Here is a 71,651-nt window from a genome sequence, read left to right on the forward strand (position 1 = left end):
TTATATCCTCAAAAGGCTTACATTGTAGTAGCATTATGAAAACACCTTTTTAACCATAACTAGAATGAATTGGCCCACAAACTTGAAATACAGAATTTTTCCCCTATATTTTTAGCCAGCCATTTGATCACTCATGTGTCCCACCTGCTTTATTTTCAGGAAGCTCAGTGTCTTCTTTCGAGAGTTACCATGCCCCTTAAATTGAATTGTCTAAGAACACTGGATACTTACTCCAAAGTGTATTAGTCCTCTTCTAATGCCAGATGTAGAGGGAAATGGATTTGGTCAGTTTATACCACCCAGTGCAGTTACTTTTTCACTGATGTATGTATTGTAGTTGGATTTGGCCTTGAAAAATTCCATGGATATTTGTCCATTGCAAAGACATTTTGATGAGTTCAGATCATTGTTTGATCAGTTTAACTTATAACTTTCTTGAGTAGCAATCATAACCTCCCAGAGAGCAGTGGGTCACATTGACTACTACCACCATTTTCAGATGGAAAATTACTGTACTTATTTCCCAGAGTGGTCACCTGCCTTCTCAGAGTGGAGGCAGAGTTTTAAAACCATAGGAAACACCAAAAGTCTTATATTCATCTTTCCCAGGGCAATGACACCTGCTTAGTCTATACTTATATGACCAGGGGGACTACTCAGTGACCCTCACAGGATCTTCTCCAGGGGATCATTTCTCTTCTTCTATAGACTGAATGTTTGTGTCCTCTCAAAATTCATGTTGAACTCTAAGCTCCAGTGTGATAGGATTTGGAAGCGAGGACTTTTGGAGGTAATTAGGTCACGAGAGCAGAAGCCTCATGAATGGGATTGATACCCTTGTAAAAGAGACCCAGGAGAGCTCCCTTGTTCCTTCCACCATGTAAGGACACGGTGAGAAGACAGTTGTCTATGAACCAGGGAGTGGTTCTCACCAGACACCCAATCTGCTGGGGCTTTGATCTTGGACTTGGCCCGCCTCCATAACTGTGAGAAATAAAATTCTGTTGTTTATAAGCCACTCAGTTTATAGTATTTTGTTATAGCAACCTGGACTAAGACATTCTTCTAAGCTACAAGGTCTTTTCACTTCTCATTCACAGCCCACTTTCAGCAACTGATCCCAAATGGGCAGAATCTACTTATATCATGACACAGCTGCCAACTTCTCTTGCTAAAGGAGAACAAAACTCACAGAATCCATTTCTCATGGGGCAACTCTATGAGGCAGACTACTATAGCTGAAATGCCTGAACATACGTTTACCTGTGGGTAACAGGTATGCTTGTGTGAAAATCTCATTCCTTGCTTATTTCTAAATAGGGAAAGTATTTCTGATGGTATATGATTGCCAGTGAATGATGTGAACAAATATTCACATATATTGTGAGGGAGGGTGCAGGCAAATCTGAAGGTATAATCAGTAGATATCAAACTTGTTTTCCTTTCCAGAAAATAGGTCTGATTGCTTGGCATGAATATTACATTGGAAAGAGGCAGAAGTACTTCATTTCTTCATTCAGAACGCAAACATGTATCATGAGGTCTGAAAGTAAATCCAGTATACCTAACCACATTCATTCTGCGGCAAATATCTAGAAATCAGCTGTGGCCTGCACACGTGTATTTATGTTTGTGTGTATGTGTGTGTGTACACAGATACATTGATTAATAGCAACGAGTACTTTCCTTGTGATCAAATCCAAGGAGATTAAAAACTTGACATCTAGTACCTAACCAGTTGCAAAAGGGTATTTATAAGTTACTAGGATTTCAAAGGAAATGAATGTTCGTTGAAGACTAGCCTATGCTGAGCTCTCTTTTATGTGTTATTCTACATATATGTTAGCTCAATGTTTTTAAGCTACCTTATCATTTATTAAATGTGGTCAAGTAACTTTGGATCCTTGATCTCAGGTTTTTAAAGGCATAATAAAAATCCTGTAAAATTCAGGCCTTATAAGATATAATAGGAGGCATTTTTACTCCAAGGTGCTATTTTTATTAAAATATTGGAATCAATTATTACAAAACAATATGTGATGCTCATTTAAGAACTTGCAAACAATATTTCAGTAAATAAAGTAAAAACTGAAAGTTCCCTACACCCCTGATGGATTCCACTTCCCACTGAGAGCCACTGGTAATAGCATTACATTTCTCCCTCCTGATCTAGTTTTATTTCCTGCATCATGCTCTTTTACTTAACACTGTATCTGGGAGATATGTTAACCTCAGTACTAACAGAGATAGATTGTCCTTCCATAGTACTTCATAGAACAAATATACTATAATTATTTCTTTACTGATACACACTTAGGCTGTTTTCAATGTTTCATTTATAAAAACAAATTTATAGCAATTATTTTTATACACATATCTCTGTACATTTGTCAGAATATTTCTCTTGAGTAGATTTCTAGAAATTGAATTAATATGTCAAAGGACCTATATATTTATATTTAATGAATATATTGTATTCATTAAAGTTTAAAAAAAATTTTCCTTAAAGTTAGCTAGATTTTCTTTAGTTTGTTTTAGCTCCAATTTAACCTCTAGAAAACTGCTGACATGGTTTTGGAGAAGCCCCTCACAGAGGACTAAAGATGCTGAGAAAATGTGAGGGAAAGACTTTAGGCTCACCTGCTAAAGTCACACAGCTCCAGGACCATCCCTGTGTCCCTGACAAAATGAATCAAAGCAAGTAGACAGAAGTTAAGAAAAACTGAGAGTGCTGGGTGTTCAAAACCAAAGATTTAGAAAAAAAATACCTTAGAGGATCCTGGCTAGCTCAGTCAGTTAAGCATCTGACTCTTGATTTTAGCTCAGGGCATGATCTCACAGTTTGTGGGATTGAGCCCTATTTTCGGTTCCGTGCTAGGCATGGAGCCTGTTTGGGATTCTCTCTCTCTCTCTCCCTTTCTCTCTGCCTCTCCCCTACTCACTTTCTTTCACTCTCTAATAAATAAATAAATAAACATTTAAAAAACTAAAATCTTAAATAGTCTCTCTTTTTTTAAAAAAGTATTTATTTTTGAGAGTGAGAGAGAGAGACAGAGTGCAAGTGAGGGAGGGGCAGAAAGAAAGGGAGACACAGAATCCGAAGCAGGCTCCAGGCTCTGAGCTGTCAGCACAGAGCCTGACATGTGGCTCAAACCCATGAACTATGAGATCATGACCAGAGCTGAAGTCAGATGCTTAACTGACTGAGTCGCCCAGGTGCCCCTCTTTTTTTTTTTTTTTTTAAGTAAGCTTCATGCCCAGTGTGGGGGCCAATATGGGGCTTAAACTCATGACCCAAAGATCAAGACCTGAGCTGAGATCAAGAGTCTGGCACTTAACCAACGGAGCCACCTAGTCACCCCCAAATCATCTAAATCTTAAATGATGCAGGAAGTTTCACAGGCAGTTGAATACGTAGATCCTTATCTCCTTAATTATAAAATAATCTTATGTGGCACTATTTTAAATATTCTAACTTTTTACAAATTTCAAGTATTTCATGACTTAAGCCTTCATATTGCTCACAAAGACTTATGCTCATCAAGACTAGAGGCAGCGTTTTGGAATAAAGAGTGCATTCAACAAATCCTTATAGAGCGACTCTCAACTGTCCAACTCTCCTGTCACTAGCTGTAAGTGAATATGTAGATAAAGGACAAATAAAGGGCCAGGCCCTGTTAGCTTTCAGATATCCCCAAGGAAAGAAATGTATGCACATTTCCTTGGGCGTGGCTTTCAGAGAAGTATGAGAGAAGCCGTGCACTCGTTTGTTTTTGTTTTCTCTCCTGCTTCCTCCCTTCTCCTTGCTCTTTTTTGTTTGTTTGTTTATTATTTTGAGAGAGAGTGAGAGCATGAGCAGGGGAGGGGGAGAGAGAAAGAGAGAGAAGGAGAGAGAGAGAATGCAGGAGCAGTAGAGGGAGAGGGAGAGAGAGAGAATCCCAAGTAGTCTCCACACTGTCAGCATGGAGCCCGACACAAGGCTTGAACTCACAAAATGTGAGATGATGAGCTGAGCCAAAACCAAGAGTCAGACCCTTAACCGACTCAGCCACCCAGGCGACCCCTTTCTCCTTGTTTTTTGAAGTAATCTTGAAATGGGCTCAGTGACACCTATGGAGAGAAGTGTGACTGACCTTTCTTCTAAGTGCCCTACAACCAAGAGGTCTTTCTCCCGCATGAATATTCAGATGTCAAGTAAGAGGTTTTCTGTGACCAAGTGATTTTCCATAGTAGTTAGATTCAAAAGTCCTTTTCCCTGTATAAGTTCTTGGATGTTGACTGAGGTAGGCACGTGCAAAGGCCCTCCCACATATCTTAATGCTCAAGGAGTTTCTCTCCAACATGAATCCTTCAATGCTGAGTGAGCAGTGAGCAGCAGCTTCAGGCTTTCCTGTATTCACTGCATTCAGAGAGTCACCCCAGCATCACTCCTTGGGTGTCAAGGGAAGGAAAAGCTGTTACAAAGGGCCTTCTCACACTATTTGTACTCAGCGTTTTCTTTCTCTAGGGCGGATCCTCATGTGCCTCCTTTTGCATGTGGACTAAAAGGAGGAGGGTAGGCAAAGGCTTTTCCACATTCACTGCACTCATAGGGCTTCTCTCCAGTGTGACTCCTGATGTGTTGAGTGAGGGAGACACTGTAGTAAAAACCTTTCCCACAGTCTTTACACTCATAAGGCTTTTGTGCATTGTGGGTCATGCCATGTCCAATAAAAACAGAGTGGTAGATGAAGGTCTTTCCACATTCGCTGCACGTGTAGGGCTTCTGTCTGGTGTGAATCCTCTTGTATTGAGTGAAAGCAGAGTTGTGGTGAAAGGCATTCCCACATTCGTTGCACCCGGAGGCTGGGTCATGCTACGCGGGACAAAAACAGTGATAGTTGAAGGTCTTTCTACGTTCACTGCACTTATAGGGCTTCTTGCCAGGGTGGATCTGCTGGTGATACATGAGGTGTGTACATGGATGTTGTCAGCATGGGGCTAACAACCTTTCCACACTCGATGTACTTATTGGACATCTCTCTAGTGTGAATCCTCATTTGTCAAAGTCTACCTTTTCATGAAAGGCTTTCCCACACTTGTGGCATTCTTAAGGTTTCACTCCAGTGTGAATGCACTGATGTCAGACAAGGAGGCAATTCTTGTTAAATGCTTTCCTGCAGTCTTTGCATTTGTTTAGGATCTACTCTGCATGAACCAAAGTGCCTTTACATGGTCCCATGTGAGTCACAGTCATGGAAAGCATCTCCTGCAGTGTCTTGCTTCTGTAAAACACTTGAGTGCAGACTCTTCATCTGTCCCCAGCCACTTGTATTCAAGGCTCATCTTCTCCAGGAGGGCCTCCTTGTGGGAGACTGTAACTGGTCTCAAGTACCCTTCCTGCATTTCCAACAACCATTCCTGATCTCTGGCTTGCCTCAACCTGCAGGACCTTCTGGTGTCCTGAGTGAGTCTTGAAGCAAGTCCTTCTGAGACAAAGCTGGCTACTCTTGGGTTTAACCTGTCACCTGGACAGGTGCTTCAGTAAAGACCTCTCTCTCTGTCTCTTACCAGTGCCTCAGCTGTTAGGTCAACTCTGATTTGGGAACTGCATGCTCCAGTGAGACCGGGGGTCTGCAGGTCTCCACACGCACTCCCCAGAATGGGGTCCTCTGGGCCTGGTCCAGTTGCCCTCACTCCTTCCAAGTGAAGGTCATGGACGGGTCCAAACACTGCCTCCTGGAACGCTGTGCACAAAAGGCGCACGCAACACTGCTTCCACCTGCACAGAGCTTGCCTGAGACTACGGATACCAGAGCACACAGTGCCCAGCTGCTGCGGCAGAACTACAAGTCCCAGAGGCCTTTAGTTTAAGTTTTTTATTTTTGGGAATTGAACCTTCAGTTACCCTGCAACAAAGTTCATACGTGTGTGGTAGGAAGTACACTCCAGTTGTGTCAGGGAGAACTTCTAAACATGTACTCAAATATGCATGTGACCATGCTGCAAGGAATTTTGTCATGCGGGGTGTGGGGCGTGTCCTACTTGCCGCTTTATTCTCCGTACTGACCCACATAAAATTGTACACAGGGGCTGGGTATGAAAGTCAGTCCAGTCCAGATACTGAGTGTTGGGGAAGGCAAGATGTCTTTTTTTTTTTTTTTAATTTTTTTTTGAACGTTTATTTATTTTGGGGACAGAGAGAGACAGAGCATGAACGGGGGAGGGTCAGAGAGAGAGGGAGACACAGAATCTGAAACAGGCTCCAGGCTCCGAGCCATCAGCCCAGAGCCTGACACGGGGCTCGAACTCACGGACCGCGAGATCATGACCTGGCTGAAGTCGGATGCTTAACCGACTGCGCCACCCAGGCGCCCCTCAAGATGTCTTTTATGGTGTGTATGGTTCTGTCTTTAGTAAAACTGCTTTGAAAAAGTGTGGCCTTGCTTCCTACCAGTCTTTCCAAGGAGAAGCTTTTCCATGTGTGCCTCAGGAGACATGTACAAGAATGTTCAGGACAGTAAACATCTGGAGGGAGTCCTGGAAAGAGGGTAGATGAATGCCTTCTCCACAGAATGGAACATTTCCTCAACCGTCTGACAGTGCTCTAGCCTAGGCTGTAGCAGGGGACTGGAAGCATCACAGTTGACATTGCAGAACCTGGGAAAGTTAGGGCCCAGCAGTGCCAAGTCCCTCTGGAGCTGTTGAGGAGCAGAGGCCATCATGGGGAGCGTGGGGAGAGAGTTTGAGCATGACCCTGAGCCACTGCCCTCCCCTGTCCAAGCTGGAACTAGTTATGACCACGAAGAGCAGATCTTGGGACTAGAGAAGGAGAGGCTAATTTGAAGGTTCTGGTAGGCACTGGAAAGAACACTGGTGGTCACTGACACTCTGGATGTTGGGACCTCCACCTGTCATTGCTCTTCTTGAAGTTGTTTGGAATGGTCATCTCTGATAGTATGACCAGCTCAAGAGGAGAGAGCTAAAGATGCTGCCATTACAGGACTCCCAGTGAAATGGCTTGACAGGGTGACTTTCAGCCAATACTTAAACTTTGTTTTATTCTTCTGTCTTCTGTGCTGGCCAAAACCTCCTGTAGATGGAATGTTGAAGAGAAGGGGCGATAGCAAGTGCTCTTTTTATTTCCCTGATGTTAAAAAAATCTAGTATTTCATAATTGAGATTATGTTTAGTATAGATTTTTGTTGACATTACCTGCTTGATCACTTTCATAACATTTGTAAATATTAGGGCCAGAGAAATGAAAGACTAGACAAACATATCACCTGGGAAGATCCAACAGAGTTTTCTCATCCATGGGACTTATTGGAAGTCATGCAGTGAGGATACAAGGCAGAGAGGTAGCTGTGTTTTCTCAATATTGGACTCTCTCCAGAATAAGAGGCAATAGTGGATGGCCATGACTATGGCTGGCAGCTATGCATGAGATAATCTGAATAGGTGCTGGACTGTCTTGGCCAGGACAGGTGCCCCCATCAGCCTCAGGATGCTACACATTTGAGAAAAAATTTTCTCCAGCAGTGGTTCTCCAAGTGTGGTCCTTGGTCTCAGCTGTACTCACTTTTAAGAGTTCAAGAAAGGCTGGCCCCTAAATACTGATGTCATAACCAGGATAGTGTGGGCAATTACAAAATGAGTTAGCTTTGCTTCTTGAAAAGTCCATTTTTTTCTTTAGTGAATTTAAAATAGTTTCAATCATATAGAGCAGTTTCTGAAATGATTAATACTTTCAGTCATTTGAGCCATCAGTAGCAATGCTTTTAAGTAGCCTGAATATCTTAGCCAGGAGTTGGTACAAATTACGTCACATCAGAAGCAATGCTATACTCAGAGTCTGTTATTAGCCATTCTCAATGGCTTCACATGAGGCTTCTGTGTCAGCCAGGGCTGCTGCAGTTGACAACCATTGTGAGTGCACACTGTCACAACTTTTGGTTCCTGACCATACCCATGGTCCACCACTATTCCTCTGCCTCCCTTTAGCATTGTAGTCCAAGCATGAGTATAGACTTTTTCTCTGGTATTAGACCAGATTATGAGTTTAATAAGACTTTGCTAAAGGCTGGGGATTTTGAGGGGCTTCCACACAAAGAATAACTTACAATTGGCTACTAGCTATCGTTCTTAAAGCCCTCAGTTCCTAGTCTGTCCTCCTGGGGCCTCCATAAGACTGCATTTCTATTCAGAGAACATTCTTTCCCCTTAAGGAAGAACCCAGGTTTTCTCTAACACCAAGAAACACCTTAAACATGCCTTAATTCCTCAGAGTCTAGGCCCCAAGACAAGGTGCAGGGAGAGGAAGTTTCCTTCCCAACTCCATCTTAGGCCTGTCTTTTACTACACCCACCAATCAGGAGAATGATATAGTATCTACTTCCTTTAGTGGAGACTCTGCCCCCATTCACACAGTATTACCCTGTGTCTTAGTTAGTACATCCCTTTAGGACATAACTGGATAATATTTATATAAAATATACATACTTACTGGTTGATTGCATCTCCTGCAAAAGATGTTGAAGTCCTAACCCCCAGTAAGTACACACAAATGTGATTTTATTTGGAAAGAGGATCTTTGTGAATGATAAAGTTAAGAATAAGGTCATTAGGATGGTCCCTAGACTAATACAGTTTATCCTTATAAAAAACTTTTAGAAAAAAGAGCTGCTTTCATTAGAAAGAATGATTATGATGGGAAAGAATAATGTTTTCAACAGATGGTGCTGGGACAACTGGATCCTCATGCAAACGAAAGAACTTGAATTCTTGCCTCACATACACAAAAACTTAAAATGGATCATAGACTCAAATGTGAGAGCTAAAACAATAAAACTCTTCAAAGAAAACAGGTGTAAATTTCTGTAATCTCAGTTTAGGCAGTGGTTTCTTACACATGATACCAAAAGCATGAGCAACAGAAGGAAAAAATAGACAAACTTGGTTTCATACAAATTAAAAATTTGGGCTTCAAAGGACACCATTGACCAGGTGCCTAGATGGCTCAGGTGGTTAAGTGTGTGACTCTTGATTTCAACTCAGGTCATGATCTCACAGTTGTTTAGATTGAGCCCCACATCAGGCTCTGTGCTGGGTGTGGAACCTGCTTGGGATTCTCTCTTTCCCTCCCCCTTACACCCCCCCCCCCAAACAAACAAACAAAAGAAAAGAAAAACAAAAACAAAGGACACCACAGAATAGGCACAAATATTTACAAATTATATACTTGATAAGGGATTTGTATTCCTTGTACAAATAACTCTTATGACTTAATCAAAAGACAAAGAACCCAATTAAAATGAGCAAAGAATTTGAAAAGCTATTTCTTCATAAAGGATATGTAAGTAGCCAATAGCACATGAAAAAATGTTCAGTGCCATTAGCCATTAGGAAAATGAAAATCAAAACCACAGTGAGTTACCATTTCACACTTAGGGGATGACTAAAACTGAAAAGAATAACAAGTATTGGTGAGGATGTGGAGGAATTGGAACCCTCATATGCTGCTGGTGGGAATATCAAATGCTGCAACTGTTTTGGAAAACAGTGTGGTAGTTACTCAAAATTTTAAATGTAGAGTTAGTTACCATTTTAACTTTTACCATTTTAGTTTTGCTAAAGGCTAGGTTGTTTCATTTTAAATAACACCTTGTAGAGGACATTCACAGTGTAATCCAGGCTGCATTTCCACAAGCTCTGTGGGGATCTCCTTTCAGAAGCCCCGAGTGAGGTGAAGATCATCTACTTGGCCACTCTTTGGAAGAATCTAAATCTATTGTTAGAAAGGACACATTCCTGCAGACACCCTCTACTGAGGTACAAGTTTGTCTGCCATGCAGACTAGGAACTGAGGTCCTGTGAACTGAGGTCCACAGGACCACACAGAAAATGTAGCTTGTTGGAACCACAACAGCTCCATGATCTCTACTTTTCTGTGGTCTCCACCTCTTCTAGGAGGTGTTTCCATATGGTTAAGTTCCACTGGTGAATGCTGTGTTTTACCTATTCTGGAAAATATGTGTTTTATTTTCCAGATCTGTTCTGTTGCCAGTTAGCAGAAATACAATACAGTAAAACCTTGGTTTGCGAGCATAATTCATTCCAGAAACATGCTTGTGATCCAAAGCACTTGTATATCAAAGCAAATTTCCCTATAAGAAATAATGGAAACTCAGATGATTCGTTCCACAATGCAAAAATATTCATATAAAAACTATTACAATTCTGTAATATAATACAAAATAATAAATACAAATAAATAAATTAACTTACCTTTGAAAACCTTCCTGGCTGGTCTGAGGGAGACAAGAGAGAAGAGAGTTATTGTGCAGGATGACTTTCACTATCACTAATGGAATTACTGCTATCTATTGACTCAATGGAATCTTTTTCTTTCGTGCAACTTCAACATGGAACTTCTCCAATGACACTTACTTTTGTCTCCCTTTGAGGATTTCGCAGAAATGTGACGTTGTGTTGTCGTTAAACAGACTTATCGCTCACACTGCTATAGCCTTATTCGGGTGGTGATTTCTATAAAAATTTGCACTATTTCCCACATTTTCCACATCTCCCTAATCTCATTTGAAATAAGGGATTCCTCTGCCTTTTTCTCCTCCTCTTCTGTAGACAAGATGCAGACTTCTTATAAAATCTGGCAATTTTGGCCACTTCGCATACCTCTTTGTACTTCTCCATGATTTCCTTCTTAACTTCACTGTAATCATCTCCTTCTTACCACCTTTCTTTTCAACCTTTTTCTGCATGGGGGCCATTGTATATAGTTGCACGGATGTTGACTATAGTACAGTATTAATAAACTCTTGCCATATACTGTATTTAATGTAACTGGCAATAAGGCAGCAGAGGAAAGGGTCTCTACCTGCAGGCAGCCTGACCTAGATTGAAGCAAAGCATTCCTAAGCTGACTCTTAGGACTGTCCATAGGCGCTTTGAAGTGATCAAAAGTACACTAGGGCAAGTTGTGGGCACCTTCCAATGTTTTGAAAAATCACTGTTTTTTGCCAAACACTGCAGCCTGAGACTGAGCATGGGAGACGATCACCCACAATCTCACAGAGAGAGAAAGAGAGAGGAGAACCATTGGCTCAGTTGTGATCATGGGACATTCAGTGTCATGTACTACTCATATTGCAAGACATCACTTGTTTATCAAGTTAAAATTTATTAGAAATGGTCTGCTCATCTTGTGGAACACTCACAGAACAAGTTACTTGCAATCCAAGGTTTTACTGTATTCTTGTCATTTCATCTTAGAATCTGACTCCTGAGTCCATCTGTAGTAGCAAAGGATCCCAGTTCTGTCTCAAAGAAGACCGGGAGCGAGTTATTTCCACCTGGGAAGTCCTTGAGCATGTAGAACGCCCTTTGACTTCTTTCCCACTCAGCACAAGGTACTTCATGGGTTCATCAGTGCTGCTAAGCTTAGAGTCTTCAAATTTATCCTATGCAAATGTTCAGGCCAGGGCGATTGTCCTTCACTTGGTCAGATCCATTTACCATGGCTCTCTGCATAAAACATAGAGGAGGAGAAGGAGGAAGAGGAACTTATAGCATGAAAACATGTAGGACCTTGCTGTGGAGCCAAACCTCCTGTCCCCTTTTCACTCTGTGCTGGTAGAAAGGAGGGGAGCAGATGGGCCAGGAATAGGCCTGGGAAATGGAAGAGAACTAGAAGCCTCCCAGCCCTGCTCAGAACTTCTCTCTGGATGCTGCTGGCCCCACACCAGACTAGCTGGTGGGAAACCCACTCCAGGCAAACCCACAGATTTCTAGAATGCAGTGCAGTCCTACCCCTCGCATCACAGCAAGCCTGCCCAGCCACTCTTTAAATTCCTCAGTAAGGAGATGGGGAAGAGAAACTCCAAAAGCTGATGGGCCGGGGCTCTTAGCAACAAGATCTCCTGACCTGCAGGCAGGAAAATGAAAATCAAAACAGTGACTTTTAAAGAAACTGACAAGAGTGATATATTTCAATGCTGGCACATACTTTGCCTCCAGAAGCAAAATCCAATGGAAAGGAAAGGTCTTGAAATGTTTTTAGAGGTGAGTTAAAACAGCTTTAAGGGCTGGTGGTCTTTTGATTGCTCCCCTCCCCCAGCCCAGGCTCCCAGAGGAGGGAAGGCCCGTGGGAGATTCTCTATTTAAAGAAAAAGGAAGCAAAGAACTAAATCTCCCCAGGCACTTCTGGTGGCCAGCCAGATTCTAGAAACTTTGTTAACTCAATTTCCTTCCTCCTGTAGAAAGGCCTCTTGAAGAACTCATCCTTTCCAGACTCACCTGTGATTTCTTCCTTCACCTCTTTGCCTGTTTCTTGCCCCTGCATGGCAAGTTTTTATTCCTTCTCTAAATGTTCAAGGCCCACCTAAAATGCCCTTCCTCTAAAAACGTGAATTCTCCTTGATTCTCCGTATTAGGAATACATTCTCCTTTGTATCTCTCTAGTCCTTTATCCTTTATCTCATACCACTTTCACCTTCTGCCTGGTGATAAGGCTAATATTGTGCTCAGCCTGACTCTCCCCACAGACCACAAGCTCGCCAGACCGGAATTCCTGTTGAATTCATCTTTATATCTCCCAGAGTAGGAAACACTGTCCCTCGCATGTGGTCCTTGAGTGAATACATGTTTTGTCTAATTTGATTCCTTATATAACTCAGAAAAAAGGTGTTTTATACCCCTTTTTTATTGTGAAGTATAATCATCACACAGTCTCCTATCAGTTGTACATCATGGTGTTCATCGATCGGTTGTACATCATGGTGATTTGATACTTTTGTACATTACGAAATGATCCCCAGAAAAGTCTAGTTAACCATCTGTCACCATACAAAGCTATTACAGTATTACTGACTATATTCCCATGGCCCAAAGAAGAGAATGAAGTCTTACCAGTGCTTCCTGCTTCAAACAAGATTAAGTCTAACAAACAACAAACAAAAATACCACAACAAAACTCAGGGAAGTGTAGCCATTGATTATCTGTTTGGGGAGCCAGCTTCCCCTTGTGTGGGAGTAGTCCACTTCCAAGGCAGCAGGTTGTTACTCCTGCCACCTTGAGGACCAGCTCCTCCTCCTTTCCTTCTGTGGGGAGTTGCCTGTGGGAAACGGATCTCCTGCCATGAGCTGAACACCTGCCTCTCACATGCCCAGTGGACTCTGAAGTCCCTTCCCATGGTGGTTGCTGTAGGGAAGGATGAATTTCTGTTTTCTTCAGAAAATATCCTTTCTGACTAGAGGTTTCCCATGTGCTTCTTGTCTGTTCTACTTGTCTACCATTTGCTGACAGGTTGCCCAACTCCTCAATTATTCATATGCATATATATAAATAAATAAATACTTATTTATTTCTTCTTTGGCATGTTTCCCATTACCAGGCCGACGTTAGATCCTTCACAGGTTGTTATGAGATATCAAAGTCTCCCTCAGTAATATCCCACTAGAAACATTCAGGACTAGGAAACCGAGAGAAAACCTTGCTGTTTTTCGGTCTAGGAGAGTTTGACAACTCAAAATGTGAAGGCCAAGGTTTGAGATAGAATTGACTTGTTGGATAACCTTAGGAAATTCACTTCACCATTCAGTTTCTTCATTTGGAAAACGAAGGACGAGCTTTGATAATCTGGACCTATGAGTTTTCCTCTCACCACTTTAAGACTATCTCAGTCTTCAGTGAGACTATGGGATATGGGGCATATGGATCCAAGTGTGAAAAAAACTACATAAATCTCAGAATAGGGAGGGTATATTAAAGAGAAAATGTGATCAGGGGCACCTGGGTGGCTCAGTCGGTTAAGCGTCCGACTTCAGCTCAGGTCATGATCTTGCAGTTCGTATGGTTGAGCCCCGCGTGGGCTCTGTGCTGACAGCTCAGAGCCTGGAGACTGCTTCAGATTTTGTGTCTCCCTCCCTCTCTTGTGCCTCCCCAACTTGTGCTTTGTCTCTCTCTCTCTCTCTCTCTCTCTCAAAAATGAATAATCATTAAAAAAAAAAAAAGAGAAAATGCCATCAGAAGCAGATTCATGAATTCGTAAAATCATAATTGCATGTATAACTCCAATTTGTAATTTAAAGGGCAAATATCACATGGACCACTGTGTTCTGTTTTAATTCAATATAACTCAGGATTCCCACCTCAAAGCTCTCAAAGTCCTTTGCCAAAAAGTCTGATCCAGTCTTGGCCATCTCTAAGTGTTGGATGGATGACCATTCCACCTCTAAGAACTCATTAACTAACTCCTCCCATGCATGTCCTTCCCAGCCTGCCACCCCCAGCCATAAGATTGGACTAAGATGAGGAAGGAAGGATCCTGAATACAGTCTTTACTAAAGCCTAACTAGGGGACCTCCCAAACCATGCTTTCCCAGTCTTGGCTGCCTTAGCCATTATCCGTGGCTGCTTCTTGTTTTCTTATCCTTCCAAAGGCTGATCCATAGAGTTGCCCAAAGCTGCCAACTTGAATTCAGTCCCTTCTATCAGTGACTGAATAGGTATGGCTGTTACTGTTTGAGACCTTCAACTCTCCTGAAGATTTTTTGGCTTCCCTCCCACAATGGGAGTGAATGGAGCTCATCTGGGAATGTTCTAGAAATGTTTTGACCTTTGGTAGAAGTAGGACTGGTTGCTGTGGTACTGCTCTCTGGAATTAGCCTGATACAAGGTAGCCTGATTTATTCCAGCCCACTGTCTCTCCAGACTCTTCATTAAAAAAATGCCCAGTTTTGTAGTTTTTTTTTTATTATGCCCACAGTTTGAAACTCTCCCCTCAGCAATGATAGGGGGTAGCTCCTCATCACTCCCATATTCAGAGTACATTCCAGAACCCCTCTACAACATTCTCCATAATAGAAGAGTATACATCCTTCAAAATACCCAACTGGTTTGGTCCCTAAATATTTCTCAAAGAGCCTCTTTGATTTATTCATTAAAGCTTAATAGATGGACTGTGGTTCTGGCCAAGATAGAACAGCTCCATTTCTCACTAGTCTTCCCTCTTACAACTAAAAAGTTCCTGATATAACAAACACAGAGACTCTGAAAGGTAAATGGAACAGATGTATTGCCTTAAAACTCAAGACTTGAGAAATGATACAATGGTGAGCTTCCTGGGTTTGTTTGTTTGATTTTGCCTCTATAGCCCAGACTTCAGGATGCTGAAGTCTTCAACCTGAAACCTACAACAGGTAACAAAACAAAACAAAAACAACAAACAAACAGATAAAATCCAAGAAAAATTTTCTCTCTCTAGTCAAAAGAGCAGCCTAGTAGAACAGAAAATCTTTTTGGTACTACCTGGCTTACTCCAGCTAATGAATAGCCAGTATACTGGAAAAAGAACAATCAATTTGTGGTGGCAGATGTATAAAGTACAAGAGTGAATGAAGACACATAGACAGGTCTTCATGAAGGTGCAAGCAGGGCCAACACATGTCAGAGAGCTTGAGTGGTAGATGAAGTACTATTGCTGAAATTCTTTGGACTCTATTTTTTAGATAAACTTAGAGGCACTACAGACATGATTTAAGGAGATAACAACGGGTTCATATTTATTTAAGTTTTAGGTGCATCGTGTCAAGGGCTAACAGGAGGCAACTGAAGTATTCCATGTGAGAGATGATGAAAGCTTCCATTTTGGCAAGGACATTGGAGATGTGGAGGTGAGGGAAGATTCCAAAAATTTAAGGACTTGGTAATTGGATGTTATGGTGGTGGTAAAGAAAAATTAGGTGTCAAGAATGACTTTTAGGATTCTAACTTGGATGACTGTGTAGATGGATGCCATCAACTGAGATAGAGAGTATAGAAATGAGTGTGTTGGAAGTGGAAATGTTGAGTTCAGTTTTGAACATGGTGAGTTTTCAGTACCTGTGGGTCACCCAGGTAGAGAATTCTCCCCATACCATCAGTTGTTCAGGTGTGAAGGGGGTCTTACAGTAGGGAGGAGAATAGATCCTTGTTTTTATTTAAAGTCTTCTCTCTCACCAGGATTCAGGACCCAGGATCTAGATTATGACTAAGGGTTGGGAGCTAGGATGGATCCAAGTGACACATTCCATTCAGGAACTGACAGGAGCAGAGATTCTGAGAACTGAGGCTTTGTTCCTAAATCAGACTGCCAGTGACTCATGCTGTCTTTTCATGCAGAGTCTTGTTTCTTGGGATTTCTGGTTTTTTAGCAAATTTTCCAGTCTTTCCTGGGAGGTCTGCCCATCTGGGTCAGACATACCCACATTCCAATTTTTACAATACAAAGAAGGGGTTGAGATGGGAGCAGGGCAAGAGGCATACAAGATAGAAAATTGATAGCTCTGAGACACAGGGGTGAGAGTTATGAGCCTGGTAAAATAGCTCAAAAAGGGAAACAGAGGGCATCACAAAATATGTTCCCGGCATGATGAAGAGATAGGGTGGGCATGGAGACTATAGGAAGTCAGGACTTCCTATGACCTGGCATAGCAGCCAAGTTAGTGAACAAGGATCCACTATGCCAAAGTTGGAGTGTTTGGATCATTAGGAAAGATTCTGAAGAATTAATGAGGTCAGATGGCAGATGGGGCCTGAAAGGGACCATTTGGTTCTTATAAACCAGAGCCACCTTCATCGGCCCTCAAGAAACAGAGGGGAACTCATGGGACTAAGAATAACTAGTGTTTATAGAGCTCTTTTCATTTGAGTCAAGATGACTGAGTGGTAGGAAACTTTGTAGATGATAAGGCTGAACTGTAAATAGCTTACAGTAATTAAAAAAATGGCCCAACATTCTTTGAGACTACTTTCCATTGACAGGTGGGGTCCATGTCCCCTCCTCTCAAATCTGAGCAGGTTTGTGATTATTTTGACCAACAGAGAATGGCAGAGGTGGAACTCTGTGACTTTTAAGTCTAGGTCATAAGTTCTCTTGAGGTATACGTAGCATCCATGTAAAATATCTGACCACCTCAAGATGGCCAGGATGAAGATGCCATATGAAGGCTCTCTGGTCAACAGGCACAGCTGAACTCAGCCTTCCAGCCATCCCCACCAAGGCACCAGACATGCTATTGAAGCCATTTTGGATCCTCCAGACCATCCCATCTGCAAACTGAGTTCTAATGAATGACATCAATGAATGCACTAGAAGCAAAAAACTTACTGTTATGGCCCAAATTGTATCCCCCACCAAATTCATATATTGAAATCCTGACCACCAATACTTCAGAATGTTCCTAAGAGTGTGACTGTATTTGGAGATAGGGTCTTTAGAGTGGAGATTACGTTAAAATGACGTTGCATGAGTGGGCCAGAATCCAATATGACTGGGGTCCTTCTAAGAAGAGATTAGGATACAGACACACATAGAGGGAAGACTACGTGAAGGCATATGGAGAAGATGGCCATCTACAAGGCAGAGAGAATATTTTCCACAGCCAATTTACTGATGTAGTAGGTGTTTAGTGATTCTTGAATTAGGCAGCATCCATTCTAGAAGTTAGAAAGGAGCTCCAAAGCGAGAGGATTTTTAAAAACCAGAGTGAGCAAGAACAAGGATGTTATACTGGGCATTTGCTGACTGGTTGAAGCATAGTTAATTTTCTTATGTGGAGCAAAGAAAGTCTTTGAGGCAGGTCAGGTAACTCGTGGGGATTGGTTGATCCAGGCCTTCTTTTTTCTGGGAAAGCCTAACATAGAAACTTAGTTAAGTTTTGGTTTGCTGACATGTGGCTTAGCATGAGTGACTCCATCTTGGATATACTCTCATTACTTTAATAGGCCTCAGAAAATCAACCCTGCCTGGCAACACCTTGGTCTTAGACTTCAGAATCGTGAAGGTATTAATTTCTGTTGTTTAAACCACCCACTCTGTGGTACTTTTTTATGGCAGCCTGAGAAAACTAAAATATTCATACAACTAAAATACGAATGTCTCACCTTACAGAAATTGTGAAAGATACTTAAATGGCTACTGTTTCAAGTCACTGAGTTTTTAGGTAGTATGTTACACAGCAGTGGGAATAGGAACAAGTTTGGATTTCTCAAGTTCCTCTTCCTCTTAGGGATATCTAGTTTCTAACTGCATTGTCAGTTTAGGATGGATCACAGTGAGTAACCTTGAAGAATTGAAACTACCAGAGAGAGAGAGAGAGAGAGAGAGAGAGAGAGGATGCTGTGAAAGGCCAGAGCTCAGACTTACAGCTTTTATGACACTGGAGAACCAGAAACTTATAAACGGAGGTTTGAAAATATTTTCTCATTAGTCTGAGAAAAATGGAAAGAAACTGTATGCAGAATGCAGCTTCATATAGTCATTCTATGGCTATGTCATTTGGTCAGGTGGGATTCCTTGGGAGAGAGAATTACAGTACCAGATTGCAGGCCGAGGGCCCCGTCTGACCTAGATTCTGATTTTTTAAAAGAGTGATTATAGCTCTGGAGGCAGGGGTTAGGTCTCATGGCCCCCACCAGGAAGTACTTTTCTTAGCCGTGGGGGATATTACATTACAGCTAATTACAGGCTGTCTGCTAAGATTTTCTAATTACTTCACTTACATTAGTCTTCCTTTCCTAAGGATCCTGTCAGCTTTTGGAAAGCATCTTGAGGACAGGGGCACACATCTCTGGGTTTTCTACCCCATGCTGTGCCCTCTTCAGTACCAGCCACCCCAAAGACATCAGCTAGCAGAGGTAGACAGTAGAAGATGAGCCACTGTACGCATGGGCTCTGGGGTCAGCCTGGTTGGGTTCAAATCCGAATCGTACTTCTTATTAGCTTTGTGACCTGGGGAAAATTGGCTAACTTCTCCAAACCTGTTTCCTCGTCTGCAGAATGGGAATACTAACAGTACCCACCTTACTTATCATGCAGTTGGAAGTGTGCCTGTACTTCAGTAAATGAAGTAAATGCTTTATTCACATTAGTAAGTTCTCACATTAATATATATATATATATATATGTATATGTATATATATATTTACTTCCATTTGGTTCTAAAGTTCAAGAGCTTCTACCTACTCACTGCTGTCAGGTTTGGGGTTTTGCATGCAAGGAGGGGCAGACAGGCAGAAATGGTTGCAGCTAAAGAGCATGGGTTTGGGAAAGATCTAAACCCCAGCTTCCCTCTCTCTATAGGCTGGGTAAATTTGCTTAAGCCCATGTCTTTGACATCAGGCCACATGGCAAGGATTTCCAAGGCCTGGCTGTCACCACTTCTCTCACCTACTACTCTTACCTCCTAGTAGACAAATCCCAGGTGGCCATCTGCTCCTGTGTCAGACCAGAGGCCCCCACCAAAGCCAGAAGGACTGAATATCTACCCCTGCCATAGCTGGGGTTTGAGAAATTAAAAGGGACCATGTTAATTAGAAAATGCTTAATTAGGAAACCAGTTCCCTAGAAGAAAGGGAATTAATTGAAAAATAGACCTTAGTCAAAAAGTTTTGGGCACAAAAATCCAGTGTGGGATCTGGTTTGTACTGGCTTGCGGACATGATTGTGTACTTTTCAAAGTTCATGTTCAGTGACATCATGTTGGCAATTTGAAATCACCATGGTGGGTGTATTTACACCACTGACATTGACAAAGCCTACAAACTTGGGACTTTTTTTCGGGGAGAACTGTTGTTCATCATGTACTACCACACAACTGCAAAAATCTAACTTGTATTCCAGTCAGAGGGCTCACTTGTGTCTGGGTCTAGAAACTTGTAGAATCACAGCCTTTGCAATGTCTCAATTCCTTCAAAGCTGATGTCTGCAACATAAGTTGCAAAGATGAGTCATTGGGGTACTTAAAGAAGATATCACATTTGTTATTTAAATATTTTTACATAATATCTAACTTTTTCTATTCTCACGTTCTGTTTTATAATGTATAAAATATGTTACTACAGCCCTATGTTTATATACTTCATATACATAAACATTAGGGAAGTCATTGCTTAATATTTTTTTAACTGATGGTATATAAAATTAAAAGGAAAAATGTGGAGAGCATTGTTTTAAGGTAAAAGAAAAGAGAATTGGTTCTAAGAAATTCAGACAGGATGATGTAGGAGTAGTGTGTGTATGTCGGCGTGGTAGTAGGGACATGAGATGTTAGAGGTGAAGATAAAAAGTAGAAAAGGTGGCCTCATTGCTATTTTAGGGTAGGATATGTTCAGTGACATGCAGGAAGGAAGGTGGGCCACTGCAGTGATCAAGGCAGTGAGGCAGGCTGCTCCTGGATCTGGGAGGAGGATTTCACAACCTGGAGTGTTGGTTACAGTGACTGCTGGCCCCACCCCCCAAGAGATTAGGATTCAGCTGGGTGGTGATGGGGCCTGAGAATTTGCATTTCTTTCAAGTTTTAAGCCATGTGATGCTGCTGGTCTAGGGTTACACTTTGAAAACAAGTGATTTAAAGATGAGTTTTCTCTTTTGAAGATAAAAAGGATATTGCTGATGGCAATCCATAGGACCTAGAGGGCAGAATAGGAGAGTTTGGAGTGGAGTAGGCAGGAAGGGTGGGAAATTGGATCAGATTAAAACCTTAAAGGAAGAAGAGTCCAAGTGGCAAGCATTGACCTAGGAGACTTCGACTTCTGGTGCTGGCTAAGACAAGCAGGGATATAAACCATGCTGGGCTTAGCCCTGTGTGCAATCTCCTTGTTGGCAGAGAGCTAAATTGAGAGAGCTAAATTGAGCTCTGAAGACCACACCTTAATTTTGACTATTTCTTCCTATCTTGGCAGAATTCTACATGCTGTTGGTTATTCATTCCTCAGATCATGTCTCACCTTTCTTATGAAGTCTTCTCAGACACTCTGGAAAGGGAGTGTCAATTCTATAAGTCCAAGAGAATGTGTGTCTGTTTGGAGGCAGGACTATGAGTGCCACAGTCTGACACGTCCACTCGCCCTCCAGCCCCACAGGAGACATGGTGTCCCCAATACTTTTAGAGGAGCATCAAGCCATTTGTGTTTACCACTTGACCTGCTCGGCCAAGGGGGCAGGCTATGCACATCAACCTTGTGAGATCAGGTGGGGATTTATGAATCAACGTCCCCCACCTTTACCGAGACTTTGGTCATACCTTCCCTTGAGCTATGACACCATTCACATCTATAATGTTTTGTTTTTCACAGCGTATGTTTGTAAACATTCAGTCTAAGCATGCCCGAGCGTCCCATCATATTTCTGAAGTGTTGCCTAGGAGCACACGAATCTGGGTATGTGAATTAACACTGTCATCGCGACTCTGTCCAGGCATTGGCTGCATGCCAACACTTGTTACTGCTTCTGCATGTGCCTTCATATTATTAAGCTATATCTCCTTGCTCTAAGATTAGATATCCATACTTCAGCCGCACAACTATGGCTTTCTTTTCTTACCTAATACAAATGACTATCCTATAAATATACCTTTGCTTGTCTCTGCCAATCGTTCGCACATATAGCCTACCTTCTATTTTATGGTGTTTTTGTTTGGGCCCAAAACTTTCTACTTGGATTGTGAACTCCTTGAATAACCTTTTTCTTCTTTGTATCAACTATAATGCCTAGCACAGCAGTTTTGCAAAGTAAGTGCTCAATATTTGTTGATTGATTGACATGAAAAAATGTGTTAGGGCTGCTAGATTTGTTATGACAGAGAATCAAGCAGCCTTAGCTCAGACTAGGAACTGCCTACCCAATATGAGGAATTTGGCTAAATACTGAAAAGCTCTAGTTATTATGACATTTTAAATTAATTGTATATTTCCAACTGTATTTTTCAGTTTTATGCATAATTATTATTATGCTAAGTGGTATTTATACTTAAATGTTTAGTAGTTAATGTAAGCGACTGAAATTAGTAATGTCTCACAGTCAAACCAAATTCATTTTTAATTATTCTCTTCTCACAGCCTTTCTATTGACAATTCCACCAATGCAATGCACCCTTGAATTCTAATCACCCTGTACCATGTTCAGGTGGGTTAAAAGACAGAAGCCCCAAGTTCAGTCCTGAAATAGGTAGGGGCCTCCTTGTAAGGGGTCTCGCCTCCCTCCGCAGCACTGGCTCTTTGACCTTGGGCTTCCCCATCCTGACTGTGCATTCTGCCTGCTGCCTTCCTCTCCCTGCTGTTTCCTTTCCTTTAATTTTGACTTTTTACTATGAATTTTGAGTTTCTAGACAAGTAGAATGATAACGCTTAATACCCATATTCCTATCACCTAAATTTAGCAGTCAACATTGTGCACCTTTTCTTTATTATTTTTTTAGGGATTTGAAAATCACAGACATTATGGCATTTCACACTTAAAAGCTTCAGTGGAAATCTCCCCAGACTTTTCCTGTGTAGCCAGTGTCATTATCGTACCATAGTAGTTTGTTAGGGCTGGCATAACACTCACAGATACCACAGACTGTGTGGTTTAAACAACAGAACTTTATTTTCTCACCGTTCTGGAGGCTGGAAGGCCAAGATCAAGGTGTGGGCAGGTTTGGTTTCTTCTGAGGCTTCTCTCCTTGGTTTGTAGGAGATGATTTAAAAGAATATAAACATTTGGTTAAATATATGATTTAAAAGAATATATTACATATATTGATTCAAGAATTCATTCATTCAAGAATATATATATTTATATGTTATGTATATACATAAATCATGATTTAAAATCAATTGTATTTATAGTTCAAATTCAAATTTAATAGTACAGAGGTTTATTTAATTATTTGAATGTATACTTCTACTTCCTCTTATGCTGAAAAGTTTGGTTTCGAACAACATTAATATAATTACCTATTTGTTATATTGTTTTTTCAAAATAATGAGAAAACTGAATGACTGGAATATATTTGTTTATCCTAGAATATATCCCACTAAGGAAACACAAAGTGCTAAGTTTTAAACTCAGTTAACTGTTTTCTCTGTGTAGTTATGCTGTTCATTTTAGATGCAATTAGATTAATTTGTTTCTTTATTCCTTCAATTTTAGGGATGGCCTTTCTTTCACTTTTGTTTTATATAATATGTATTTTTAGATATGTAAAACATTGACACCCTAGAAATTAAATGCTGTACCCAAAGAAGTTTCTCTTCCATCCCAATCCCCCCTCTATCCCGTCCCTCTTCTGCCATCTAACATTAACTAATTTAAAACATTGAGTTCTGATTAATTCTTAACAGTGTTCCTTATTACAAACATAGGCAAAATTGTGCTCATATTCTCATTCCCCTTTACCCCTTCCCATGAGGTTTGCATATTATACACATTTTTGGGCACCATACCTTTTCATTTAAGTCTTCTGGAGATCACTCCATGTTAATATATCAAGATTACTCTCATTCTCTTCATGGTTGCCCAGTTATGCCTCACATGAGGGTGCCAGAGTTTATTCAATAAGGAACTGGGTGTCACAGTTTATTCAACAAGATTGATAGACATTTGAGTCATTTCATGTTTTTTTTGCTAGTACACGTAATGCGTCAATGAGTAATGTTTTGCATATGTCATTTCACATTTGTTTTTCTAAAATTATTTTAATGTTTATTTATTTTTGAGAAAGAGAGACAGAGACGAATATGGGGGAGGGGCAGAGAGAGAGGGAGACACAGAATCTGAAGCAGCTCTAGGTTCGGAGCTGTCAGCACAGAGCCCAAAGTGGGGCTCAAACTCACGAACTGTGAGACCATGACCTGAGCTGAAGTCAGACACTTAACTGACTGAACCACCCAGGAGCCCCTGTCATTTCATATTTGTGAAGTTATATCCTTAGAATAGATTTCCAGAAGTAGGATTCCCAGGTCCTTGATAGATACTGACAAATTCTCCTCCAAAGGAATGATGTCATTTCATATTCCCAACAGCATTCTATGGCAAGACTTGCTTCCCCACAGCCTCACTACTAGAGTGTATTGTTACAGTCCTGGCGTTAGCCAATCTGGTGGGGGAGACTTGGTATCCCAGTGTTGTTTTAATGCACATCTCTCTCTTTACAACGGGGGTTGAAGAAGTTTCCATATGTTTAAGGAACATTTGTATTTCTCTTGCTATAAACCATCAGTTCGTGTATTTTGGCATGTTCAGGGTGGTTGGTCTTTTTCTTTTTTGATTTCCAGGAACTCTTTATGTTAAAGAGATGAATCATTTGGCTGTGAAATAAGTTCCAAATATTTGTTCCTAGTTTGTCATTTGTCTTTTCACCCCTATGACTTTTTAGTGCAAAAATCTTTTTTTTTTTTTTTAAATATGTACTCATGGGTACCTGGGTAGCTCAGTGGGTGAAGCGTTGGAATCTTGATTTTGGGTCAGGTCATGATCTCATGAGTTCATGAGTTTGAGCCCTGCATTGGGCTCTGCACTGACAGTGAGGTGCCTGCTTGGGATTCTCTCTGCCTCGCTTTCTATGCCCCTCCCCTGCTTGTGCGCGCTCTCTCTCTCTCTCAAAAAAAAAAAAAATATGTAGTCAAATTCCTCACCACGTTGTATTTATAGATTCCAGATTTTGAGTCACAGTTAAAAAGGTTGTCTCCACTTCCAGGTTTCAAAGGAATTCACAGATGTTTTCTTTTACTATATGTATGGTTTCATTTAAAATTTTATTTGAATAGCTGATTCATTATGGAAAGTTTTCTTTGTATGGCTTTTGCACATTTCTTGTTAAATTTATTCCTAAATATTCTTTCTTTTCTTTTCTTTTTTCTTTTTTTTTTGCTGCTATTGTAAATGTGGATTCTCTCCCAAATATCTTACAACTGGTTGATGATTGTATATAGGAAAACTATTTGTTTATTTATATTAATTTTATATCCTGCCAATTTAACAGAATTCTACTGTTTATGGTATTTTTCCCATTGATTCTATGGGTTTTCTGCTTATACAAGCCTTGATAACTAGAGATAGTTTTTTATATCTTTATTTCTAATTCTTATGCCTCTAACTGCATCTTTTACTTAATCAAATTAGCTAATACTTTTGATCAGTGGTTAACTAGTTGCAGCAATAGTGAGTACCTTGTCTTATTCCTGACTTTAGTGGGAATACCTCTAGTGTCTTCCCATCAAAACAGATGTTGGCTTTGGATGCCCAGGTGGCTCACTTTGTTGAGTTGGCTCTTGATTTCGCCTCAGGTCATGATTCTGGGGTCATAGGATTGAGCCCAGCATTGGGCTCCATGCTGAGGATGAAGCCAGTTTAGGATTCTCTCTCCCTCTCCCTCTGCCCCTCTCCCCTGTTTGCACTCTCTCTCTCTAAAATGAAAAATTAAAAATAAAAAAGAAGAAGAAGCTTTCTGTGTGGATTTCACTGTCGATCAATTCATTCGCTCAAAAAAAAAAAAAAGATTTTGGTTTTGGGGCTGGTTGTGTGTGTGTGTGTGTGTGTGTGTGTGTGTGTGTGTGTGTGTGTAATTATGTTAAGAAAGAATTTATCGATTTTTATTTTGCTGAATGTTTTTCATGGGATTGAATTTTCTTTTCAGCATCAAAGGAAATGACCATTTGCTTTTTCTATGTGGATATAGTATTTAATATTAATGAATTTTTTTTGGTATTGAATCACCCTGCAATCATGGTATAGACTCCCTGGTCATTGTGTATTTTGCTTAATATGCTTTTGGCATCTGTGTGGCAACTTTTATTTAGAATTTTTCCTTCAATATTCATAAGAGATTAGGATCTGATTTTCTTTTATTGTGTGCAATCTTAATCATTTTTATATCAGTTTGAAATTCACTTCATAGAACTAATTTGGAAGTTTTCTTTTGTGTTGTATGTCTGTGTATTTTCAGTAACATTGAAATGATCTTCTCTCTAAAGGCTTGTTATAGTTCCCCTGTGAAATCATCTAGGCCTGGCATTCTTTTCAGTGGGGGAGGGAGAGCTCTTGATGGTTAGGAGGTTCCTTGAAAGATGTTTCCCTGTACTTCTATCCCTCATCCTATGTGTTTGCAATACTGAGGGCTCCAGGTGACAGGAAGTAGGAAATAAGGCTGCAGGGGTAGAGGATACCTTTCTAAAGGCAGATGAGGTCTGGGGTGGATTGAAAGTATAATCACCTTTAGGGTGGAGAAGGGACAAGAGGGGAGTAATGTCGGAGGGGAGGTGTGGGTGCGCCAGGAAGAGAAGCCAGAGAGGCCCAGGCTGAGGAGAGATCAGCTGCTTCTTCCCAAAGATTTTTTTTCTGACTCTGCATTCCAACCTCTCCTGGGGGGTCTCTGTCCTATTTTCACAGCTGAGAAGGCAAAGGAAGTTTCCCGTAGTCCACAGCCTCTGTCAGGGAGGTTCTCAGAGTCACCTTACCTGAGGGAGCTTAGACTAACAACAGTCAGCAATCCCCTCCCCAAATTCTCCCCATTTGCATTTGTCCTGAGCCAGTTTTAGCCTACAAGTCCTGTGGCTCACAGACTTATTAAAAATCTTGAAGTCATAGACAGGTCTGAGGCAGCTCTCTCAACAAGAGGTTTGGAACAACCACTCCACTGCTCAGATAGCTCTGCTGTGAGATGGCTTTACTTTGGCAAATGGTAGATGGGGGTAGGCTCTTCTGGGTGCCTTGAGAGTCCATGCCACCTTCTTTCCCTTGCTTCCTGTCTCTCAGCTTCCTCAGCCCTCTGTGGACCTGCAGGAGACCCGCCTTGGCCACAATAAGGCCTATCACCAACAGGTGCTGGGGTCTGTGAGATAAAGAGTGGGAGCACTTGGATAGAAAGGTCACCTCCCTGCAGCTTCAGGATGTTGCATTTGATCAAAGACAAGGAAGGGGAGGGAGAGGAAAGTTGTGATATCCCTGAAGCTCCCCACCACTTCTGAACCCAAGGAAAGACTTTGGAGAGGCTGAACCTCACACGCACTGCTGAGAGATTGTTCTGTGCTCCAAATGGTGTTTCCTGAGTACAGGTTGCAGGCCTTGTGGAAAGTGTGACCACTCTCAGTGCCCCCCTCACCCTGTGCTATGATCTCTTCCAGGCCACAGATTTCTAGCTGGAGCTGATGGAGTGGGCGGTGGGTTTGCAGGGCGAGGGAAAGGCTGGGGTGTGCTTTACATTTTAGGCCAGCAGTGGGGCCTGTTTGGGATTCTCTCTCTCCCCTTCTCTCTGCTCCTCCCTCCCTGGGGCTCTCTCTCTCTTTCTCTCTCTCTCAAAATAAATAGATAAAGTTAAAAAAAAAAAAGAGACACTTAAAAAAAGAAACAATTAGAGAAACTCTTTAACCTTTTTTAAAAAACTTAGTCTAAGTTTCTTGGGGTTTCTTATTATATAAGATAGATCCTACCTCTATGGCTTTCACCCATCCTACTGTGGAAACCCAGGCTGTAAATTTTTTATAACCCAAACTCCAGTGTCCCCCTCTCTGTGCTCTATTTCCACTACTTGCTCTCAGCTCTCCCACCCTGGGCTTCTCTGCCTGGATAGCCGGTTTTGGAAACACTCTGCCTGTTCAACTTCTGAACCCTCCCTTGGACACACATTAGGTATTACAACTTCCTCAGCTTCAGGCACTGTGACTGTTGAAAGGAGATTGGAAGAGATGTCTCTCCATGTGAGCCTTGAAGCTGAGTTAGGGCAGAGAGAAGTTGATGAGGCATATGTTGTCTAAGAGGCTGGAGGTGGGCTATGGGGGGGTGCATGGGTCATGGTATCCAGTTAGGAATGGGTGGAACCCAGGGAAGACAGAAAGTGGTTTGAGATGGAGCATCCTGTGGGGGAGAAGGGGAACAGGAGGACAGGAGCGTGGACAGTGTGGAACACTCAGGTTGCTTCTCTGGAGTGGAGGGGCACAGCACCAGGCTTTAGATGTTCCTCCTTGTAGAACAGCAGATTTTCAGGATGTGCACCATGAAACATGCCCAAGGTAGCAGAGGTGAGCCCTAGAGGCAGGTGAACAGAGACCCTCCACCTCCTTCGCCCAGAGTGTAGCTTCACTGGAGAGCAAGCTTTGAGTATCTGAAGGCAGGGGCTGTGATTATTCATCCTGTGTTCCCAGAGCCTGGTGCTGAGTCTGGTGTTTCATAGGCTCTTTGGACTCTCAAGTGAATAAAAGAACAGAGGGAAGGAAGGAAGAAGGATGGTTCAACAGTACAACTTGATAATGAGCTGGAAACTCCAGATGAGTATTGATCAGCTCCTTTCCAGGGTCAGGTAATTGGGGCTCATCCTCCTCTGCACTAGTGATTTTCATGGGCAGGGGATGGGGGGTCACCAGTCATAAGAAAACTCCCTCTTCTGGTCTCCTCTGACTTTGCTGGGTTAGAGAAACTAAGCCAGAGTTCAACAAAATCTCAGTCCAGATAGACGAGACAGAAGAAATCAGATTCAAGAAGAGGACCTTATTTAAAGGAAAGTTGCTCTGTTGTCTGAGACTTTTTGTCCTGCCCACATCTAGTCTCTGAAGTAAATGCATCTTGTTCACTGGCTCATTAGATTTCAAGCGCAAGTCTTGGTCTGTAAAGTGTGCAAACTTAGATTTTTCTTAATGGGTGCACATTTTTTAGTAGGATGAAGCCAGGGGAGCCCAGTGACCTCCACAGGCTCTTCAGAATCTTGGGCGTTACCAGATACACAGGGCCCTTGAGCTTGTTAGACAAAGGCTGATACAAAACAAGTGCATCAAGACAGAATTTAAAAACAGCAGATTAACTAATAGTAACCCAAAGACCAATGCGTCTGTAACCACATTTTTGTTTATTTTTTAGTGTGTTTCCTTCATGGTCTTTCTTGTGGCTCACCCTATGCAGTTTGTGTACTTGTTGAGAGCTTTTTTTTTTTTAATCTGTCTCTGACATTGTTTCTGCTGAACTCAGTTTTTCCGAGACCCTCTCTCCTCATAGGCTCAGTTTTGGCCTGCCAGCCACAGTCCTCCAGTTTCCGTGGTAGAAGAGGCCTAGGCTGCTTCCTGTGGGCCCCCCGCTGGGCAGAAGCATGCAGTGGTATCTCCTCCTGATTTGGGCACAGGGGCTGAGGCAGGCTCCCCTCCCCACCTCAGGTAAGGCCTAGAAATCCAGCCTGGAACTGGAGAAACAGAAGGAGGAAGTAAGTCTGGGAGTGGAAGTGAGGGAAGGAAAGGCATGGTTTTCAGAATCCTGTGGGCCCTCATGTGAGAAAAGGCAGCGTCTGGGAAGCAGGTTCTGTTTTGGGTGGCAGATGGAGGGCTTGGGGTTGGGGTGTCTGACTGGCCAACCCAAGAAAGGAAATGGGGAGAGAAAGGAAACAGGGAGGAGGGATGATCAGTTTGCTTGTAGAAGTTCACTCCCGTTTCATCGTTCTTTCTTCTGTCCTTGAGGAAACTTCTAGAAAGACATTGTACATTTTCTGTGGATCAAAAATGTCTTCTTCACAGATTCCAGAGAGTCTACCATTATAGACTGAATTTACATTAGATATGGTTCCTTCCATAATAAAAATCATAGACATATGTTTCTGAGGGGGGCACAGATATTGAGACACTATATTATAATTTAATTTGTATGTTGTTTTTTTTGAACCATTTGAGGGTAGAGCTGTACCCAGATGATGGGCGGTGGTCAGTGCTGAGGAGAGTGGTTTTGTCTGGGAGAAACAAGTTTCTCTCCAGTCTTCCTTTCCTTTGGATTTTGTGGCTTTCCTGAAGGTTTTTCCAGGCACCTCAAACAGCAGTCAGACAAACAGCAAGGTTTTATTTCAAGGAATAGTGTGCCCAGCGTAGAACTGGCTGCTGGAAGATGAAGTAAAACAAAAGTGGTGGCTGACAGGGCTTATGTTGTAGGTAGGGAGACAAAATAAGTACATGGAAATAATCAAAGAGCTTGTCACGAAGCTAGATTATAGCAGCATATCCTGAGTGGGTGAAGTGTAGTCCATGTGGGGAGTGACAGGATGGACAGGAGACACTGTCATTCCACAGACCAATTCTAGCCTCAAAGCCCTTTAGGATTTCTATAGGAACATTCCAGGACAGCTGTTGACATAGGACTCATGCACATTTTCTCCCCTTCCCTAGGAGCCGTGTCAGGCAGGATAGTAACAATGGGGAACGTTTCTGCAGAGGAAGGTGGCTCTGTCACCTTGCAATGTCGCCTCTCCTCTACCACTGCCAAAGTGACACAGGTCAACTGGGAGCAGCAGGACAAACTTCTGGCCGTTCATCATGCTAACCTGGGGTGGTACCTCTGCCCAGCCTTCAGGGAGCGAGTGGTCCCTGGCCCCAACCTGGGCCTCACCCTGCAGTCGCTGACCAGGAATGATACAGGGGAATACTTTTGTACCTATCACACCTACCCCGATGGGATATACAGAGGGACACTCTTTCTGGAGGTCCTACAAAGCTCAGGTATGCGCTCTGGAACAGGGTGGCTAATGAACTTTCATCCTCCAGAACAGAAGATGTGTTCCTGCTAAACACTGTAAGAACAGGGTCTTTCAACCCTGGTTCACATTCAAATCACCAGGGAGCTTTTAAATGACACTGATGCTGGAGCCGCATCCCAGACCAATTTAATCAGAATCTCTAGGGGCAAAGTTGGGATGTAATAGATTCTAAAAGCATGCCTGGTGATTCAGATGTGCAGCCAGAATTGAGAGCCACTGTTTTGGGTAAGAAGGGCATCTTATATGTGTTGGTTAGGAAGAACACTTATTAAGGTCATTTGGGAAGGGTTCTCATTTATTGGTTTAAGATTAACCAGGCAAATTAGAATTAGCTTCTGGGGCACCTGGGTGGCTCAGTCAGTTAAGTGTCTGACTTTGGCTCAGGTCGTGATCTCACAGTTCATGAGTTTGAGCCCCACTTTGAGCTCTGTGCTAACAGCTCAGAGCCTGGAGCCTGCCTCAGATTCTGTGTCTCCCTCTCTCTCTGCCCCTCCCTAGCTCATGCTGTCTCTCTCTCTCTTTCAAATATAAACATTTAAAAAAATAAAAAGAAAGAATTAACTTCTAAGTTTTTTTTTTTATGTTTATTTATTTTTGAGAGAGAGAGAGAGAGCAGGGGAGGGGCAAAAAGAGAGGGAGACAGAGGATCTGAAGCAGGTTCTGCCCTGACAGCAGAGAGCCCGATGTGGGGCTCAAACTCTCAAACCTCGAAATCATGACCTGAAGTCAGATGCTCAATCGACTGAGCCACTCAGGCGCCCCTAGCTTTTAAGTTTTACAAAGGATTAAAACACAGTGTGTGCTAAATGTAAATACATAATAATTTACCTTTGTATGGTACTTCATAGTTTCCAGAGTGCTCTCACATTCATTATCACCTGAACACTTAAACCAGTTCTCTGCAAAGTGGGAAAAGATTTTTGCATCTGAGAAACAGTATAGCAGAGTGGTGATGAGCTCAGACTATGACACCAGAGAGCCTGGGTCCAAATCTTGGTGCTGCTGTTGACCTCAGACAAGATTACTCAGCTTCTCTGTGCATTGATTTTCTCATCTGTGAAATGAAAATAGATGTAACCTTATGAGGTTCTAACATAGGACTGAATACCATACTACAAGAAAATGCCCTGAAACAAGGCCTGGAATGGGGCGCCTGGGTGGCTCAGTCAGTTAAGCATCCAACTCTTGGTTTCGGCTCAGGTCATGATCTCACGGTTTCGTGGGTTTGGGCTCCGCATTGGGCTCTTCACTGACAGCACTGTGGAACCTGCTTGGGATTCTCTCTCCTTCTCTCTCTGCCCCTCCCCCACTCATGCTGTCTCTGTCTTTCTCAAAATAAATAAATAAACTGAAAAAGAATAAAAGAAAAAACAAGGCCTGGAACATGGTAAGTACTGTTAGCTCTGACTGCCAGCCACTCCCATGTCACTATTTGATGGAGGTGGAGGCTGGGCCTTACAGTTGCTCAAAGCAGTAGAGCTGGTTTTAACACAGATGATCCGGTTCCATTAAATTACACCCTCAGAGCTTCTTGCTTTTTATTTTATTTTATTTTTTATTTGAGAGAGAGAGAGAGAATGAGAATCTTAAGCAGGCTCCGCACTTAGCGTGTAGCCTGACAGGGCTTGATCCCACAACTCCAGAATCATCGCCTGAGCTGAAATCAAGAGTCAGGCCCTCAACCAACAGAGCCACCCAGGTGCCCCTAGACCCTCAGAGCTTCTGCCTGTTACTATCGATTGTGTTGGAGATTAAGCTTTATGAGTTAGCAAAATATGTGTAGACTGAGAAGATAAAAGGCTACTTTAAAGTTCTTTTCAATGCTGCTTCTTGGCTGGCTCTGACATAGGTCAATGCTGCATGTGGGGAAGAGCCTATATCCTTTCTGGTTCTATGCACAGCCCGCCGCAGCCCTCTGCCCCCAGAAGCTGTGTTCTCCATGACTACTTTGCTCCCCATCTGCCCTCTTCCCCTACCTGTGGCCAAAGCAAGAGGCTGAGTCTGCAGTGCAAGAGGAACTCGTCCTGGGGAGCTTGGGCTCCCTCCCCCCTGGTACCATGTGGGTCTATGGGCACTGCCTTGTCCTTAGTGACTGCATTCCTTAGCCACCTTTCCCACAGTGTAAGCCCTTAGAGGGAAGAGGGCCTGCCTCTGCTACACCCTTCTCTCAAAACTTCCCTGCACCCCTGGGATCTGCCCAAGCTCCTAGGAAGGAGGTGGGAATAGGACAAGGCAGCCTGGAAACCCTTCTACCTACAGTACAGCACACATTTGAGCAATTGTTCTGTTTCTCTCTCGCTGTCCTTGGATCAGCTGTCACTCTTTTCAAAACTCCCTTTCTGCTTCTTCTCCTTACACTTTATGTCTTAGTGGAAATTCATTTGTTCATGCTTTAATTCCATATTGCAAATATTTATTAAGCACCTGCTATGTGCCAGGTGCTGAGAAAAAACAGGATAAACCTCCAGAACGTTACTCTCTCCAGGGTCTCACAGATGGAAGAATGTTACAGGTTTAATGTGAAAGGTTATATTCTTTCCCCCCCTCTTTTTTGTGCTTTAATTAATTAATTTTATTTTAATTTTTAATTAAACATTTTTTACTAGTATGATTATAAATGTGAAATTTAAGAAGAATGTTCACTCTCTGGGGTTTTTTTTTCTGGATGTTATTTTTTGTTTCATTTCATGATTAGCATGGAAAGTAATTTTGTCGAATAGAGGAAGGGAGTGTTAACAATGGTCTGCTTTGGTTCCAGAGATTAGCCATTGGTTTTACAGTGAGCCAGGTAGATGCTCTTCCTTTCAAGGAGCTGGGCTTAAAGACTCCAGTCCTATGGTTACAGAAAGACCTGGCCAACCTGCACCTCTGTGCCCTGACACAGAGGCTTCCCTGTGTAATGGCTGCCCTTTGCTTCTGGCTTTCACCCCCCCATCTCCGCTTTGTCGCCCCTCCAGTGGCTGAGCGCAGCGCTGGGTTCCAGATCCCACTGCTTGGAGCCATGGCCATAGTGCTGGCAGTCATCTGCATGGCAGTCATCGTGGTGGTCACATTGACCAGAAAGGTAAAGACTGTGGCTGCACATCTCAGTCATGGCCACTCTGCCCCTGCCACCCTGTCCTTTCATGTCCCCTTCCTGTCCAGAGAGAGACCTTGATGTGCTCTCCCCCGCTGCCCTACATATCTGTTTTACGGTCCTTGCTCTGCCTTTCAGTGAAGTTGTTTATGCTCTTCTTCTGTCCCTTTCCTTGTCTGGGAACTGCAGAAAGCCTGGACCTGTATTCCCCCCCATCTTGCTGTCACCTACAGCTCCTAGTTCTTGCCTGTCCCTGAAGCCACTCCCTAGAGAGTTTGATTTATCTATTGTGAGTTTGCTGTATTTTGGGCATCTACTCGGTACTAGGGACTTTTGTGTGTTAGCTTATGTAATTCTAACAACCTTCTGTGGTGTTGGGCTACTCAGCAGTTCTACAGGATGAGAAATAAACATTCCCCAAATTTAGGGGAAAAAGGTACATGGCAAGATCAGTAGGCTATACATCTTCTTTTGCTCTAGCTTAAGAGGTCATGCAGCTGAAAGAGTGGTGGATGGGGAAGTAGATGATGTCGTGTCTGAGCTCAGCATTGAGGGTGATTACAGGGAAAGCTGTGGAGTCTCCCGGGTCTCCATTTCCTCATCCAGAAAGTGGGGATGATGGTGATTCTACTTGCTCTGTATTACAGAGCTGTGATGAACAGGTGGCACAGTACCTGTGACAGCCTTGTAAACAACGAAGAATTAGATGAATGTGCTTGTGTTGTAAACTGGTAGCTACTGATTAGGATGAATGAAAGAATTTCTGCTCCCTGTTTTGTCTGCCCTTTTGGACTTTTAAAGCCATCCCAGGTCGCCTTAATTTCAGTTACCAAACATTTGGGGGAAAGCAAGTCTGTGATTGCCAACATCGTTTTCCACCTCATCCTAGACCCTGCTCCCTTGTTCCTGATTCACTTTCCCCCCAAACTGGGTTCGGCTCAGTGAACAACCCCATCTCTTCATCCCTGACATTTCTTTCTCTGGACCATGTGCTTGGTGCTGTTATTACTGATATATGTGGGTTTACAGGTACCACCTTATTTTCTTCATATATGTTTTGCCTGTTTTTTCCCCTACTCTTTCTTGCTGTCTTTTGAATTAAGTACTTACTATTATAAAAAGATCTATTTGGTAATTATGCTAGATTTGCTATTCTTTTAGTGGTTACAGTAAATATTACAAATCATACCCCTGACTTATTCAAGTACAGTATAAATTAGTGCTTTAATCATGTCTTGGATTTTGCAAGAATCTTAGGGCGCATTAACTCTTTTTTACCTACTTTCCCAACTTATTGCTATTATTACCATGTGTTTTAGTTTTATATATATTTTAGACCCTGCAAGAAATTAGTATTGTTTTTAGAGTCACTATTCACTTAGATTTACCCTTTCTGTTGCTCTTTACTTCTTCCTGCATTTCCTGTCTTGTACCTAGGATCATTTTCCTTCTGTCTGAATAATATTGCTTATATTTCCTTTTGTGTAGGTGATGAATTATCTTGGTTTTTTTTTTGTCTGAAAATATTTTTAATTTTTCCTTAATTGAAAAATGATATATTTGTTTTGCTGGGTATACAATTCTATGTTGGCAGTTACTTTCTTTCAGGACATGGAAAACATTTTCCATTGTCTCTGACTTCCCATATTTCTGTTGAGAAACTATGGGAATCTTATTTTTGCTCCTTTGAAGATATGGCTTTTTCTTCTCATTCCTTTAAAAACTTTCTTTCTCTTTGATTTTCAGCAATTGTACAGTGATATAATTAGATACAGCTGGGAACATGTAGTACTCTCAAGGCGGGTGGCTTGAAGACAGTTTAAAACAGACAGTTACGAAGTACTGGGCAGCATTAAGGAAACCATTAGGAGAAGTGTAGCAGTGTATTGTCACCCCTAGTCTTTAAGGGAAAGGGGAGAAGGTGATTACTAGAACCTGGAAAGGGAGAGATATGTGGAGGGGACCAGCTTGAGAAGTACTGTAATCTTTGATTGAAGGTTATAGCCAGTCTAAGGCAACTATGCAGAGAGAATGCCAGGGGAATATATATATATATACCCTCACCTCACTCTCCTTGCCTTCATCCTCTACTGTTGCTCTGCATTGGTTGAGCCCAAACCCAAGCCTGAGGGCAAGGAAGCCTGCTGATGCAGTACACATAGTTCCGTCTTCTTAGGAAACAGAATCAGGTGCAGAAGGCTGGAGAGCAGAGTTGGCGGGTGAACGGATGGTATCCACCCTTGCTGCTCACAGACCTGGAAACTGGGCAAGAGATTTTGACTTTCCAGGGGCGGGTTGCTGGTCTCAGCCTTCTCTCATGTATTCTTGATCTCTCGTCCATAGATAAGCAACACCCCTCCCTGTTGGTTGTCCATCCATATTTATCTTAGGAACACTGTGCTTTATTAGCCATCTTAATATCCTGGTGGGTCAGACTGCCATTGCAGTAACTACATCCACTTTGTTTCTTAAGTGCTACCATCTGCCCCTATGTCACTTTGGGGTCTCCTCATTCCTATTGCTACTAGGGATCCAGGTCTATAAAAGCATTCAGCCCCAGCCTACAGAGGAGAGATACCACTGAGGTTCCCAATGATGCTGGTGCTTTCTTCACTAGCACATTCTTTTTCACCTTTGTAAAAGAGTGTCCTCTGGATCTTCCCTAGAAACATAATCAGCTATTGGATTTTCACAATTATGTAGTACAGGGATCGACCAAATTTATCTGTAAAGGGCCAGGTAGTAAATCTTTTAGACTTTGTGGGCTATACGGTCTCTGTTGCAACAGTTCAACTCTGCCATTGCAGCATGAAAGCACCACAGACAATATGTAAATGGATGAGTATGGCTGTGTGCCAACAAACCTTTATTTATAAACACTGAAATTTGAATTTCATATAATTTTCATGTGTCATGAAATATTATTTTTCTTTTGAATTTGTTTTCAACCACTTAAAAATATAAAAATCATTTTTAGCTCACGGGCAGTACAAAAATCTGTGGTAGGCCAGATTTGAGCCATGGGCCTTAGTTTGCCAATCCCTGATTTAGTAGGTTATATTGGGGAAAACTCTGTTTTTTTCTTCTTCTCTACTCTTAACACTGCACAGAACACTTCTAAACAACAGATGGGTGGGTTTATTCCCACACTGACCAATTCTTCTATACCATCTGGGTGTCCTACAATCAATTCAGTTCTGACACTATCTACTTGGAGTTAACATCAGAACCCACACATTAAAGGCTCAGTCCTACAGGACTGCCCTCACTTTCAGACACCAACTGCAAGTCCCAGACTGTCACCTGTACTTCTGACTGACCAACTATAAATTGAAGTTTCTATAACCCCCTCCTTGGATTTGATAATTTGTTGACCGCTCACAGAACTCAGAGGAACACTGACTCTCATTTACTGGTTTGTTATATAATAAAGAATATGATAAAGGATACAGATGAATAGCCAGATGAGAGAGATACACAGGATGAGGTCAGTAAGGGTCCAAGCACAAGAGTATCTGTCCCTGGAGAGCTGGGGGGTGTTACCCTCCTGGCATGTGGATATTTTTAGAAAACTGGAAGCTCTTTGAACTCCATACTTGTGGGATTTTTATGGAGACTTCATCATGTAAGCAAAATTGATTATTAGCTCATGTTCCAGTCCCTCTACTTTTTCTGCAGAATGGGGGGTGGGGATAAAAGTTCCAAGCTTCTAATCATGGCTTGGTCTTTCTAGTGACCAGCCTCCATCCTGGAGCCCACCCAATGTCACCTCATTGGAACAAAGACACTCCTATCACCAGGAAATTCCAAGCCATTTAGGAGTCCTGTGTAAAACATTCCTATCACTCAGCAAATTATAAGAGTTTAAGGAGCATTGTGTCAGGAACTGGGGTTAAAGACTAAATATTAGTAGAAACTGAGGATAGAGACCAATATATATATGTTCCTTATGATTTTACATACGTCCATCATTGCATCCTACTTGTCTGAGGGTTTGGGTTCTTTCTTCCTTAGTTTGCCAAAGTGGTGTTGGTATCTCTCTTGACAGCGGTGTATTAGTATTGTCTCCCAGAGTCCTTGTGAGGGTGTTATATCGTAAGTCACGAGATGTGTCCCAATATTGGCCAGTCTCATAGTTTGCTTGCCCAGCATGGCCCTTCGCTCTGAGAATTCACTCCCAGACATGTTCTCCCATTGCTGCCGGTACATGTTGGCCGTGTCCTTTAGGTATAACCTCTCTCCTCCTTAAGCATTCCTGGCATTCCCTCAGGTACTGTAGGCTGCAGTCTTGCCCTAAATATGGGGCTGATGGCCTGTAGGGGACACAGGTCCTAACAGGGCCATAACTTCCATCAAGGAGAAGTGGGCCATTTTTGTAGCTCCATAGGATACAAGAGAAGCAGGTGGTTCTCAGTGAGCCTACCCAGAGATCCTCTTCCCAAGTCATAGATATCTCTCCTTTTCTAAGCATAAGAGACTTGCACAAGCTTACAATCCAGCCTACTTTGAAGTTCTATCTCTCTTACAGTTAGGTCCTGTGCCTGGTCTTCAGTGCCAGAGATGTGTTTTTCTTGAAATGCTATCAAGAAGGAGCTTTGACTCTTCACACTTTGCTTCCAGGTGCTGAGAGATCTGAGCCTGTCAGGCTCCCCGCTCCATGTACTGGGGAGAATTTAGTAAAAACTACCCAATCCCGCAGTTTGAATAACCACTCTTTTTCCATACTTCGCAAATGTCAGTGATGTGGCACCAGCTCAGATTCCCCTTCCATCTGTGTCCCATCCCATTCCACCACCACCAGTGGGGTTCGTATTCCCATCCAGCTGGGGAGGGATCCCTCCACAATACCATCCTGTGTCTGCTTCTAGGGCCATTTCCAGGAGCAACTGTTTTGGATCAGATCCCCATAAATAGATCCTGACATATGAATTTTGGTGAGAGTGATTTACTGGGATGGACTCTCAGGTGAAGAAGGGTAGTGAAGGAGTAGCTGGATAGGGCCAAGGGCAGAAAGCTCAGCCAGACTTTGTCTCAGCTGGAGACTTGACTGCAGCAAGAATTAATTGTATGCAAAGTTGGCTGTACCTTGAGGCAGGGAGCCAGATTTTTGAAAACCCACCTTAGTCAACCCCCAATTCCATATGCTAACCAGAGAGGGCAGGACCCAACCACCATTCCCCAGAGAAGGGGCAGCTGTGAGCTGCCCACAGCCCATACTCTCAGTGTCTGGGGAATGGGATCCCTGGTCTAGCAGGTAGGATCTGAGCAGGGTGCCAACAGCGTTCCTTATAGACCCGGAGAGCCCATTGGTTGCATTATTTAGGAGCGTGGATTTTGGAATCAGGCAGACCTAGCTTTGGATCCTGGCTGTACCACTTCAGTAGCTATGGTAATATCTATAAAGTGGGAATAATTATGATGCAGCTCTCATAGCGTTGTGGGAAAACATCAGTCAAGTAATTCATGTAAGGCACTTGGCATTTTTCCCGGCATGTATTAATAAGTATTAGTTATTAAGTTCTTGTAATTATTATAGATTTTATTTACCGTGGCACTTTATAATACTTGGTACTCAAAAATATTGATATTGCATGGATGTATTATGACTAAATGAATGGATATTTTTTGCTAAGCAGGTATTGCAAAGAGTTTCCCTAGGGGATCTTCTGTGAGGGAAAAGAGAGATGGCTGTGTCCAGCTCCATAACACTGACTACCCACTGTCTGTCCTCCTCACATCTCCCAGGGGGCAGTGTTTGTCCTCATAGGACCCAGCTGCAGTCTCCCTTCTTGCTCCTATAGGACCACTTCAGCCCCAGGCTTGTTTTTTGTACTGGCAATGACAGAGCCCCGATACACAGGGATTAAATGAAAACTGAGCAGCTGAGAGACCCATCTCAGGAATGTTTACATTTCCCGGAAGACTTTGGAAGCCAAAATTGTCAAGATTCCAGAGCAAGGGTGGCCAGTCTAAGAGTGGAAATGAGAACACACCAGCACCAAAGGTCACCATCAGTTCTTTGAGAAAGAATTGGATATTTATATGTTTGAAATGGATTGGGTTGCATCAAGGGATGTAGCACTCTTTTAGCACAGCATCAGCATGACCAATGATGACCCCTTTTCTTCATACCTATGGTAAGGGTGCAGCCATTGCATTGAAAAGGAATGAATGAAACAGTGAGTGGGAAGAGACCACCTGACTCCTGTGTGTCCTTCTAAGACCATGGCTTCTATCTAGGCCAAGTTCCTCAGGCCTGCAGTGTAGTGCCACCCCTAATATTTGATATTTGTTCATGGTGTACATCCGTGCAGCCTATCCACCCTTCCCGTTAGCCTATATGCGTGCACCGCTGAGCTCACACTAGCCAGTAAGGATGCTATTTCCTCTCCTGGGAAGTAGTAGATGATGGGAAGAATGGGATTTGGTTTTGTGTTTGTTGTTATTTTCCAAGCCTGTGTGTGGCTTTTTGTAATTCTGTCATCCAGACCCATGGACGCACCCCATGGTGGGAGTGAGTGACATACTTTAGAGCAGAGTCTCCAGTAAGACTGAGAGGGTGTCACCTCTGCAGTTGATGCCATTAGGTGTTTCTTCTGCCATCCTGCTTGTGCCTACTGGTCTTTGATTTCCTTGGCTTAGCACAATCTTCACCTGTGATGCTCTCATATGGGGGCAATGGCTACCTCATACCCTTTGTTTTCCCAAACAGATTTCACTGTCTGTTCTATTTTCCCATAATAGCAATTGTAGCTGTCTGACTATGAGTCCCTTTGATTTGGAAAATCCTGTTCTTTTAGGTATGGGCTGAGGAAGAGTGTGTGTGTGTGTGTGTGTGTGTGTGTGTGTGTGTGTGTGCACATGCCTGTGCACGCACATGCATGTGTGAACACACACTTTTCAGTCCCAAAACATATATTGAATGTCTGTTATGGGCTCTGAGGTTACAAAGAGGAATACAGCATAGATCCTTCCCTCAGGGAGCCCACAGTTTGGAGAAGTAAGAGGGGTAAACAGGTAAGTTCTAGACAGCATTGCATGTTACAACAGAGAACATCTAGAGAACAGGAAGAATGTCACTCTCACAGAAGGTCAGGGAAGGCTTCTTGGACAATGTGCTATGGAGCTGAGTCTGGAGGAAAGAGTAGACAACTTTTTGGAGATCATATAAAAAGTTGGGGGAGGCAGAAAACAGTGCATGGCATTCGAGAAGCAATAAGATGAGAGGCAGCCTGGCTGAGGAGAAAGAGCATGGCCTGGACCCAAGTCAGAACGGGGATTGTCCTTGGGTAAGTGGCTTCACCTGTCTGCATATGAGCTCATTCTAAAGCAGAAACTTCAGTAGGGTTGTTGCTGAGATGACATGAAGAAGCTAGCCAGTACGTGCTCATAACAGCTTCTGAATAAATGCTCCCTGCCTGACACCCAGGCCGTATGCCAGGAGCTGGAGTGTTGAGTGGGGATGCACCACAGGTGATGAAGCTGCAAAGGTGAGTGTGACCAAATCACCAAAGGTGTTTTGGGGGGCATCACACACAATCTTCTGCAGGGAATGTAGTGAAATTATGGACTAACCTACGGTGTTTTACAAACCCCTTGACATCCACCTGCAGCCCCTCTAGGAGATTAAGCACCCTTCAGTAGGCAAGGGGAGCCATCCAAGGGCTTTAGGCAGAAGCATGGTGTGATCCAACTTCCAGTTCTAAATTACCACTGTGCTGGTGGCCATGTGAAAGTTGGACCAGAAGAAAGAGGGAGTTCAGAGGTAGGCGGGTGCTGGAAGCACAGGGCGAGATAAGACGTGGGGGTAGGAATAGAGAAGAGGGAAGTGATTTCAGAGGGACTTAGGAATAAATTGGTTGGGAATTTATGGCCGATTGGAATTTAACATTAGGCTTCTGGTCATCTGGTGCTGTGAACCAGGAAAGAGAACATAGGGACAGGAGCAGGTTGTCGGGGAGGGAACATGATTGTCTCATTTGAGACAGAGTGAGTCTGAGCTTGCTGTGACTGGCCATTGGGTGGTCTGGAGTTTGGGGCTGGAGCCCAGGGTAATTTGGGTAGAGATCTGGGAATGTTCAGAGGGCAGATGGTATTTGTAGAGGTCCATATACATGAGGTGACTCAGAGAGAGTGTTCAGAGTGAGAAAAAAGAGGGCAGAGCTTGGGGAGTCCCTTTATTTGGGGAGCTAATGTGTGAGCAGGAGAAAAGCAGGTCCGGCTGAAGGTGAAGGTGGGAGTTTGCAGGAGGAGGAGAACCGGGAGAGAGTGATATTGTGGGAGCCAGGGAAAGAGAACGTTTCCAAAAGGAAGAGGTCAGCAGTGTCAGAGGCAGTAAAGAGAACAAGAGAATTGAGACAGAAAGCTGCTTCACGGGGTGTGGGGCTCACTGCATGTGGAACAAGGGTGGTTTCACTGGAGTAGTTAGTACTGAAATCTAGCTGCGATGAGGCTGAGAAATTAAGGGTTAAGGAATTGGTATTGGTAAGAACACAACTTTGCTTGTGTGCGTGTGTGTGTGTGTGTGTGTGTGTGTGTGTAAGAAAGGAAGAGAGAGATGATTGTAACTATGTATCATGTTGGGGAATAACTTCTGAATGACATCCCCTCCTCCTCACTTTGTAGTTTGTTTGTTTTCAGAAGAAATCTCTCAGAGCCCATTCTTCGGAAAGTGGCCTCAGGAGAATGCCTCGTGAACAGGAGGGATGGAGTGCCGGCGTTCTGTCATCTGCTGGAAGCTGCATCCAGGCAGAGGCTGTGCCCGTGGTCTTCTGCACAGAGCGGAGGGGAGATGACTGTGCCGAGCCACATGAATACTTCAACGTCTTGAGTTACAGGAGCCTTGGAAGCTTCAGCTTCCCAGAAGAGACCAGTTAGCTCCCAGAGGCATCGTCTGGGAGATACACTCCTGTCTCTGCTATTACAGGTGGATGATGTACAAGGGTCTGCAGTCTCCATTATTGCTGCGTGTGTGGGTGTGTATGTTCAGTTGAGTGAATGAATGTCATTCTCTTCTCCACATCTCCTCTGCCTTTCCCTTCCCTGGTGGCAGACCCAGAGTGAACAGCTTGTATCTTGATTATGAATGCAAAGTTAAAAAAAAAAAAATAACTTGACCTGGTTTGAGCGGATCTTATGGCTCTGAGAAATGCATTCCCAACAGGAGCACTGGGCAGGGCTTTGGGCTGTAGTTTTGTGATGGATGATGATGATGATATGATCATCTCATTTGTCATGGTCATTTTCATCAACATTCACACATTCAAGGCATTTTATGAACAAGGCATGACATGGGCATGGGCTTCCATGGGGCGATTTGGGCATGACTAACCCACCCTCTCAGGTCTCAGCCTTTACAAACCTTAAAGTTAAATGGGGTGATGACATTTGCATTAAAGGTAGTAAGAAGACAGGGAGACAAGACATGCGTCTTTGGGAAGAGATGTGGTACAGGCTGAGGTGGTCAGGATAGGCTTTGTCTGGGGCAAAGTCCTGGGAAGATGGAAGGAACAGTGAGGCTTATGTGGTCAGAGCAGGAATTTTGTCCAGGGAGGTCAGAGAAACCAAACAGAACTACTGAAATTCCCACATGGAAGATCCTGGCACCAAGGGAGCCAACAGGGCTTCAGATTTTACTCCCTGAGAAGCTAATTCAAGTCTCCTTTTGCTGGGTGTGCTTGGAGTCCAGGGATGGGCTGCAGCAGGGGACCCCAGGTCTTCCAGCTGCCCGCTGGGGGGGCTGCAGCTTAGCCCCTGGCCAGGATCCACCTTTTCTCTGTCAACCCACCACGGAGCCTGTGAGGAAAGAATCTGTGTCCACCAAAAGGAAAACCTGGATTTTTAAAACAGGGACTCTTCCTAGGGGGGGAGAAAAAAGAGTGATTGAGGGTTTAAAAATGAACACCCTCCCACTAGCTGCTCTGAACCCTTAAATTCACCCTCTGACCTCTTTGTGCTGGGCTTTGGGTGGCATCTAAGTGCGAGTTTCTGTTTAGCTGATAATCAGGCCTTTATCCTGCCATCACCTCTCTTATAGGATTGAGGAGGAATGCTGGGCACGGAGGTGACAGATTTTCTTTCATGGGCACAGGAAATGAGAGAGGATGTGAAGCAAGGCTGTCATTTGCCAACAGCTGAAGTGAAGTATTGCTCTGCTCCCTAAGTAGGCAGGCTGAGCAAGAAGAAAATTCAACTCCTACTCCTTGGATTTGTATTTTTATTTTTCTCGCTTCTCTACCAAATAGGTATGTACTTAGGAGCAACGAGCCCAAATCTGTCCGGAGTGCTGAGTCCTTTGGAAGACAGACAGATGCATGTCAAATGCTGTTCTGGGCCATGGCAGCCCAGCACATTCTTCTTGCCGAACTAGTGCAAACGGCTTGGGAGTAGAATACCATTCACGAATTGGAAATGAACTAAAACGTACTGACAAAAGGGAGCTACAGTTTGCTTTGGAGGAGACATATATTGAGGTCAAGGCTGGACTGAGTGTTGGGTGTTATTTAACATGATTATAGTGACAGGGAAATATCTACAAATACCATTTGGATGGAGATAAAAATACAAAAGAACCCATAGATGCTATAAATGGGCCAGGTTGCTAAAATGAGATTGAATTAGAAAATAAATTTTCAAGTGGAATTCACTGAACTAGATTTTCCTTGGAGAACCAGAGAAGACAATTCCCTAAAAGCCAGATTCCTGGACAGGTGTCCTGTCCGGTGCGGTAGCCGTTCTCCACAGGTAGCTGTTGAGCAGGTGAGATGTCATAGTCTGAATTGAGATGTACTGTGCTGTAAGTGTAAAATGCACACTAGATTTTTTTTTTTTAACGTTTATTTATTTTTTGGGGACAGAGAGAGACAGAGCATGAACGGGGGAGGGGCAGAGAGAGAGGGAGACACAGAATCGGAAACAGGCTCCAGGCTCTGAGCCATCAGCCCAGAGCCCGACGCGGGGCTCGAACTCCCCGACCGCGAGATCGTGACCTGGCTGAAGTCGGACGCTTAACCGACTGCGCCACCCAGGCGCCCCATGCACACTAGATTTTGAAGGCTGGTTGTGTGTAATAAAAACAGAAACTATCACGTTAGTAATCTAAACATATTGATGACATGTCAGAATGATAGGATTTTGGATATTTTGGTTTAAAATATGCTATTAAAATTAATTTCACCTGTTTCTTTTTAATTTCTTAATATGGCTACCAGAAAATCTAAAATTGCATATGTGGCTCCCATTATATCTTGATTGGGCCATGCAGCACTAGACTCTGGACCTGAGCACAGCTGGTACCAGGGAAGGGTGTCCATCAATGATTGGTGGTCTCTCTCTTTTGCTCTCATTCAACATAGGGTTTGAGGAGACTTTCTCCTCTTATTATGTCTTTTGAGAAACACATAGGAGAGGATTATAGGGGAGATGGAGTTAGGAGATTATTAAGTGCAGACAGGAAGTGGTCCTAAGCTCTCTTGGATCCCCTCTTGGATTTCATGATAGGAGAAGGGAAGATAAATGAATTAAAGAATGAGAGTTTGGGGAAGAATAAATGTACTGGCTCCCGACCCTTAGAATTACTCCACATTCTAAGCCTGGGCACGTACAGTCTGATCTCTAATCCAAAGAACTATCCTGAGCAAATATGAGAAATTTTGAGTCATAGAGCTTTGAGGTAGGTGATCTTCATGAGTAGATAGAGTTTTCTCATGCAGTTTTATTTCATGACTCATTCCTTCTCACCTGTCAGCCCCTGGGGATGAATCATCACGCACTTAGGTTCATACGGATTCCATCAGTGCTGAAGCTAGACAGACAGGGTGGCTGTGTGCTGTGTGCAAATGGCAGCATTCTGGTGGGCACGCCGTCCCCATAAGGCAGAGGGAAGCAGCAGCATGGCTGTGGCTGCCAGCTGGGGGATGTGAATTTGGTTCCATCTTCTGGGTCTTCCCAGTGCTGCTTCAGGGCTGTAACTAGTAAATTTCTGCATCCACTCCAAAGTACACCTGTCAAGAGGCTCAGAGGAGCCTTATGTGTGCAAGAGCCTGAGCTTTCAGGAAGTCAAAATTATGAACTTCAATGTTTGATAGAATTTTTTTGCAGAAGGTAGAGTCTAGGACAGTACTATCCAGTAGAACTTTCTTTGATGATAGAAATGTTTTGCATCTGTACCATTCAGTGTGGCAACCACTAGCCACACATTGCTATTGAGCACTTGAAATAAGGCTAATGTGACTACAGAACTGAATTTTAAATTTTATTTCATTTTAATTAACTTTATCTATTTATTTATTTATTTATTTATTTATTTATTCATTCATGAGAGAGGGAGAGAGAAGATGTGTGTGAGTTGGGGAAGGGCAGAGGGAGCGAGAGAATCTCAAGCAGGCTCTATACCCAGCGCAGAGCCTGACGTGGGGCTCGACCTCATGACCCTGAGACTATGACCTGAACTGAAATCAAGAGTTGGATGCTTAACTGACTGAGCCCCCCCCAAAGTGCCCCGTCAGTTAATTTAGACATCACAATTCTAGTAAGTCTCTTGCATGTGGAGAAAACACAGAAGTATGTTTATAAGCCATTGGATGGGTCTACAGATGCTATGCATGTGGAAGGGCTCCCACCAGGAATAAGCATGGAGGTCCTCTTCCATTCTCCTGTGGACTTTCTTTGATAAAAACAAAGCATGAGGTGAAAAGCAGGCTGTGCATTTGTTTATTTCAGACTCTTCCTCAAAAGGTATCTGAGGTAGCCAAGGGGTTGTGTTCATTTAAGCAGGGCTACGGTCCTCTAAAGGTTTGCAAGTCATAGGTGTTATGCAGGAATAGACATGCATCACAGGATTTGCCCTGGACTACAGTCATTCTGACTTTATGTCAGAATGTTGTGAAGAGGGGCGCCTGGGTGGCGCAGTCGGTTAAGCGTCCGACTTCAGCCAGGTCAGATCTCGCGGTCCGTGAGTTCGAGCCCCGCGTCGGGCTCTGGGCTGATGGCTCAGAGCCTGGAGCCTGTTTCCGATTCTGTGTCTCCCTCTCTCTCTGCCCCTCGCCCGTTCATGCTCTGTCTCTCTCTGTCCCAAAAATAAATAAACGTTGAAAAAAAAAATTTTTTTAAAAAAAAGAATGTTGTGAAGAATACATCCTCTGGTGCTAGAAGTCTAGTTGATTTTACAGAGATCAGAAGAGAAGTACCTAGGGTGTGTTGTGGACTGGAAGGGGTGGGGGCACCCGGTTAAGTGCTAAGTGCTGATACTGAGCTTTATGGCATTTGATAAGCCACTTAACCTCCTGATCTTCATTATAAATGTTTCCTTATTTGTAAAATGGTGATAATAATATCTACTTCTTAAGGCTCTTGGGAAGATGAACAAAATGTGGTTGAGTCTTTGTAAGCTATAAAATGCAGAATTAATGTTATCATTATTGTGCCTGGCACTGCTTATGATGCCACAGAGGTCCCCGAAGGGGCATCAGACCTTGTTGGGAGCAACCAGGGTATCTCGAATTATCAAACTCTTAAAAACTGGGATGTAAGGAATGCTAAGAGTTGCAGATATATCTGTGGGATCTGCAAGTTCTCTGTAAGTATTTTAAAATTTTGTGTTTGAAGTGAGACAAACTTTTAAAAAGTCAAACATATCTTGGATAATGATGACTTTTTAAAACAAGGTATTGTTGTTGCCTTCAGTTTCCATATTTGTGTTTACAGTTAAGTTGATTTCAAGACATGGAAGCTTAACTCATAGATGATCCATTTACTCCAGGAGGGTGGACTGGTGGGAGATTTTGCAGTAGTTGAAATAGTAGGAAAATGGTGGGAAAGCTGTTTTCACTCTGTGTGCAGTATGGATGCCACCCGCAGAGGGACATGGGACAGAGCAGGCAGTCCACCTCACTTTGTGAGCGGCAAAACATCACCCAGTATATTAAATTCATAGCTATTTTAAATTATTAAAATTAATAATCCATCAAGATGCTGCTACGGTTCACAAAACTCATGTAAGGGCAAACCAGGCATCATGAAATATTTTCTTTTTCTTTATTTTCTATTGCCTAGAGTATCAGGAGAACTTAGGGATTCAGTGATTGAGTTGCAAGAACATAGTATTTTAATTCACAGAGGTCACCTTTCAGCCCAGAGTTCTCCTTAAGACCCTTCCCCCATCCCACACCCCTGCCTAGGCATCTGTATTCCTCATACTGGTGGAGATGTCCGTCCACACTCACTTCCTCCAACCCAAAGTCTGAAAATCCCTGGGAGTCCCCAAACTTGACTGCTTATTGCTTGGACCCTTCCCTGGCATGGCCCAGCCCATAGATCTTTCTCTTAGTTTATCAACTTCCATGGCACTGACAGTCTGAATGGTACAACCTAGCTCTTGATTTTATATGAATCTTTCTTTCTGGTTGTTAGATTCTAAGGTTTACCAGGGCTAAAGTAATTTTCTTCATTTCCTTCATAAACAGCACAATGTTGAATGCAATGTAGATGCTTACTGATGACTTGGTGAATCTACTTCAGTTGGGTTGACCTCCCTAGGTACAAACAAGACGTATGTTTTCTCCATCACACCAGTAATTTCTGTGAGGACCATGAGATTCGAGAGTCCTTGTGGGTAAAGCTGCACATGAGAAAGGGACTATGGAGCAAATAGCCTCTTATGGGGTTTCAAAGCCATCAAATGGGGGCATATTTTGAGCCACCAGCTTTCCTTGGATACATGGATAGAAGGGCATACTGTCCTACAGTTATTTCCACAGGAGGCAGATAGATACTGATGTGCACACAGGAAGGGGGGAAAAAAGGTGAATCAATTTAGACAGGGGTAAATGAGCCACATGATCACGTGTGCATTTTGGACAGGAAAAGAAGATGCCCAAATTTGCCTTATGTAGCCTCAAAGTGATATCAATACACCAACCCTGGGATTCTTACATCTTGTATCAAGAGGACTGATGTGTTTAGAACTTCTCTGGCCTTTCAGGCATAATCCTCACTTTTGATAATCTCCAACCAGACCTAGACCACGGGGTATGAGAGAATGTGAAGAACTGCCTGAAACAGAAACCCTGCCACAGTACAAAGAAGACGCAATGGGAAACCCAGAGAAGAGTTGTTTTTTTTTTTTTTTTTTAATTATTCCTTCATATTCAAACTTCACAAACAGTGTGAACTTGTACAATACCTCGGAAAGTGAAACTTACAAAAAAAGTGCTGGTAACATTTAAAAAAAAACAACAAAAACCCCAAAAAACAAACATCATTCTTAGCAACATCAATTACTCTTCCACACAAAACAGAAACCTTGTAAAATTTATTTTCGTATTTTTAAGGCGTAATACTTCCGTATAAAGTATATGCAAGAGATAAAACTTCACAGTATTCCAAAATGTCACAATAATAATAATAATATAATAGTATAATGAAGCGCTACAGTTAATTTTTCTTTTTTTGAATGTTTTTTTCCTGTTTAAATAACAAATACAAGTCACAGGTAAATATACGTGAGAAAAATACGAGGCTAATATTAAATGGCAGGTAAGGATACTGTCACTGTAAGAAAAAACTGGCAGGATGTGTGTATTTAGTCTATATTTTAAAGCACTTGATAGAAAAGGCGTATGCAAGGTTTTTCAAAACAATTTTTGTTTGTTTGATAACTGACAACAATTTAAGAGTATAATGAGGAAAAAAAAAAAAAGGAACAAACTCCCTCTCAAAACTATTGACCTGCTCATCCCAAACCATGTATATACTGATGGATGGATGGATGTGTGTGTGTTGTGTACACATGGATTTAGAGGGTTCACGGATTGATACAAGCAGTGTTCCATGCCCACCTGCAAAGATCGGAGGGTATAGTCTCTGCAGTCATTGAGCCCAAGTTCCTGTTGGGAAATTATTCTTTCAATTTAAAGCTCACTCTTTCCTTGTCTTTCCCTCTTTCCAAACTCTTCCCCAGTTCTCAGGTCTTCAGTCTGAAAAGACAATCTGGTTAGAAAAGTTGCCCTCCATTCAAAGTTCACTGGGAAATAGATACTGCATAAACAGTGACACCCGCACAGACATTGAAAATACCACTTGGACGAATGAATATGTGCATGTGTGTGATTGTGTGTGTGTGTGTGTGTGTGTGTGTGTGTGTACAGTAGCAATTGCAAAAAAGGGACCATATTCCTTTCCATACTAAGATACAATGTGATAAGAAACATTTCTGTGCAGGGAATAGGGTTTCTTCGAATCTTATCACAACACTGTGGCGGGAAAATCAGGAAATGGGTTCACCTTTCAGCAGTCACCACAGTAAACTTCATTGAGAACACACATGTCCAGACGTCTGGTCTGTGCACATGCGCATGTTAACAGCTAGCCATTCAGCCAACAGGTAACAGAAAGACAGCAGATAGCAAAACACGTCGATAAGGTGCTCAAAGAAAAAAGTGGCACCCACTCCTTGAATGGATGGCCACATTAAGGTGCTTCAAAAAAGTTTTTTTTTTTTTCTTCAGTTTTTATTTCAAACATTAAGAGAGTACTGATTTGCACATGGTAGTTCTGAGCCAGGCCAAGGGTTTTGAGATTTCTGACATCTTCCATTGAAAAGGGCTTTCACTGTAGTTTTATTCAGTTTGTTGTGGGTCACTTGAGTCTAAAAAAATTTTTTTAATGGCCAAAAACTGAAATCAAATCAACGTTGACTAAAAGAAATAACAGGTGAAATGGTATAGAACATTACTGCATTCCCATTGGATCAAGATGGTCTCGCCCATTTTTCCTCTTTCACTAACACTGTTCCTTTTTTTTTCTTTGTTACAATCCATTCCTTGTGAACATACAGAAATAACCAAAGTCACTGCAAGTGGCTGTTTTTATTTTTTGTGATCTGTTGCAAGAGTCCAACCTTGTTTCCTCTGCTGCTGTTTGGGTAGCATCTGTCATGAGCATCTGGGTTTATGATGAACATCTGATTTTGTTATGTGCATGTGTGTATATATGCACATATACACGCCTATACATGTATAATATATACACTATATATATATGGATATATATAGGAAGTGTGTATACATTTATACATAATATAGTGTATATTGTTTCAACTGGAGATAAACTGAACTGGGTTCAGACACTAGCACATGTTTATCTTTCCCCTGCTCCCTCTGTACATTTTAAACAGTCTGGAGCTTTTATTTATTTTTTAAAGTGCATTTTCAATGCAGAATAACTGTGATCTACTGATTCCTTGGAAAACATTTTTGATGAGAAAAATCTGACGGTTCTCAGCCCCAAGCAAGAGAAACCTGGGTTTGATCGTGCCCGGGGCTGACGTGGCAGTGCCAGGCTTGTGCCTGAGTGATTACTGGGCATTCTGGACTCCGGGCACCTTTAGCAGCACAGCAGCAGCAGCACCTTGACGAGAAGGCGGAGATAAAAGAGGAAGAAGGAAGGAAAGCTCAGATGAGGAAGGGTGGGTTTGCGGTGTGTCTGCAGGTCGGAATTGTTCGCTTTGTATGGGTTTGTGCAGTTCCCGCTCGGCTCCAGCTAAGAGATGCCATCTAGTCTCTTCCCCGCCCACCGACACCAACCTCCCAGTGCTCCCCCCAACCCCCCTCCCCCGCCCCGCACGCTCCAGCATCGCCCGTGCGTCCCCACTCCCGAGGCTGACTTCCGTGTCCGTTCCCTGTGGGTATGTGAGTGCCAGCATCAAGTAGGAATAAGGCACCAGAGAAATCAAAATGTTACAAAAAGATGCAAAACCCCGTTTCAAAGAGCCTCTCCCATTGCTCCATTAAAATATTGCATGTGATACCATTCATTTGTGTGTACTTAAAGTGTGTCAAATGCAGTCTCTGGAAGGAACGCGAGTCCCTTCAGCACCAGAGATCTATAGGAATGCACCCTTTATCGAAGCACACCCACTCCCCCACCCCCACGCCCACCCCATGCCACGCTCAAAAGCACCAAATCCGGAGAACAAGGCTCTTTGCCCTTGCTCGCCTCATTTTGGATAAACATGAAAGAAGTCTATGAAATAGAATTTTCAGGAATTGCTCTACAGTCAAATGGGTTCAGGCTGTTTTGTGTCTGGTTATGCGATGCTCGGAGTGTCCAAAGAGCATCGAAGGGGTTGAAATGTTTGTGTCAATATTTAGGGGAATGTGTTCAACAAAAACTACTTCTCAAACGATACCCAAGTCCTCCACTAACACTTCAACCTCCCCTATTGTTTTAAGCACTGTAAAAAGGAAGAGGTTCATCTAACTATAAAAGGAAGAAATGAAGGCACATGATTTTATTCGGTCCCACAATCCTTAAGAAAAATGGTATTTTGCAAGTGTGTGTGTGTGTGTCTGGGTGTGGGGGTGTGTGTGTGCACACACACATGAAATGGGAGTCCGAGGGCCATTGGGGCAGTAGTCCAAGGGAAGGTGGAAAAGAACAAGAGAGAATTTTCAGACAGAGAAGAAAGGTGAAAGGAGGAAATGGAGGCCTCTCTTCGGCTTTCTGTCATTGACAGTCTCAAGATTTGGCTGCTTTAGGGTCCAGAACGGTATTTGTTTGTCTTGGTCTAGAAAGTGCCCCCAGTTAAATATCTCCAGTTAATCATGTTACAGCTTTTGGTGTTTCCCTTTTCCCTTCCCTCCAGCCAAATGATTTTTTTTTTAAAAATCACAGTTTTTAAAAATTATTTTTTCAATGTTGAAAAAATATGGAAAGCTATTGAACAGCCTTAGGGCACTCTGCCTCTCCATCTTCACAGTGAGCAGATGGATGGACAATCCACAGAATCAAAAACGAGGCAGACAAGATCCCTTGTGCTAGATGGTCCCTTGCCCTACCTTCCCCAGGGCTGGGGGTGTCTTTAAAGCACCCAGCTGTTACTTTCAACTGGATCCTTCCTCCCTGAGCTGGTCCATAAAATATGGGCTGCGGAGAAAGGCAGAGCCAGTCTTGGAGAGCGGTGGTAACAGAAGCGTCTTAGAAGCTGAGGGTGGAGGTACTGGAAGGCTCTCTCCTTCAGAGGCAGCCGGCAAGCAGTGTGCCCTCTGGGCAGCCTTGCCTCTGGCAGGGAAAGCGCGGTCGCCTGCTGAGAGGTTGAAGTCCCACTCACGTCTACTTCCTGAGACCTCCGGGCCCCCTCAGGCTCACCACCTTTATGCTTCTCTTTGCATTGGGCCCCCAGCCCTCAAGAAGGCGATGATCCAAGACGGAGAGGCAGAGCCCGCTGGCTGCGTCATACAAAAAAGGGCTACGGACAGTGGGATTTCAGAAACAAATTGAACTTTGGTTTTCTGACTTTTTTGAACCATAAAAATTAAAGCAGGGCTTCAGTGGCTTCCATCATCTGACAGCTGTTATATTTTTCTCATTTGGCAAGGCTAAGGCAGGGGGGAAGAGAAAAGGGGTTTCCCATAATTGGTCGAAGACACAGGGTGGTAAAATGCTTCCACACTTAAACTCACAGTCCAGTGTTTTTGACATTTCATAAATAGCTTTTTTTTTTCTCTAAAAAAAGAATAAAACAAGAACAATCCCTTTACTTACTCATCTGAAACAAAATAAACAGCAGTGGGTACAAACTTCTTCTTGTAACAATTACAAAAAACAACAATATAATCCCAACTTTTAACACGCATCTTGAATCAGTTATTTTTTTTTTTAACCTCAAAACTGCAGCATATCCTTAAGGGCAAACTTTTCGATTAGTTTTTTTCTTTTTTTTTTTTTAAATAATGTCTTCACCAAAAAAACAGTCTTGTACCAATAAAATGCATTCAAAAATAGAAAATATTACACAACAAAAATATGTATCCTTCCTTTCCAAAAAAGATTCTTCACAAAAAAATGTAGAAAAAATTCCAACAATTTTTTTCCTCTCCTAAACATTAACTTTCAGTCTAGGGCACAATTAGTTATTGATTTAAATGTCTGTTTTTGCATAAAACATGGAAGATGCAAAACAATTACTGTATTAGGATTGTGAAGTTACATCCACTCCCACCCCTACTCCAAAACAAAACAAAACCAGAAAAACCCAGCAAACGTTAAATGAGACAGCCATGTGGCTAGGCCAAACACCTGTCCTTCCTTTTGCTGTGCATTTGTATGGGTTAACTGGCTGTGCTGGTATCGGGAATGCTGAAGAAGGGGGGTCAGGTTGGAGACAAGAGGTTCTTTAGCATTAGCTGATGTTCTAGTGAGTCATTTAGTCTCCCATGTTGCGGGCCTACCTGCCACAAATCCTCACGGAGGAAAGAAACACGTGAGGCAATACATGGGCAAAGGACTGAATGGCATCCGCCTGTGTCCCATACACATCCCTCTAGGCAAGCCAGGTTTTCAACCATAGCACATCTTTTTTTTTTTTTTTTTCTTCTTCTTCTTCTTCTTCTTCTCAAAACGCAGCCCAAGCATAAGATAAAAGGTAACAGAGTTCTAGGAGTTCTGGGCTTATTTCCTCCATGGTTGCGTCTCCCACATTTAACCCCTTTGGGCATTAATTGGAACAATCACAAGATCTCAGATCTCAAAGGAATGCCCCATTTTCACCATCCCCACTGAGCCCAGGTTTCTTTTATATTTTCAGCACTGTAACTTCTGTGACTTATCTTTCTAATTTGCTATTTCTCTTTCGTGTGAGATGTACTTTGTGTATTTAGTATGAATAGATTTTTTTCATAGCCTTTTTTTCTTGTTGGTTATTTGGTTGCTGGTTTTTTCTTTGTGGTTTTTGTTCTGTTTTGTTTTCTGAATTTGTTTCTGAACAGTGAAATGTGTCCAATTTTATTTCCAGTGCATTAAACAAATTTTAAATTAAAGAAAGAAATAAAACTTTTCCCCCCATCCTTCTAAAGGAAATGACTGAAAAGTACAATATAATAAAATCAGGCATCGCCAAAAATAGCATGATGTGCAACTTCAATTACATCAAATAAAAACAAACAGACAAACAAAAATTATAGAACAGAAGCATGAAGGAGCCAAGACTATATAATCCCAACTATGGTATGATTGGCAAGCACTGGTTAAAAAATAGGTAAGGCTACTCTTAGATTTCTAACTCAACATAGTTAACCACTGCTCTTCTGTCTTTTCCTTCAACTCTTAATCTTTTACTCACTAGTTCTTTATAACTTTAAAATGAACAAATTTGTTTTTTATATTTTTGGTCTACAGTAGAATTACATATTAATAATACAATAAAAAGATATTTCATTAACAGGTTGGTACTGCATCCATGTGGGGAAAATAGAAAAAAAAAGTACTCAAATAGACATAGCAAATGGACTCTATTCTTATAAAAATAACCACAAGTATAATAGAAATTATAATTGGGGCAACAGATTCAACAGAAAAACAGGTGTAGAAAGATCTATTTTGGATAATACAAACTCTTGACAAGCTATGCCCTAGAATCACAGCCTCCACACCCTTTCTGTCATTTCCACCTTTCCATAGGATCACTCAAAATTCAAATGAAAATGAAAACAAAATGAAAATAAAGTGACAGGTGGTTGAGCCAGCCACAGCTTCCAAGTTATCTTAGTTGACTGGTCAAGACCAGGTGGACAGCATTCTGAGAAACTGGTAGGCCACAGGGGAGCCACTGATGGTTATCTGTTTTTAATTTTGGAAGAGTTCCCAGCCCACTGATAAAGAGAAAAACCAAGGAACCAAGTAATTCTTCTGGTAACATAAAGAAATGAGATGACATATAATTCTGATAGGACAGGGGGTGAAGTGGGAAAGAGAAGAGAGAGGGGAAATAGATAAACTGTGGGTTTATCTATAGATAAACCCTTGTTTTTCTTCAACACATTGGTTTCCTTCTCTAAGCATTCGTTAGGACTAACTACAGGCCCAATGTGCTCTAGGCAAATATGTATCAGGTCGGCTCTCCATATCATATCTCTGCTTTGCAGCCTTCCTAAGGGCTTGGTGGCTCTGGAGGAGCCCGGCCCCCCCCCCCCCCATTGTCTCAAGCCCTTGATGAAGCGAAAGAGGGGCGCAAAGTTGTAATGACAGATGCTCTTTATATTAACTATTCCTACCTGATGGTTAATTTACACTGAAGGTTCAGTGTGGGGGGAAAAAAATGAAGGAAAAGAACACCAAGTATGAGTTTTCTTTCAGGGAAAAGAAGAAGAAGGAAATGGAGAAGGAGAAGGAGGAGGAGGAGGAGCAGAGGCAGGAGGACGAAGGGGAGGAGGAGGAGGAGAGGGAGGAGAAGAGGCATCAGTCAGAAAATACTGCTTTTGGTTTCATTTAACATTGAACCATCCTTGGTTTTTCTCTCATTCAGTTGCTCCAGTATGAAGTAGAGTTTAGAATCTAGTGCAAATATCATCAAATCACATCATTCCAGGAGCAATATCCTGTCCCTTCATCCTAAGCGAATACTATCCCTTCAGACCTCCTCAGAAGACTGGGGGTAATGGTCCAGAAAAGCCTAACTGAACAAATTATTGAGTACTTGCTATAAGAAAGGCACTGTCACAACAGGTCAGACTCAGTATTGTCCTCGCCATGGGCAGGGACGTTTTAATCACTCCAGCAACCACAATGAAACCCAGATTGTGTCTTTTTCAATAACTGAATTCACTCACCAGTGATCTGACTCCCCTGGCCGTTGCTGTTGGCTCTGGCCATAAAGAACACTGATCTGCTCTGTTGTCTACACCGCCCCACGTTTCACCAATGATCTTTGTTTGGTTCTGTATGATTTAGCTCACTCTCTTCCATGGAAGTTTCTTTCTCTCCATCAGTCTTCAGGTCATGACTCTATTGAAGACTAATTTACAGTGTCAAAGTACTTTTGTTTATTTTTTTCCCTAGTTTTTTAAACCTCTGACCAAACCCCAAGTCATAAAGACAGTTCAGTAGCTCCTTTATTAACGAGTCTCCTGTAAGTATCACCGTGAACAGAATGAAAACCAAAGCGTCCTCCCTTGACCACCAAAGCATACCCTTCAAGCCTGTCATATTACTTTTGTCTGGGAGAGAGGAGATAGGGCTCTGGTGATTAAAATCTTTGGTGACAAAACTGGACCAGGTATGCAAGTTTCACGAAAAAAGGTGTTTCCCCAAAGCCTCAAGAGAGGTATCCTAGGACAGTTAATGTGAATTTATTTTAAAAGGTCAATTATTTCTTTCTATACCTTTGGTTTGTTGCAGTCAATATCCTCTTAGTGCTTTCTTCCCCAATACACATCTCTAAGTACCTGTTAAGAGCTCTGAATTGAGAGTTTCTTCTTTAAAACTGAGATAATGCTTTGGGTGCTTAAGGGATTGCTTACATTAGTTTGAAAGCCCTAAGTGGTGTTTTTTCTGACTAGCAAGGCGGACAGTTTCCTTAAAATTTTTTTTTTTTTACCTTGTAATAGTAGACTTGGATGGATGCTACGGAGGAGAGATAGGTATCAATGTTGTAGTCTTAGGAAAGACACCTCAATTGACTGTTTTCCAAATTGATGTCCCCACATGTGCTAGTGTTCAGAGAAATTCAACATTAGCCATTTATATGTGTTGTGGCCCTTTCTTACTGAACCAGAATCTTCACAGCTGTCACCTTGGGTTCTGGAAGAGCTCTTCGGCACCTTGGCTCTTGTGTTATTAATGCCCCACACAATTGATTGCTTTTCCTGTGGCGCAAGGTTCTTTTATCAATAGTCACTGAAGAGCTGTCACCCTCTCATTACTTCTCAGGTTTAAAAAGGCAATAAAAATAAATCCAGTAAAAAAAAATTGAAAAAATTCAGCAACTTCAAAACTAAACGTTTAGGCACTGTTAAGGTCTTCTGCTTAATAAACGATAGTCTATGATGGAGCAGCTAGTAAGTAGGTTCTGATCAATTTTCCAACCCTTCCTTTAATTTCAAAGTTGGCCCAGCTTGTTTCAAAAGAAACCCTTCACCTCACTGGTTTTCAGTGTGTTTATTGCACTGTTCCCTTACTGCCATCTTAAAGGATTTTATCACGTGCATGGCCTTCCTCTTTGGTTAGCCTGATCTAGCTAGGTCTCACCCAGGGATGGAAAAGCATGCTCAGGCTGAAAGGATATCTCCAACACAGACAAGGCAATGTTTGTTTGAAAGCAGCACACACCATTGTCTTCTGTCGCACGGAATGTGCATCAGCAAGGGGCTTTGGGTGGAGGCCAAGGTGAAGCCTTCCAGGTCACCTTGGTTATTAGTTTCCTCACCTTTGCAACTCTTACCAAAAGCTTGGTTGGAGACAACATTGGGAAAACTTTTCTTTAAACATCTTCAATTTACTGTACTAGCCCTGCTTCTTTATAATAAGAAAACAGATCCTATGAGCATGGCAGTTTCTGGGCCCGATCAAGAGTTAGCAGAGTCCACAGATTCTCATCAACCCTGCTAAGACCAAGCACGACAGAAACAATTCTCCATTTTTGTGATGCTTCCTGTTTCATAACTGCCTCCTTCTTCCCCATATGTCACACACTCTCTCCCAGCACAAGTAAATACATTTCAGTAGTGCAATGCAGTGCAGTCATATTTAGTGCAAAAAAAAAAAAAAAAACACAAAAAACAAAAAAACAAAAAACCAAAAAAAACCCCCAAAAACAAAAAACAAAACACAAAACAAAACAAAACAAAAACCAAAAAAGACCCCAAGACCCCCAAAACAAACCAAAAAAAAAAAAAACCAAAACCAAAACCAAAAAAAAAACCCAAAACAAAGAACCCCCCCCCCCAAAAAAAAAGCCCTGTTATAGACCCAAGCTCAACCCTAAACAGCTCTTACTAAAGGTTACCAGTGCCACAAAAGTGGGAAATTCAGTCTTTACCTCACGCTTCTGTGAGTCATCTCTTGTTGCCCCTGTTTCAGCTTAGAGGAGAGAAACAACTAGCATGCACCTATGTATTATTCTGTAAAATGCTCAATCAATAGGCAGAAAATAAAGGGAAGTAGAGGAGTTGAAACCAGGGGTAGTGTTTAGAAGAGGAAAATAGCTATTTAATGCAAAGGTCAGTAGTGGTTTTTATTGAATGGTTTTCATCACGTCAAATGGCTCTGATACTAAAGAGAATGGGTACAGAAAAAGAGAAAACTTTTCTGTTTCCCCAAACATGTTCAAAATTTAACAGTGCTGGGCTCTTCTTTTAGAATAGTGCAATCAACTCTTCCTGGAGGATTTCTGGCTGTAGCCACCTCACCTAACGTAAATAGGGACCCGAGGGGCACTCACTTCTTCACACTGACCACCGTCTCCCTCCCCTCATTCCTCTCCTACCCACTTTTTTCCTGACTACATATAAATACAGATCTACAGACACATACACAGAAATTCCCGAGGCCCCTCTCAGGATGACAGATCGAAAGTTGGTACAAATAGCTCAGTGACACATACAAAAAGTACAACTATTAAATACAAAGGTGAATTATAATTACACCCAAATTAAGAATCTGCATTGTACCTCTTCTTGTATTATTCTGTAAGAAAAAACATTCATAGTAGGATATGTCTTATGGAGCTTACTTCTCGCTTAAGACTAATCAGGAACTGGTTTTGGATACGGCAGTACTGAGTGATTCTGGAGAAATGCTTTGTATTTGATAATCCTAAGAGTTGATCGTTTTGGTTTGTCTGGGTCTCCATTCTCCAAATGTCAATTTGCTCGTCTGCTCATACCCACACATGCATGTTGGAAGTCTCGGGAGAATCAATATATAGTTCAGAATAGATTGTAGAAACAAAGGCATTTGGCATTGTGGGGTCAGCACACCCAAATTACTTTAAATCATACAGTTACCATAGATTTTCTCTATCTTATCAGCTTCTTGCCTTTGTTTGCCATGATGAGGATTACTAAGAGATTCTACTTTCATTTTTTTCTGAAAGCCACAATTTTTTTCTACACTAGGGCAAAAAAGAAACCGATGTTAATTGAGTATGTGGAAGCTACCGTTAATTTCTATCTCAATAGGCCCCTCAGGAAAATTGAGGTTCAAGTCAATGGGATAAGGAAGTTTAACAGCTGACAATGCTTTTGAGTATTTTCTCCTACAAATCTACATCCAGATGGTTCCAAATCAAAGTTTGTCCCAAGGAGAGCAGGAACAGAGAAACAAGCCTTATTTTTCAAAGAACCCTCTGCAGTGAACATACACAAAGCACTTTAGACACTGTCCAAATCTTGTATCAAATTTGAACCATTACTTTATTTTCAGATCTCTCTCTCTCTCTCTCTGAATATGTCCTGGAGAGATTAGTTATAGGAGCAGTCAAGGGTCTGCAGGATTTCTCTATATGGGTTTAATACTAATAAGAAGTCCTAAACCATAAAGAAGTGAGGTTTTCTTACTAATTCATAAGCCTATAATAGTAAGGATGGGGGAGAATGGCAAAGGGTGAGTGGTGTTAGCTTTCTCTGGTAACGCTGAACACTGGCTTTAAAAATCCAGAACTGTATCAGGTTTAGTCCAATCACATTGCCCTACCGCCCCTCTTTGCTTTTCCTCTGTTCACCTAATTGAAATTGCAATTATTTTAAAGATTGAACTAAAAATGCAAATTATAGCACAAGACGGGTTATAAAAAGGTTGTCAGGCCATCTGAAAATTGAGTTGAATTAAAAACAGTTGCTTTCAAATGAAGCACTACAATTTCTTCTTTATTTTTTTTTCAAAAAAAGTTTCTAATTTGGTTTTTCCTTCTTTTGTGGTGGTGGGGGTATGCTGGGGTGAAGGAAGGTGGCAATGCAGTGCCAGGCTCCCTCTGTGACTGTCACCTCCAGTGCCGGGTGGGGGAGATGGGAAGCAATGGAGACTTGGGTGTCTCTCTAGTTAAGACCCCAAGGACACATCATAGTTTTGAAATGAATAGAAAAGAAACCTGAATAATTATAGAAATCTATAGATTGATTGACTTTGCATTTTAGTAGCATCCTTTCTTTGTCTTTTTTGGGTATTCTGCACTAGATATTAATAAGAAGCATCCAGTGCAGGTTTTCATTGAATTAATTTATTCCCAGCCTTATTCCAAAAATTGGAGGAGGCAATAGGATTTGTAGTGTAAAATACATGACCTTCATCTGCAATCAAGTCCATTCTTTGGCCCCAGACCTGTTAGTTTAGGTAAATGGGGTTTCTCTCAAGAAGTAGTTTTGATTTTAACTATTCTACCCTCAAAGTGCAGAGAGAATCTCTCTCCTCAAAGCTCTCACATGTTTATTGAAAAAGAAGATAAGATTTTCATGGAGAAAAGACTCCTTAATGGTGGGAAGGAAAGCTTTCACTCTAAAAGGGCAAGAGTATGGGAAGGGTGGGCATGATCTGAGTGATATGTCTGGCCAGGGACAGTATCAAATTAAAGAATCAAAATCTTTTACTATCTTGACAAGAAAGAGATAAAGGGAAACAAACAAACTTCACTAAAATACACATTCCTCCAGTTTCAGTTTTCTAAAAAGTAATAATTATGCTTAAATCAAGGTTTATACATAGCAAAAACTGTTTTAATGTGTAAAAGTATTATCCCTTTGCTTTACTAGGTTAGTTTCACTTTCTTTGAAGGAATTGTATCTGTGCACACTTGTCCTAAAGTCCAGTGCAGAAAATAAACTGGTTTGGTACCAGCTTCAATCTCAGAACGTTTCCTAAGCTATATTTGCGAATCCTAAAACTACATATCTGTAAAATGAGATGCAGACTTTCTGAAATGCATTGTGGTGGTGGTAGGGTGGGATGGGGAAGCAAGCTTTTTATGGGGGGAAAAGAAGAAAGAAATCTCTTCTTATTCTCCCTATTATGTACTATAATGTTTATGACCATCATTTTGCTGCATTAGTTACTGATAGGGGCCTTGGTGCTCCTGACAGGTGTCAGTTTACAAAAGCAGGAGGCTCATAAGCAATAAGAAATTCACACTCTGTAGTCTCTAGAATATTATCAGGATTTACACAACAATCTAGACTAATGCAGAGGTTGTAGTGAGAAAACCTGGTCTCAGAGTTAGGGCTCTTCTTGGGGAGCCAGAAGGAACAATGCCAAGAAGGCATCCTGGAGAAATCTTTGTGATTGTGACCAAATGGGGCCTGTCAGAACTGGATCCTCTCATACTCCACATTACACTTTAAACAATAGTAGTTAGGATTTAAAAGAGTCTTTCACTGTTTCAGAAGCCAAAGCCTGAGGAGAAGAGTACTTTAGATGAAGAATACTTTTTTAAAAAGATAGAGGGAGTTAGAACAGACAAATGAAGAGAAAGACGTGAGATTGACTAGGAAAACATGGCCAAGGGAGGATCACCATCCTAGGCCACATAAATACTGGCTTTAAGAAATGTTGGTTTCCTACTAGATGTATGACTCAGGAAGGTTTTGAACCCTCTCTTTATTTCGTGGCTCTCTAAGGTGAGTTGACGTTATAGACTGATTTAATTAAGGGAGGAGATGGGTCAAGCCTCTAGTCACATTAAGAATATACCTCGGATAATAAATTTTGATTCTGTTTGTCAATGGGTAAAGCCAGAATTGAAATAGCATACCTCCAGTGCACTTCAAAGCAGGTAGTACTTTAAATGCCACAGAATTTGTCTGCATGAGAGCCAAGAGGCAATGTAGGAGCATGGCAAGAGGGGTGGACTGGAAGTCAGGAAAGAAGCTATTACAGGAAAGAAGCTATCCCTGTAAAGGGATAGATCCAGAATGACATCACCCCTTGGGGCAACGCTTTAGCAACCAGATAGTTATAACTCATTAAAACGAGATCTAGCATGATGACTAAATTATATGTTGAATGTTTAGGTACTGGGGAGTGTATTCAGTATCTAGTCAAGTATCTAGTATCCAGTCAGCCCTATTACATATATGGTTTACATTTTAAAAATAGCTGCTTGCAGAATAGACACTTTAGATACTTTATGTGTCTTTTCATCTCTCAGTAAATTACTGCTTAAATTTCTATGTTAGTCAACACTTATTCGTTTTTCAGAAAGGTAACAAATGAAAACAATTCTTCCTAATAGTTTCCTCCTACTTGAGTGGAAGTGGCTTTACTTGTTTTAGAAGAGCTCACTAAGGCTTGAGCAGTTAGCAAAATTATTTTAAAATGTTACCTCTTTTGTTAGATTTCTTTAAATCTCTTATCTGGTTAATATATCATCTGCCTAAATATTAGCAGGACTTGAAAGGGTCCACATTGATGAATTTTGGTCTCCCTCAGAAATGGTCCTACTCATACCAGGAATTTGAATGCTATGATATTTAAAGAAAAAAAAAACAAACAGAAAAAAACATTTTTTTTTTTCCTTTATCTTTGGCCACATGTGAAGGTGAAAGGGATTAATGACCTTTCTGGTACAGATGACATTTAAAACTGTGACTCAGGTCCTCCCACTCTCAAAAGAATATTGATAACTTTTAAAATTGGAAGGTACAGTGAAGACATACTTCCTCACTCTGCCTACGAATCACAAGGAGCTGACTCCTGTCAGTGCTTTTTAACTGCACAAAGCTTAGAGAAGGGCATTCAGAACGGGGTGGGGGAAGGGAGGGAAGTGAGCACTCAGGAGTCATAATTATTCGCGTTCTTCAGGGGTCGAGAAGAAGAGGTAATTTAAAGAAGTCCTAAAGAGAAACAAGAAATAAGGGGACATGGTTAGGAAAAGAAAAGGGGAGAATTGATACAATTTGGGTATTTTGCGAACACTGGAGAAAGCAACAGTCCCCTTGACTCCCATTTAATTCACAATTCTGTCTGTCCTGGAGACATATATTTAGTTGAAAGCTTTGGAGAAACAGATTTAGAATTTTGCTACTAGACTCAATATGAGCCCCTTCAAAGTAGGCTGGAGTAGGTCTACCAGGCTTCACAAGTGGAGGGTACTGCTAAGGGTGTGAATAAGGGGAGGGGCGATGAATCTTGTTGCCAGGCAGGGAAGGGGGAACACAGCAGAACAAAATGGGATTTGAAACTAAAAATCTATTAGGAAAGATGAAAGGATGGAATTGGTGTTATTTATACTGAGAGGCCTTAATATTGGTCCAGTGTGGGAAGGGCTTTCACACTGAGTATTATCAACAACTGTTTTCATTTTGTCCTGAATGGAGAACTGAGAGAAGGAATCTGGTTTTAGGTCCCCAGGATGGATGTAAAGTTTGTCCAACTATGGAGTTTTCCAGGCATTGGGTCAAGTAGCTAAGGGAAACTGAAGAAGCTCTTTATCTGAAGATACTATTTGAAAATGTTTCTGGCTAGGAAGACAGGATGCCCGATTTCTGAAGTTTCCATGATGGGTTGGCTAAAGAAGAAAGGCACTGAATCCCCACGTTGACAGACAAATGGAGAGAGACACTGAGGGGCAGAGACCCGAGAGCCAACATTTTATACATTCTGCAGGCTAAAAAATGAGATCCCTATTTCTCAGTTCTATTTCTATCAGCCTCTGTCATGAAAAAGTTCCTCAAATTCTGGTTTTATTTAAGAAAGAAAAATCTCCTAGGAAAATGAATGTTATATTGCCAAGCTGCCTCCAGGGAAGCATTGAAGACTAGTTAAAATAATTGTAAAGCACACTGAAAACAGAAATTAGTCAGGAAAGGAGCTGTATTAAAATAAATGTATGAAAACCCAGTTGGGACAGCTAGGCATTTCACTCCCTTATGCTTCTCAGATGAGCAGCCCTTTCAAATGCAGCCTGTAATTGTTGGTCAGATCATATGGAAGTTAAGGAGCCCCTTGGTCATATTTTCAAAAGCAAATATAGAACAGTGACAGTCCTAAAAGGGAAAATCACAGATACATTCATATGCACTTCTTTTGTTCTTCAGATATTGAGAGGGCCAGCTAAACAAGATCACTTTGGATATGAACCTCTTTGTATCAGCCACACCGGAAAAGAAATGTTTTCTTAAAAAAAAGTTTTCACTTTCCTACATTTGCTAAGTCTGAGCTTTAAAAAAAAATTCTAAAATCATGTCAAGACAATACTGAAGCTGATAATATAAAAAGCGAACTAGAGCAGTAATGATTATTATTAAATGCACCAGATTAACTGCAGCAGGTTGGTGATGGGTGATAAATGCAAAGAAATAATATTTCAATCAACTCATGATCATAGGCAGATTCAAAGTTAAAATGACTATAATGTAATATATATTTCAATATAGAGTTGTTATATATAATGTGTATGTTCTAGCTTTCAGAAATACTGCAATGTAGTGTACTGTACTTAAGTAAGCATACCTAAATGTAACTCATATTCTTCCACAAAGTCACTAGTACTGTTAATTAAAAAAAACAAAAACAAAACCAAAAACGAACAACTCATTTTTTCTTCCAGTAAAAAGAAATGCCTATGGTTACAGTCACAGACTTTTGGATATAGAAAGACAATATACATTTTCAAAGAGAACAACAACGAAAAGCTGCTAAGTGTAAGTAGCCTGCCTTAATGGGGGAGGGGAAAAGTCACCAAAATAGAAGAGGAAAGAAAATGTCCTCTGAATTCTGCGAATTAGCAGAAATAACCTACATGTCATAAAAAATAATAGTCCATCTAGTAAAAGAAGGGCATGGGAGTGAGAAAACTGAACCCGATGGTTTCCAGGCCACCCTAAAGGTCGGCTACGAGAGCCAGGTCCATTTGTGCAGACCAGTGCCCCAGAGCAGCGTTCTACTTTAACGTTTGAGATGGGCGAGAGCCGTCAATTCTTACAGACTACCAAAAATGATTCCCTCCGAGAGTCTATTGGTTTGCTAGACACAGTAAACAACCCACTCCTGGAAAGACTTCGGCAAAGGCCACGTTGGTTTCAGGAGACACAGTCTGGAATTACGATGATGAACCCCCGATGCAAGCAGGATGAGGAAGCTTTAGTTTGGGAGTAAAACTTACGGGTGGGCGGGTGTTTGTGTGCACACGCTGGGTTCCATAGAGGAAAGGAATGGAGGCTTTCAAGCCATGGACTGGCTCGGACCAAAGTTTGTCCCGGGCCTTGCTCCCTGGCCTCATGCCCCTCCTCCCCAGGAGACCAAGGGAGGTGCCCCAGCCTGCCGCTCTCTTGCTCTGTGTACCACTTGAGTACTTGTGTTCTACCTTCTCCTGGAGGAAAACAGCCTGTCCCTGTAGGTTTGCTGTGGATCCAACAAGCTGCCTTTGTTTCTCCCAACTCCGAAACGTTACAAAAAGCAACAGAGTGGGCAGGTGACTGCTTCCTGGGAAGGGAGCCACAAGTCTTGAGCACAATGGTAGGAAGAGGGAGCCGTATCTATGCACCAGGGCCTATGCCTGCGTGTGCCTCCTTTGAGAGGCACACGCACTCCCAGACTACAAGTATACACGCAAACACATACGTATGCACACACGTCAGGAAATCCAGCAGAAGTACAGAGTTTGTTACGTGCACTCTACTCTGCACAGCATATTCAAGTTTCTCATGAAACAGGTACATAGAAATGACTGATGGTTGACCTCCTCCAGAATGCCCTCATCACAGATAGTGGATGGCGCTGATGCACCCAACTAAGGCAACAGAGCAGAAGCAGATAGAAGATATGTGAGACCGTTGACTAGCTAGAAATTCCAGAATCTGTCTTGTCACTGGGGAATATGAACGCACAACAGTTTTGTACTGAGAGCACCTCACACTGCGTGTGTACATGCATAATGTGTACTCACGTATAGACATTTTGGACAGCAGCCGTGACCTACTAGCTGGGTTAAGTCCTTTTCATTACTGGAATCTACATCGAAATGACAAGGATTTTGCTGGGCAATTCCAAACTTCTGTTGTAACAGTAGTGGAAACAGATGTCTCTTATGGGGTTAATTTTTTTCTTTTCTATTTTACGTGTATCAGAATCTCACTGAGGTATTTGGAACCAAGGAAACCCCTGAAATTGCAAGAGGACTGGTAGGGACTTTCTATATCCTAATTAGGTATCTCAAAAGCCGGGATTCCCATAATTGTGGCTAGGTTTCCTCTATGATCTGCAGATTATGCTCCATCATTGAAGATTTGCGAGTTGTGAGTTTGCATTTAAACAAAGAACCACCAGATGGACCAGATGCTCACCTACACTGAGGAAAACTGAGTCTAGAAGTAAATATATACTGTATAAAGAAAGCTTTTTGTAGAGACTATTCTCCCTATTAAAGAAATGATTAAAACTGGCATACCAGGCACCTGTGATCATGTCTTATGGGATTTACTATTTGACTAATATGATGCCTATTTTACACCCAGCCCAGACCTATGTCACTGAAATAAGATATGAAAAAATAGCAGCCACTTCCTGAGAACTGTCAGTTCCAGAGAAGTTTGATGCCTCCCTGCAAAACCGCTGTTTTCATAGTCTTCACTCGTGAATAGGGCTCATTTTGATGATAATGCAACCATTAAAAAGCAAGAAATAGACGACTAAGACTTTGCACCCTTCCAAGCTCTCTAACCTCTGTTCTCTTCCCTGGGCTTTCTGATTTAAGGCAATAATTCTTTACTGTAAGTGGCTTCTGGTGAAAATACCTCGACTGAGGTCACTTCAGATTAGATTTCAGCCTGAAGGTTTTCAATAGGCCGGGCCTCAGGAACCACTGGAACCCAGGGTGTTTCAGTCAGTTATTTCAACCCAGGACATTTTTACCACTTTTCAGTGAAATACATAGTTCTGACAAAGAACACCATGCTCATGCAGCCCTCATCCTCTACTTCTCCATCCTAAAAAGAATGCAAAACAAATCCTAGTGTTCCAAACCATTTTTGGGATCTGTTAAGGTGCATCTCTGACCACTGTGGATTCAGTGTTCAAGGACAAAAAATTATTGAGAGACTTAGAAAAATCTCTGGGCAATTTTGATCAGGCTCATTATCGTAATACCTAGTGCTAGAAATGATGCTTTGGGTTAGTAATTTCCATGTTTTGTGTTTACACGAACACTGAGTCACTACAGCTTTTCCTCTTGCGGAGGTTTAAGCAGTATGAGAAATGGTAACTCCACACAGAGAGCCCTTGGGAATATGAAAATATTCTCACTGGAGAGCAAGAGCTCTTCTGCGCCCCCTTTTCTGTCTCCACATGCTGCCTGAGCACCAGGGTAGAGATAGCTTTTGAAAGTTTGCCCCATGCAATCTATTTCCTGGGCACCTCAGAGAAGGGTCTTTTTCTTCATGACAACGTGAAGAGAAAGGGGCTGCCCCCATCCCAATGGGGAGGTTATGTGGAGCCTCAGAAAGCCCCAGGGGGCTGGGTCAGCACAAGCACTCTCTTCAAGCACTGCAGATGGAAAGGCCTTGGGTTGCCTTGCTTTTTCTATGGAATTAGGAAATCTATTGAAATTCTAGTGCACCCTTCCTTTTGTTTGTTACCAAGTCACATGGTTCTGTCTTTAGTGTCCTATTTTATTTTATTTTTTTAAATTTCTTTTTCTGGGGGATAAAATTGGCCATTTAAAGAAAGTTCTTTTCTAGTGAGTAAAGAGGTTTCTCAGAGCCAGAAATCACTCAAAAGAAAGTCTGTCGACCCTACTACCCATGGAAAAGCCCAGAGATTTCTCTAAATACTTCTTGCCAAACTTCCTAGGGTTGGGATTGGATGTTTTTTGGTTTCGCATTATTGGGTGCTGAATACAGTGTGCAGTCCTTTTGTTCTCTTCCCCAGGGCTTCCATTACCCTGGACTTCAACTCATGACTAAATTAAAGAATTCTTTCAGGAGATTTCTTTTAAGAGTCAGGTCACAACAGAAACGGCACCCTCCCTTCGAAATCCCAAGGGCATCTCAGGTTGTGTCTGCTCTTGCATTGCACCTTCATTTTGTTTCTTTTTTGCACAGCAGAAGCAGTCCTGATTTGGTTATCTGATACCTCTTCCGCAGAATCTCATACCCTCTGCTCCCAGCCTCAGCTGATTAAATAACATCTTCTGTAACAAGAGAGAAAGTCTCCTGAATGGGTATGTCGAGTATGAATCCTGGCCAGATCTAGCTCACTGCTCCCTTTCCTAAAGGCAACAGGTGTTGGGGAGCATGATGGAGGAAGCACATCTAGGAAGGTACATGAACCTTTATTATGTTCTGTCAGGGACCTGAGGGATTTTATAAGGGGCACACCTCATTTTCAACTGCTGAGGGAAAATAGATTTGGGGTATGGGCTGGGCACATACTGCTGGTGTGCTTGTAAGATGGACACACAAGTAGGTCAAGGCATTAGGACTTACTTGAAGCTCATACACCCAGAGGAAACCTTTTTACTTCTCATATCAGAATGTATAAATTCTAATGGTTCATGGGTTCCAAAGGGGTTTCTTGGTCCTTATAGAATATTGGGATGGTAAATAAAACCCATAACTTTTCAACAAAGCCAATCCAAGTCTTTTCCTTCTAGGGCTGCGAACTATTGTGGGCTCCAAGATGCCTCAGAAGAAGGAATAGACTAAAGCTGGAACAGAAGAAGGAAATTATCCACCACACTTACTCATGGCACAAACAGTTTCAGAGCATTAGGAATCTGGGCAGGAAAAAGCCTATGAAACTATTATTAGGACCTAAAGTTTACAACTCAATTAAAATATATAGTAAAAGCCATTTTGATACAGACACTTTCATTTCAAATTATTTTTGCCTTGCTTGTTTCTTAATCTTTTCCCATGTGTAAATCTGTATCAGATCCATCTGTTCCAATTCCTTCCTTTTTGGGGACTATATTTTACACATTTCGGTTTTTTTTTTTGGAACAAATATTGGCATTTATTATAGTTATTGCCCTCCATGCTGAGATGCTACCAATGTTTTCAGTGCTGGGAAATTTTATTTTTCATAACTATATCTAAATGTCATGAGATAAATATTCTCCTTTGACTTTTTTTCCTTTCCCTTGTTCAGCTAACCCACTTTTAAATCATAAATTACTAAAAAAAAATGTTCTTTTCCAAACCAGTTCTTGTTCCCTGTATTCATCCTAAGAGGTCTTAAATCTGGAACATTTGCTTCCATTTTATCTATTTTTTTCCCCTGACTACTGAAAAAAAATTTTTTTTAGCACTCATAGCATCCTAGCATGAAGTTCTAAATGTAAGAAGATTGTTGCATTTGAAACTAAAAAATAAAGGATTCATGCTCATCGTCTATTCTTGAAGCAAAATGTTTTCCCCATTTCTTAAGATGTTGGGAATTATTTAATTTAAAAGTAAGGATTGCCGATCTAAAAGCATCTTTATCCTTTTGAAATAGGTACAGTCTAGTTTACATCGGTTTAGAAGGTAGCCCTTTCAAGAGATCAGTAATGACCCCGTAGCAAGTTCATGGCTCCCCAGTTTAGATCTGCAGTCTAGCTTCTTCCTCTCTCTAGAGAACAAATCTGCCAACTATTTTAGACTATGAGTGTTTGGGAGGAATAGACATACAGTAAGAAAAAGTCGACTGCTATGCAAACCTGGAGAGTCCGTGTGGTTATAATGACTGCATCACCTCCCCAAGAATTCTTGGGGAGTTCTCCAACATTTTTAAAAAAGAGATGCTTCATTTGAAAGGAAGGGATGAATATTAGTGTTTCAAACCCAAGTGGAAGTTCTTCCCTCTACATGTTCTATAGCAAAATGTGGATTTTATTTTAAACCAATTGCTTAGATTTTCACATGGCAAATCAGCATTAGGGTAAATGGGTCTCCCTCTGATTTAAGAAGCAGATTGCTAAATGTGGCCCACTATGGCACCCAAGATCAACTTTTCTAGAAGTATTGTAAATTCTGCCTACTTTGCTAAGGTTGGAATAAGGACACTATCTTACTTAAGTCAGCTACTGTCAAATAACTGAAAAAATTTTGAAGTGGCTTTTGGCTTCTTCCTTTGTAGCACATGCTGAGTGATTTCATGTCATTTTTCCTCCAGATTAAACAACTTTTTTTCTTAATGTCAATTTTTTCTTTTTTATGTCATGGGTTGAATGAGTTGTTTTCAAGAGATCAAAACAATTCCATGACATGGTTAATTAACTAATGCTCCCTCTGTTGGCAGTAAGTGGAAATATAGAGTCTTAACAACACTGCTATTTTTAAATGCAAAATTAGCAGAGAAAAATGGACTTTATCTTATTTCTGAAGCTGTTCCCCACTAACTTTTAAAACAGGTCAATTTTGGACACATAGCTCTTGTTAGAACTCCTCTTAGAAATCACGATGAGTGACACTCATCAGTTAACCATCCAAGTCTACATTAAACTTCTAGCAAATTATTTACCGAATAAAGGACCATAGGACCAAATAAAACCCACATATACCCTAGTTGCACTAATCCTACTAAACATCACCAAGAACTTATGGAAAAGATCCGAGTTAACCAATATCTAAAATATACGAGTAAGAGCATTTTCGCCATTACAGAGTTGCTTCCCTTGGAAGATTTCTTCTCATTTGTTGCAGTTTTTGCAAATAAGTCGCTGACAGGAGAATTAAAATGCAAAGCAATTTTGAAACTAAAATACTGTCTTTGCTTCTTTTTTTAAAATTGTGGTTTGGTGTTTCTGCTTTGTTTAAAGATGTCCTTTTCCCCCCTGAAGAGTGTTAAAACATGCCCAGCAATAAAATCACCTTTGGAATATTTGTTAGGCTTAAGAATTCTTCTATTTGAGATGGAATCCCTTCAGGACACTGTCTAGAATGGAAAAATCCCTATTACGATGCTTTGATCAGGACCGAGGAGAGAAATCCCAACTAGGAAGAGAGAGTGGCATCTAGGATGATGCAATGGACTGGTGGCCTTTTGAATGATGGATGTTGCCATCTGAGAAATATCTGTTAATTTCTTTAAAACTTTCCCAAAAGCAAGGGTTAAGAAATCATCTAAAGGACGGTCATCTTATTTCAACCATGGTGGAAATAGTCAGAAGGTGACATTTGAAAGGAAGAAAGTAATTTTGGCATCAAGGCATCCTGATCTGTACCAGGCTTCTGATAACGCTGCTCTCTGTAGTTGTGAAGGGTGAGGAGGCCTGAACTCCTCCTCCTGGCTGACCACAAAAGGAAAACCCATTTGTCACGGCCTCTAGACTACTAGCGTTTCCTTAAAGAAAAGAAGTAAAGTCAATAAAAATTCTAGAATCATAAGATCTCAATGAACTTATAGAGAAGCAAGGAATCTGTTTCTGAAAGATAAAGTCCTCCCATGAAAAAGAACAGAATTCTAGATGGATCAGTTGAAAAAAATATTCAGTGGAGCAACTTAACGCTTTGCTAAAAGTCAAAGAACTACGTATCAAAATACAAAGCAGCAGGTTCAAATTACAGCAGGGATGGGCTGGCCACAGAGGCCCTCA

General features: G+C 41.9%; 3 protein-coding genes across 32 annotated transcripts in view; 1 reads left to right on the forward strand and 2 right to left on the reverse strand.

The window, feature by feature from the left end:
- Nucleotides 1–5,585, reverse strand: part of ZNF80 (zinc finger protein 80) — an 18,424-nt gene extending 12,839 nt beyond the window's left edge. The window contains 4 exon segments of the mRNA XM_040485029.1: nt 4,587–4,957; nt 4,959–5,044; nt 5,047–5,221; nt 5,223–5,585. Coding sequence (XP_040340963.1) covers nt 4,587–4,957; nt 4,959–5,044; nt 5,047–5,221; nt 5,223–5,294 — 704 coding nt within the window. The 5' untranslated portion in view covers nt 5,295–5,585.
- A 21,597-nt stretch (nt 5,586–27,182) lies between these two features.
- Nucleotides 27,183–43,792, forward strand: TIGIT (T cell immunoreceptor with Ig and ITIM domains). 4 transcript variants are annotated; one of them, XM_040484559.1, is made up of 5 exons: nt 27,183–28,939; nt 29,933–30,262; nt 33,258–33,364; nt 42,002–42,302; nt 43,621–43,792. In XM_040484559.1, the coding sequence occupies exons 1-4, from the start codon at nt 28,876–28,878 to the stop codon at nt 42,251–42,253; spliced, it is 753 nt and encodes a 250-aa protein (XP_040340493.1). In that variant the 5' UTR covers nt 27,183–28,875; the 3' UTR covers nt 42,254–42,302; nt 43,621–43,792. The 4 variants fall into 4 exon arrangements, with proteins under 4 accessions (XP_040340493.1, XP_040340492.1, XP_040340494.1 ...); XM_040484558.1 differs by lacking the exon at nt 43,621–43,792 and having other exon boundaries at nt 42,002–42,317; XM_040484560.1 differs by lacking the exon at nt 43,621–43,792 and having other exon boundaries at nt 42,017–42,317.
- Nucleotides 43,793–66,126: 22,334 nt separating this feature from the next.
- The window catches only part of ZBTB20 (zinc finger and BTB domain containing 20), a 774,657-nt gene continuing 769,132 nt past the window's right edge, over nt 66,127–71,651 (reverse strand). For all 27 annotated transcript variants that reach the window (XM_040484983.1, XM_040485001.1, XM_040484982.1 and 24 more), the window contains one exon: nt 66,127–71,651. This exon is cut by the window's right edge and continues 1,790 nt beyond it. The gene's annotated coding sequence lies outside the window, so the exon portion shown is untranslated.

Source organism: Herpailurus yagouaroundi, unplaced genomic scaffold (genome assembly GCF_014898765.1).
Source record: "Herpailurus yagouaroundi ecotype Mexico unplaced genomic scaffold, PumYag 162, whole genome shotgun sequence".
Classification (NCBI taxonomy): Eukaryota; Metazoa; Chordata; class Mammalia; order Carnivora; family Felidae; genus Herpailurus; species Herpailurus yagouaroundi.

What these genes read in the sequence shown, in the direction of transcription:
- TIGIT (XM_040484559.1), top strand. Translation starts at nt 28,876, where the DNA reads ATGCAGTGGTATCTCCTCCTGATTTGGGCACAGGGGCTGAGGCAGGCT. An exon ending in GGCTCCCCTCCCCACCTCAG is followed by an intron (nt 28,940 to 29,932) that starts GTAAGGCCTAGA and finishes CCCCTTCCCTAG; the next exon opens with GAGCCGTGTCAGGCAGGATA. An exon ending in GGAGGTCCTACAAAGCTCAG is followed by an intron (nt 30,263 to 33,257) that starts GTATGCGCTCTG and finishes TCGCCCCTCCAG; the next exon opens with TGGCTGAGCGCAGCGCTGGG.